A 60,948-nucleotide genomic window follows, 5' to 3' on the forward strand; every position below is an offset into this window, starting at 1 on the left:
CCAGCACGGGAGGCAGAGGTTAGCCTGGTCTACACAGAGTTCCAGGGCAGCCAGACCTATAGAAAGAGACCCTGTCTCAAAACAGCAAATGAAAATAGTTGGGGCAGTGGTAACACACATCTTTAATCCCAGCACTTGGGAGGCAGATCTCTTGAGTTCGAGCCAGCCTAGCCTACAGAATGAGTTCCAAGGCAGTCAGAGCTACACAGAGAAACTCTGTCTCAGGGAGGAAAACAAAGATTTTAAATGCGACAACTATCACAACTCAGATGTGTACTTTTCCAAGTGGGACTGATGCTGACTAATGACACTCTGGCCTGGGGCCTTGAGACAGAGCATTCATGGATCATCTGCTGTGGGCTGGGCAGGTTCACCCTAGGTTTATAACTAGAGTCCTTGGCTGATAAGGGCCTTGCCAGTAAGAGGACATGATCTATGTGAGAGAAATGGTCCTGGCAAGTGTCCCTCAGTTTCTTCCAAGACAACATGGACAAGGTGGCTGGAGCTGACCACACCTGAGGCCCTGACAAATTCAGGTGTTTTCTACTCAGAGCAGGAGCTTCATGGTCCCTGTGTCCCAGGGAGATAAGAAGAATCCGGTGTCGGTCAGAGTATCCTCTGGATACTTGGCTGGAAGCCCAGTAGCCAGATGCCAGGCCCCGGAAGCCCTTCCTAGCTCTATGGGGCCAGTGCAGGGGGCAGGAAGGAAACTGTGCAAGATAGGATTTCCCCATCCCAAGGCCCTCAGCCCTCCTGACTCCAATAACCTGATAAGCAGGCTGGCTTGTGAACGTGGCGTTCTCTATAGGTGACAAAAGTCATTGTGTGGTTGCAAAATCTCTTGCACAAGCAAGGCTTCAAGCAGCCATGTCTTGCAATAGGAATACAGAGTTGGAAGAGCTGGGCTTTCTGCAGGAGCTGGTTAATGCCACCAGCTACCAAGAGCAGTGCCATACAATGAAATTGTTTCCTAGTCTCGTCTCCTCTGCCCTCCAAGGCCTCCATATCAGACCTTCCTTCCTTCCTCAGCTGGCCTTGACTCCCGAATCCATCTTCTCCTCCCCCAGGCCCAAGCAGCTGGGGTGAGGAACCCTTGGGAAGGCAGGCTGTGGGTGCAGTTCAGGAGGTCCAGCTGACCCAGGATCACTCGGGCCTTGAGGACACCAAAGACCCCAGAACAGAAAGTAAGTTAGAGACGATCCTGAGTCCAAGGCCCCTCTCAGACCACAGATCTATTTTGTCCATGGGAGCGTGGGAAGCAGCTTGTTCCCTGATGCCACCTCATGTCCCCTTTCAGGAAGAAATGGTTCTTGTCAGAGGAGGGCCTTCCCTAGGGGCTGGAGACCCTGCAGAGAAGGGCCCCAGAACAGCATCGTTCTGTTTTGTTTGTTTGTGTCGAGACAGGGTTTCTCTGTGTCACCCTGGCTGTCCTGGAACTCACTCTGTAGACCAGGATGGCCTTGAACTCAGAGATCTGCCTGCCTCTGCCTCCAGAGTCATGGGAGAACATCTTCATTTGGAAAAAGGTGGGAAGTTCACTCCGTGGTTGAACAAGGCTTGGGTAGGTTACACAGGGCCACGTCTGCTCTGCCAGGTAGGTAGCCAGTGAGAGAGGGGAGCTGGATAGGAGACTTAACTCCAGGTTGGCTTCTGCCTAGCTGATCTTGTCTATGTGAAAATTTTCACATCAAATAAGTTAGGATGCTGTGGAAACTTGAAAGCAGTTCTGACAGGGCCTCATCATACCCTGCTACTAGTTATTAGTCGGTGTTTTGTTCTGTTTGGAGTAGCCCAGGCTAGCCTCCAGATACGATGAGGGTGACCTTGAACTTCTGCTTGTCTCGTCTCCACCTTCCAGGTGTGGAGTTTATAAGTATGCACTAGCATGCCTGGTTTGTGTGGTTCTGGAGCTCAAACTAAGGACTTCATGCAATGCCAGGTAAGTACTCTAGCACCCACGTGCCCGACCCAAGCCAGTGTTCTTTGTAGCACTTTACATGCTCTGTCTCAGGACGGGTGTGGTGGCACATGATTTTAATCCAGCACCCCGGAAGCAAAGGCAGGTGGCTCTCTGTGAGTTTGAGGCTGGTCTGGACTACATAGTAAGTTTCAGGCCATCCATGGCTACATAGGAAGACTGTCTAAAAAATAAAACAGGAACAACAACGACAAAGCTCTGCTGTGTCGTAATCATTTGCATGTTTTACGGAAGCTAAAACTGAGCCAGTAAATTCCTCAGCTGTGGAGTGAGATTCCACCTGGAATGTTACCTGTGGCTCTCAGTACCAGCAGCTGGAAGAGTGAGGATGCAGGTGCCGGGTCCTTACCCAACCAGTCAGGGCTTCTGCCACCTGGGTCTATCTGAGGCCAGCTCTCAAATGGAGCAGTACATGACTATGGCTTTCATGCCAAGTATGCAGTCCTGGGGAACTGCTGGCTCCACCTTGTGAACAGGAATGTCACTGTTCCCAGTCTCAATGGAAAGGGGGGGCAGGTGTCTCAACTGGGGTTCATGTGACTGTCTTTATAATGTCTCAGTATGTAGCCCAGGCTGACCTCAAACTCAAGGTGGTCCCAACTTCTAGGATTATAGGTTTGGGCCACCACACCAGCTTCATGGGGCTATTATTCCCCATGCTCTGGGGCTACCACTCCCCAATTTTGTGCAGGGAAGCCTGGAACTGAGGGTTGTCACGAATGAAAAGTTAGCTGAGCACCTGCAGTTCTGTCTAGACCTGAAGAAACTGCAAAATCCCCACTTCACAGTGACTATGAAATATACTGCACAGAAAAAGAAAAAGGAGGAGGAGGAGGAAGAGGAGGAGGAGGAGGAGGAGGAGGAGGAGGAAGAAGAAGAAGAAGAAGAAGAAGAAGAAGAAGAAGAAGAAGAAGAAGAAGAAGAAGAAGAAGAAGAAGAAAGGGGCTAGAGGAGATCATCACACAGTGTGTGGAAGGAAAGGTCTTTGAATGACAGTTGTTAAGGATGGGCTCTCACGGACCATGGGCTATGGGTCCCTGGGGCTGTCCCTAACAGAGCCTCTCTGGAAGCCGGCCAGGCGGCTGGTTTGGCACATGTATCATGTCTAATTTGCATCTGCAAAGATCCAGACTTCCACCCTGCTGGAAACAGACAGGATGCAAAACTGCCACAAATGTCTCAGTGATGGTTTGACACGTAGGGGCTTAGTTCTTGGTCCCCAAGGGACTCAGCCAGTCTTGCCTTGATCATTACTAGAGTTTTATTTGTGGGTAAATCAGCATGAAATTGTTTCTTTCTTTTTTCTTTAATTATTTTTGTTTTAGATTATTTTATTTTGTTTTCTGTGTATGAGTGTTTTGTCTAGATGGATGGATGTGTACCACATGTGTACATGGTACCCTTGTAGGTCAGAAGAGGGTATCAGGTCTCCTGGAACTGGACTTTCAGATGGTTGTGAGCCTCCATGTGCTATGAAACAAAAGTGTTTCCTCTTCCTTCCTTCCTTCCTTCCTTCCTTCCTTCCTTCCTTCCTTCCTTCCTTTCTTTTTAATTTTTGAGACAAGGCTTCTCTGTGTAACCCTGGCTGTCCTGGAACTTGCTCTGTAGACCAGGCTGGCCTCAAACTCACAGACATCTGCCTGCCTCTGCCTCCCGAGTGCTGGGAGTAAAGGTGTAAGCCACCACTGCTGACCAAAATTGTTTCCTTTTTTGTTTGTTTGTTTGTTTTTCAAGACAGGGTTTCTCTGTGGCTTTGGAGGCTGTCCTGGAACTAGCTCTTGTAGACCAGGCTAGTCTCGAATTCACAGACATTTGCCTGCCTCTGCCTCCCAAGTGCTGCGATTAAAGGTGTGCGCCACCACTGCCTGGCCAAAAATGTTTCTTAAACTGAGGAGAGGTGGACCATGGCCTTTGTCTAGCCTTCTTCCCTGGCTCCCTCTAGTTTTATTTTGTTTTTAAGATAGCCTCATGTAGCCCAGGCTGCCCTCAGACTTCTTACGTAGCTGAAGATGGCCTCAAACTCCTGATCCTGTTTCTACCACTCAGGTAGGTATGTGCTAACATGCCCAGCTCCTGGCCACCTCCTACAGTACATTTCTAGGGTTGTTCCTGAACAGAGAGAGGTAGAAGGAAGCAAGTAACCTCTCCAGGTCACCGCACAATGGAGGGACACTACAACCACTCTCCTTGGACAAACGGACTACTTTTTAGAGGGGGAAAAATTGCCTCATTCTGTTTTGTTCACATCTTAGCTCTTGCCACTTAGGAAACACCAGCACAGGCTGGGGTGGTGCCCATATACACATACAGGCAACAGGCTCATACATATAAAATAATCTTTTTTTTTTTTTTTTTTTTTTTTTTTGGTTTTTCAAGACAGGGTTTCTCTGTGTAGCTTTGGAGCCTATCCTGGCACTCGCTCTGGAGACCAGGCTGGCCTCGAACTCACAGAGATCCGCCTGCCTCTACCTCTGCTGGGATTAGAGGCATGCGCCACCAACGCCTTTTAAAAAAAATTAATGCCAGTATTAAAAGAGAAACTCACCTCCTTTCCCTCTTGCTGAAGAGTCACTAAGCTCCCAGAAACAAGTGCCACCAGGCTCTGTGGCTGCCTAGTTGGTGTGACCCGGCTGTACCGTGGTGGTAGACTGAATAGTAATTCTAGTCAGTGACCTCCACTCTGTCCCTAGAAAACCCCATCGAGGTTGAGCCCTCTGAGGCTGTCAGCTGGGCCTCCCCGAAGCACACCCCTTCTCTGCCCAGATAAACCAGGTCTTTCCTGTTCCTCTGCTGTTTCTTTTCATCCCCATTCCAGTCCCAACAAGGCCGAAGTCACGGCAGCATGGTCTGTGTAGGAGCTGCATAACCCGGCTAACTAGGCTTTACAGGTCACCTCATGCAATAATGTCCGATGATGGTGTCTGGAATAGAGGGTGCTCCTAATCCACACAGTTTTCTTATGGCAGCTACTCAAAAGGAATATCAGTAGCTTCACCAAACCCAAGCAGCATCACTCCCCACCTGAGACAGCCATCCATTACCTTCCTCTAAACCAGATTTCTCTGTGCTCCCCTCTGCAACCCTTTGGGCCTGGGAAAGGTCTCTCGTGGAGAGGGAACTACAGATAGACAAGTTGGACGTGTCTAAAACCCTTGAATGGGGAGCCCCAAGATGAGGTTACTGCGCTTTAAGCTAGGTTCATTATTGGCAGACATTTGCATGTTTTATTGGAGTCAAGGATGTGGTTAGCAGAGACACAGTCAACACGAACCACTTTCCAGAAACCTGACCTCAGTACCCTGCAGGCTGCACACTGGCCGAAGGGGAGTGAAGTGGGGTGCGTCCCCAGGATACTTGATCACACGTGACCATGTCTCCTGCAGATGCTGCTTCCTAATCATCGAACAGACTCAACTGGGGAGTGCTCTCGAAAGGCACAAACCCAGAGCAGCAGTGTCCAGGGAGCCATTGGTCTGAGGGGCTAGTTGTGGGGACCTGGCTTATACGCTTTGAAAACTATCCCCCAGGGGACAGGAGAGATGGCTCAGCTTGCAGAAAACCCACGTTTGGTTCCAGCACCCACATGGTGGCTCACAACCATCTGTAACTCCATTTCCAAAAGATCTGATGACCTCTTCTGGCTCCTTGGCTACTGCACACATGTAGTGCACAGACAAAACACTCAGTCTCATAAAATAAAAATAAAGAAATATCTAAAAAGATAAATAAAAAGATCCCCTAGACTTCTTGTGTGAAACTCATGGAGCCCCTGAGTTTAAACTGAGCACGCCAGTTGAAAGTCTTCACCGATTAGCCTAAAGTGGTATCACAGCACATTCAAAACCAGCCTAGTGAGCTTTTTCTTCTTGTCTTCCTTGTGTAAAGGAGCCAGTGGGAAGATGGTTTCTGTCACCCAGGCACTGTTTCTGAGACAGAACCAAACACTGTCACGTGGTGGTGATGTCACCTTGACCTACAGATAGGACGACAAGGTACTAGTGGAGCGTTCAGCAGAGGAAACCGAGGCACCAGGACACATAGGTTCTGTACTTCCTGGCGGCATTCGTGTATGGATGCCCCTGGAACTGTGAAAACATCTCATGAATGCGCACAGGATGGGGCTACCTGGCTCAGGACAGTGACCCAAAAGCAGAGTCACACAGGATCGGAGGAATTATCAACAGCATGGTAAACATGTTCTCTAGGCTGTGCTATTTGTAGGATGTGGGGACACTGAAAAAATGGTTAAGAGTAACCCACACCCTCACTTTCAGTATTTTCTTGGGTAATTTTTGGCTTATTTGCTCAGGACAAGGAAAAGTTCATGCTTTCTTTTTGTTTGGTGCTAGACAGCAAGCGCCTTTATCCACTGAGCTATCCTGCGAGTCTCTTAGTTTAGTTATTCCTTTTTAAGGTTTATCTGTTTATGTGTATTATGTGCTGTTTCCCTAGTTGCTTCCCAGAATCTGAAGGTAAGGCCCCACTGCCTAAAACACTGTACACAGCTGGGCGGTGGTGGTGCACACCTTTAATGCCAGCACTGGGGAGGCAGAGGCCAGCCTGGTCTACAGAGTGAGTTCCAGGGCAACCAGGGCTGTTACAGAGAGAAACCCTGTCTCGAAAAACCAAGAAAGAAAGACAAAAAAGAATGAAAGGAAGGAAGGAAGGAAGGAAGGAAGGAAGGAAGGAAGGAAGGAAGGAAGAAAGAAAGAAAGCCAAAAAAAAAAAAAACCCAAACAAACAAAACAAAAACCACTGTACACCTTAGATACAGGAGGAGGAGGATATTCAGTCTGGACCTGACCTGGAAGCCTCCTCCTCAAAGACTGGCTTTCATAGGTTGGAAAGTGCTATGCAAACTGCTAGGAAAAAGAGCAACCAGTAGTCTACCCAACCGTAAAGCCTGTGGACTACAATGAGTGGACAGGAAAGCTATCCACAGTGGTGCACTCTGGCATTTAAAAATAAAAAAGACTGATTTATTTTTATTTATTTTTATTATTATTATTATTATTATTATTATTATTATTATTATTATTGTGTGTGTGTGTGTGTGTGTGTGTGTGTGTGTGTTTTGCCTGCATTTTTGTCTGTGCACCACGTGTGTGTGCAGAGGCTGGAAGAAGGCATCAGATCCCCTGGAACTGGAGTTATAAATGGTTGTGAGTGGCCACGTAGGTGCTGGGAACCAAACCTAGGTCCTCTGGAAGATTAGCTATTGTTCTTAATCACTGAGTCATCTCTCCAAGCCCAGCAGTGACACTCTTATCTTGCAGATAACCAACTTGGACTTAAGGCCCACTTAACAGGAGGGGACTCATACCTCTCACTATAAACCTAGATAACTACCCATGGCTGGCGAGGCCATAGACCCTAGAGGAGATCCTACTACTCTCACTTTCTTATACCAGTATAATTCCTAAGTATATTCTAAATAGCTATCCTTGTCCCCAGAGGTACATGTAACTCCCCGCATTGAAGGTTCTTTTACAACAGATGTAAACTATTGGAGACCCACAACTGGTCAAAATGCAGAAAACAATGACTTGTGTGCCAGACCCCAACTGATACAACTGCAATACAACTCCACACACACATAAGACTCAGAGAAAAATTACAGAAGAGGGGCACAACTATTGAGGAGCCCAGTTCTGCCAATCCCAGCTTTTCTGTGTGTGTCTGTTCATATCTGTATATGTGCGTATGTCAGTGTCCATGTGTGTCCGTGTCTGTGTCCGTGTCCGTGTGTGTCCGTGTCCGTGTGTGTGTGTGTGTGTGTGTGTGTGTGTGTGTGTGTGTGTTTGTCTTTCTTCATTTTCTCACTGTCCCAGTTGGGTCCATACCTGGAGCCCTGTACAGACTCAGCACCATTTGATTCCCAACATTATATAAACTGGGATTGATACTACCAGCTTCTAGTTCTAGCATTTGGGAGCATAAGACCTTATCTCAATATATATGCGATATATCATCATCACCCCACAGACCATTTTTTGCTCTCATCAGTATCTGATGATATATGGTATATGGTACATTGTACAGTTGGGACATTTATAATGTCAGTCTTCTCCTTGACCCCCATGTTAGGGATGAACCCAAGGCCTGTGGATATTGGGTGAGCAAGCTCTATCCTTTCATTACTTGATCATGTAGAACCCATGTTTTTCATTTCGGTTCTCTCTTTATGTTCTACCTTCCATGTCCTTTGTCTTTTTGTCATTCTGGAGATTGGACCCAGAGCCTCATACATGCAAGGGGAGAGGGGGAGGGACTATAGGCCTGTACCACTGGCACCCACTTTTCTTTTTAAAAATTTTGTGTTTGGGCAGCTCTAAATAGGATGTCTTCATCATCTCTGCCCTCAGAGCTCAGGGAACCCCATGAAAGAGGAGGCAGAAAGAGTGTAAGAGCCAGAGGGGATGGAAGACACCAAGAGAACAAGGCCCTCTAAATCAACTCAGCAAGGCACACTTGAACTCACAGAGACTTAAGCAGTAAGCGTGGGGCCTATACTGGTCTGCACCTGGTCCTCTGCGTATATATTATAGCTTTCAGCTTAGTGTTTTCATGGAACTCTTGCCTACGAGAATGGTGAGTCTCTGATTCTTGTGCCTCCACTTAGGGCTCCTTTCCTTCTGTTGGCTTGCTTTGCTCAACTTTGATGTGATGGGTTTTGTTTTATCTTACTATATTCTATTTTGTCATGTTTGGTTCTCTCTTAGAATCCTGTTCTTTTCCAATGAGAGACAGAAAGGGAGTGGATCTAGACAGGAGGAAAGGTGGGGAGGCACTGGGGGGAGGAAAGGGGGAACTATAATCAGGATATATTGTATGAGAAAAAGAATCTTTTTTTTTTGGTTTTTTTTTTTTTTTTTTTTTTTTTTTTTTTTGGTTTTTTGAGACAGGGTTTCTCTGTGTAGCTTTGGAGCCTATCCAGGCTGGCCTTGAACTCAGAGATCCACCTGCCACTGCCTCCCAAGTGCTGGGATTAAAGGCGTGCGCCACCAACACCCGGCTGAGAAAAGAATATTTTGTTTGTTTATTGTTTTGTTTTTTCAAAACAGGGTTTCTCTGTGTAGCTCTGGCTGTTCCGGAACTTGATCTGGATACCAGGCTGTCCTTGAACTCAGTGATCCACCTGCCTCTGCCTCCTGAGTGCTGGGATTAAAGACATGGGCCACCACTGCCCAGCAAAAGAATCTATTTTCAAGGGGAGAATTTTTGTGTGTGGGGTTAGTGTATGTCGAGGTGTGCGGGAGTCAGAGGACAACTACCTTGTGGGAGTTGGCTCTCTCCTTTTACCATGTGGGCTGTCAGGACTATAGATAAGCATCCTTACCTGCTTAGCCATATTGTTGGCTATTATGGTTTGTTGTTGTTATTATATAAGGTCACTATAATAATAATAATAATACCTATTATTATTATTATTATTATTATTATTATTATTATTATTATACAGGGTCTAGCTACACAGCCTATGATGACCTGGCTGTGTAGACCAGGCTGGTCTCAAACTCAGGATTGAGATTACAGGCATGAGCCATCATACCCAGCTTCTGTGAGGCTTCACAAATGCATAATGACATTCTTTCACCATTATGATATCAAACAACAGTTTTACCCTCATAAATTATGCTTAGCCTATTTAATGCTGGCAACCTGCAACCACCTATTACAAACTCCTGAATGCCATTGATTCCCACTTTCTCCATAGCTTTCCTTTTCCCAGAATGCCATACCATGGATGCACACAGTTGGTGACCTTTTCAGACTGATTTTTCATGTGTATTTAAGGTGGCCCTATCTTTCTGTGGCCTGGCAGCTCACTTCATTTTAGTGTTCAGTGATATATTCCATTGTATGGGAGTGCCAGCTTGTTTTTACCCATTTACTGGAGAATATCTTTATTTTTTTCCTGGTTAAATAGGGCTCGGTGGATGTTAATGTACAGATGTTTATGTGGGCATAAGCTGGCTGGTACAGCCTGGTTGTGTTGTACTTTGTAAAGCACTGCCAAATCATCCTTCCAAGTGACTGTATCATGTCACATTCCCACTAGTTTCTGGAGTTCTATAGCCCTGACAGAGTTTAGTGTAAGTCAAAAGTTTTAGTCATTTTAATAGGTTAGAGTAATTTCATTGTTGTTTTGGAAGACATAATACTAATTTCTCTTTTCCTTTTATTCATTTCTTTATTTTTGGTTTTTAGAGACAGTGTTTCTTTTCTTTTCTTTTTTTTTTTTGATGCAAATTGCCCGAGGCTTTATTATAGTTGTTTAATGAGCTAACCCCATGTTAGCTCTGGCCTGCCATCCATCCATCATGGCGGATGGGTAGAAAAGACAGCTCGAAGTGTCTGCATAGAGACCTTGTAGGGCAGCGTTAGGGGAGTGTCTAGGGGTACACACAGGCTCAGGATTGGTGTGCTTCCAGGCTTGGAGGGTTTGCCCTGTGTTGATTGGTCAACTGGTTGTTATGGCCCATAGGCCATATGCTCTGCGAGTCATTGCTGTGCACTTGTCCGTAAAGCACAACCAGATATGTAAAGCATAGCACCACCAGCTAACTTCTGATTGGTTCCTGCCATGAGACAGGCATCTGACCTCCTAGTGACTACTAAGGCAAGGTCAGACAAGCGCGTGTTCGGCTGTTATGGCTGCCGAAATGGGGAGCTGGTCCCTTTATTTCCCCATTTTTTTTTGAAATTTTAATCATGGAATTGTTGTCTCTTCAGCGTCCTCATCAGGGAGTGAAAGATATTGGCATCCCCATGCAAGGGAGTTCCTTCTGACTTAGCATTTTAACCAGGGAAAATGGGCGACATATTCTTTCCCATGCTACTTCCTGCTGACTTTGGGACGAAGTTAGGGACCCAAGAAGGCTGAAATACTAGTCAAAAGCAAAAAATGGAATTTAGGCAATGGGGAATCCATCAGGAGCTTCTGGTTAGCAGACTCTGTTGCAGAGACAGGGGGTGTCCACATCAGCTGAACTGGTTCACATCCACAGCAAGTCCAGGGCTCACAGTCTACTTAGGAACAGCCTGTAGTCAGCAACTGATATACTCAGATGTCTGCTAGATGCAGAAACCTGCTTAAGACATGTTTAAACTGGGAACAGAAGTTAAAACTTATTTACTGAAGCCCACAGTGCAGAAAAAGCAGATATCTGGATATCTGTTCAAACAGCAGGAACATATTTATAACTTTGAGTCCTAGCAATAACTACATATTTGGGCTAGAAGCATGTACATTTTTCTTCTGTCCAGAGAGCCAGGTATGGAGTGGACAGAGATGCCTTTGGCCTGATGAAAAGCCCTTTAAGTTTATACTTAGATGACAACCAAAATAAACCTAAAACCTTGAACTTGTGACTGATCAGTAGATAGTCACTACTTTATCAGCTAACATGCTGACCATAGTCTTGTGGATCTGACTGACTGATGCTGTCAAGCTGACAACCATTAATATTTCAGAGATCTGAGAAGGGTATATTTTATCCGAGTCTACTAAAAAGTGACAGAAGCCAGTCCATATACAGTTAACCATGCCCACGTCTCTCCATTATCGTTGGAGGCAGAAGTATCAAAGAACAGCAATCTTCCCCAGGCCTATAAGGTGAGTTTTTTTTCTCTCTCTCTCTGTGGAAGAGGGACATGGAAAAGACTGACCTTGTTTTGTCTAGGAAAAGGGGTACAATCAATTTTCCAGTGTCCAGCAGCTTTGTCCACAGTCTTGGCCAGGTCCTGGCAGGCAGCAGGTATCACATCTGAGCATCTCGCTCACTGGTCAGCATCATCATTATCCAGGTGTAGGAACTGGGGTGCCTCATAGTCTTCTTTGGAGACTTTGGGTCACTGTCAGGATCTGGCAGTCTGTCTGATATTATAAATTTTTAAAACAATGTTTTAAATGCCTTATTCTGCAGGTCTCTGAAGTTTTAGAGGTCTGTTTGTCTGTTTTAGTTACTTGCCTTAAGCACGCATTAAGCACACAGTTGGCTAGGTAAGGTCTTATTTCTGTAATTAATTTTCAGTCTGACTGTAACTGGTTTTTAACTTAGTAAAATATTTGAAACTTAGTACAGCTGAATTTAAAACTGCATATAGTTACCTTATATTCCTTAAACAGTAGCTACATGTACATATTTTAGCTGCTTGCTTAAACTTAACTTGCTGAGACAGGGTTTCTCTGTGACTTTGGAGCCTGTCCTGGAACTCAAGACAGGGTTTCTCTGTATTACTTTGGAGCTCTTTAGACTAGGCTGGCTCAAATTCACAGAGATCCATCTGTCTCTGCCTCCTGAGTGCTGGGACTAAAGGCGTATGCCACCAACGGCTGGCTATATTAGTTTTTCATATGTGTTTGCCAACTGTTTATCTTTTGTATTAGATTTATTCATTCTATATTTTGTGTGAGTGTTTTACCTGCATATATGTGGTTGGTGTCTGAGGAGGTCAGAAGAGGATGGGTGCTGGGACTCAAACCCAGGTCTCAGCCATCTCTCTAGTCCCTCACCTGACAACTGGTTTACTTTGGTGAGATGTCTGCTCAGATCCTTGGGTAATTTTAATATTGGGTTTTTTGGAATTCTTTCTTTTTAGGGGTGTGTAGGGGTCTTATATATCCCAGGGTGGCCACTAACTTGCTATATGACAGGGATGCCCTTGAACTTCTGATCTTCCAGTTTCCATGTCCAGAGAGCTGGGGTTGTCACATGTGTTCAGGCGTATATGAAGGTGCCATATCCCCTGGAGCTGGATTTTTTGTTTGTTTTTGTTTTGTTTTTGACTTTTTAAATTTGAATTACAAACAAGATTGAATTACATGACAATCCCAGTTCCCTTCTCCCTCCCTTCCTCCCCTACCACCCCCCCAACTAGAACTCTACCTATCACATATCCTTTCTTCTACACCTGACTCAAACTTTCTGCTCCCCCAAGACCTCTGCATCCCTCCTTTTCTTCCCTTTTCATTCTTGTAGCTCCCTCCCCCACTCTTCCCATGTTCTCAATTTGAGATTGAATTTACAGTTATGAGCTGCCATATGATTGCTGGGATTTGAACCTGGGACCTCTGGATGAGCAGCCAGTGCTCTTAACCACTGAGCCATCTCTCCAGCCCGATTTCAGGTATTCTTTATGTTATATAAGAATAGTATATATTCTTTATGATCTATATACTAGTCCATTAATGTATTTTTTACAAGTATTTTCCCCTGCTCTAGAGTTGATTTTTTTTTTCATTTTCTTGTCTTCCACAGAGAAGCTTTTAATTTGAATTCTGTAGATATCCTTTTTCTTTCTTTTTTTAAAAAGATATTCTTTTTCTTTTCATGAATTGTGCTTTTGGTGTTGGGTAGAAAAATGAATAAACAAACACGTGGCCAGCTGAATGTGGTGGCATATACCAGTAATGACAGCACACAGGACTCAGAAGCCGGAGGATCGTAAGTTCAAGGCCAGCCTGGTCTAGATGGTGAGACTGTCTCAAAAAACCCAACAAGTAAAAATGTGTGTGTTGAATATGATCAAAGTACATTATACACATATGTAAAAATATCATAATGAAAACTCTGATTTCATACAATGTGTATCTGCTAACAACAACAACAAACAAAAACAAGGAAGGGATAGAGAGGTGGCTTGATGACCTGGGTTCAATCCCTTGGACCCAGACAGGGAAAGAACTAACTCTTGCAAGTTGTCCTCTGACCTTGACATTTGTGCCCACACAATGTAATTAATTAATTAAACTGTAACATTTTTAATTAAAAAAATTAAGTAAACACAGGAGATGAGCCTGACATGGTGGCATGGTGTAATTTCAGCACTCAGGAGGCAGAGAGGGAAGGTGCAAATTTGAGGCCAGCCTGGTCGAAGTGGGGTGTCCTAGGCCAGCTGTGGATGCATAGTGAGACCCTGTCTCAAAAAAAGGGGGGGGTAGTGTGGTTGGATAGATGGCTTCATGATAAGAGTGTTTGCTGTTCTTCCAGAGGCCACAGATTCGGTTCTCAGCACCCACACTAGGCCTGATCAGAGGCTGCCGCTCCAGCTCCAGCTCCAGAGCACCTGGTGCCCTCTGCTGGCCTCTGCAGATGCTGCACTTATGTACGTTTCCCACACAAACACAGGCAGATAAATAAAAAATTAGATAAATTGGAGATGGCTTAACATTTAAGAGCACTTGCTGTTCTTGCAGGGGACCATTTCAGTTTCCAGCACCCATGTGGTCTAAAATTCCGTTTCCACAGGATCGTATGTCTTCCTGCCCCCAGGTCATCAGGCTACGTACACATTTTTTAAAGTCAATTTTGTGAAAAGTATAAGGTTTGTGTCTAGATTCATATTTTTGCATGTGGACCTTGCCAAGTTTTGCAACATTATTTGTCAAAAGCCACTACAGTTCTTTCTCCATTGAATTATTGCTGCTCTTTTCCCAAAGCTAAGTTGAGTCTTTGCACGAGTGTCACTTTTTCTGGATAAGTGTAGCAACCACACTCCGAATCAAAGAAACCTCTCATTGCAACAAATGGAGACCACCACAGACAACCCCAACTGGACACAATGCAGAGATCGGCAGCTTGTGAGGACCCCAGCCCCAGTGGACACACCTACATCCTGCCTCCATCACCCAGGAAACATTTCTGAAGCCTGCCATAAAACAGTCTATCCTAGAAATGCCTGGATAAACACGATGGGAACAGTGGTAGTATCAACGGAGCTGTTAATGTGGAACCCTGTTCTCCACCCTAGCAAAGAACTACAGCCAACTAACAACAGCTGACACGGACAAAGAAGCTGGTATTTAGGTACATTTGTGCATACACACACACTTATATACATAGTATTTAACAATAGTAAGATAAGAAAAAGAGGCTATCAACTTGACAGTGGGGAGATGTGGCAGGGATTTCGTGGAGGGGAGCTGGGAGCTGGAAGGAGAAAAGAGAAAAGTGTTTGTTTATTTGTTTGTTTGTTTTGAGACAGGGTTTCTCTGTGGCTTTGGAGGTTGTCCTGGAACTAGGTCCTGTAGACCAGGCTGGTCTCGAACTCACATTTGCCTGCCTCTGCCTCCCAAGTGCTGGGATTAAAGGTGTGCGATACCACCACCCGGCCAATGTATTTATTTATTTATTTATTGGTTTTTCAAGACAGGGTTTCTCTATGTAGCTTTGGAGCCTATCCTGGCACTCGCTCTGGAGACCAGGCTGGCCTCGAACTCACAGAGATCCGCCTGCCTCTGCCTCCCAAGTGCTGGGATTAAAGGCGTGCGCCACCAATGCCCGGCTATTTATTTATTTTTTAAAAAGGTTTATTTTGCTTCTATTTTATAAGTGTTTTGCTTGACAAACATATGTGCATCATGAGCATGCCATGGTCATGGAGGCCAGAAAACAGGGTTGGGTTCCCTGGGTTACAGATGGCTGAGAGCTGCCATGTGGGTGCTGGGAACCAAACGTGGAGCCTCTGAAACAGTCAGTGCTCTTAACTGCTCGTGGAGCCTCTGAAACAGTCAGTGCTCTTAACTGCTGAGCCATCTCTCCAGCCCCTGAAAGTAACATAATTTCAGTTAAAAACATGTTTTAAGGGTGGGGGAAGTGTTCTGGTTTGTTGTGGGTCTATTGCTGGCTGTCTCTGGTGGATTTTCTCTTTCTCATGTCAACACCACGTTGTATCAATTAGCTCTAACGAAGTCGTGACATGCTGGAGATGTAGCCAGTGGCACAGTTTGCAACTCTGGGTTCTCTCCCAGCACTGACCCCACCCAGTCTTGAAGTCAGAGGGTGTGGTGAGTCTTCCACTTTTCTGTTCTTTAGTACTGTATTGGCTGTTAGGGCTCCTTTGTTTTCCATAAAAACTTTAGAATCAGCTTGTTGCTATCCCCTAATGATGTATTGAGTTTTATTAGGATTCCATTGAATCTATAAATGAAGTTGGGACGAATTGACATACTGACAGCAATGAGTCTTCGAATCTGAGAACATGGGGTAGCAATTTGTTTAGGTCTTGGGTTAATTTCATTGGTTGTGATGTTTTCTCCATGAAGATCTAAGTCTTCCTTTCTTTCTCTCTTTTTCTTTCTTCCTTCTTTTTTTCTTCCTTTCTCTTTTTTCTCTTTTTTTTTTAGTGTTATGGTATTTATTTTAAATTTCAAATAAATTTTCTTATTGCTGAAATACCAGAAAGCAATTTACCTTTTGTACATTAATCTTTATCCTAAAGCTTTCCTGTAAACTTGGACTGGATCCAGCAGTTCTCTTCCCTGTGTGCTGTTTACATTATAGATTAGGTAACAAAACACTGTGTTTCTCCCATTATGTCAAAATCATCTTTCCAATGTCATCTAAAATTCCTTTCTAAAGTTTGTTCGTTTTCTTCTGTATGAGTTATTTGGCTGCATGTGTGTACGTGTACCATATGTGTGTCTGGTGCCTGAGAAACTCCTGACCCCCTGGAACTGGAGTTGCACGTCCATGTGAGCTGCGGCACAGGTGCAGGGAATCAAACCTGAGTCCTCGGCAAGAGTAGCAAGTGCTCTTAACCACGGAGCCATCTCTGCAGCCCCTCATTTAGAGAGATGCTGAGGGAACCTGGAGGCAATAGAGTATCTCATTGTATCACAATTTCTTTCTCTTTTTTACACGGGGTATTACCATGTGACTCTGGCTGGCCAGGAACTTACAATGCAGATCAGGCTTGTCTCAAACTCACAGAGGTCTGATTGCCTGTGCCTTTGAGTACAAGGATTAAAGGCATGTGCCTTCATGCCCCGTATGGCTCGTGATTTTATTTTACCTTGCTGCATAGCTAAGGCATCCTCAGTCTCTTTGAACATGTTCCTTAATTAAAATATGAGGTGGGGACTGCAAAGATGGCTTAGTGGGGAAAGGGGCTTGTTGCCAGGCCTGATAACCTGAGTCCATCCCCTGAGTCCCACGTGGTAGACAGAGAGAACTACTGATCCCTGTAAGTTGTCCTTCAATTACGACATGCACAATGTGGCAATCGCATGCTTCCCCACCCCCCACAAAATAAGCAGATGTAATTTAAAATATAAAAATGCAGTTGTTGGTGCATGCCTGTAATTCCATGACTCGGGAGGCATCTCCCCAGTTTAAGACTAGCCTGATCTCAATCAAACAATACAAAGTATAATAAAATAAAACAGGAAATGTTGCAGAAAAGTATTTTAAATGACATGCAGTTTCAACTTCCCCAGAAATAACCAGTGAGCAACCTGTTTCTTGGGAAGGAGATTTCTTTGAAGATCTTATGAAAGCCATGGGTCTCTCCCAGGAACTCAATACATGCAATGTATTTTGCACAGTTTCGGAATTCTACAGATGTCTCTAGTCCATCCCAGAAATGCCCACAGGAGGCTGGGAATTTACACATCAACTCCAATCGGCATATTTCCCTGCACTTCCAGGTTGTGTTGAGTTTGCAGACTGAGCAGGCTCTTCTGACATCAGACAAGGCCCTAAGGCAGGGAAGCAGAGAATTGCGTAGAACACTGTCAGTGGGACCTACTGGTGGGACTCAGAGGTTTCCATTGCCATACAGAGGAAATTAGACAAAGGGATTAAAAAGGAAGAATTTGTTCCATGAATTCTGATGCTGGGGATTGAACACAATGCCTTGTATATGTATATGCAAATACTTCACTGCTGAACTATAGCCATTGGCACCCACTGATATCATATATTTTTATCTTATTCCTTGTATATTACATTATGTAAAGCTGGTGCATGTTTGTAATCTCAACACTTAGGAGGCTGGGTGGGGCAGGAGGACTACAAGTTGAAGGCATTTTCTATATCACCAGTTTTCAAAAACAGGGGTTTTAATGACTGTTTAATATTTTACAGCATTAAATGCTACCTAATTTATTGTTTATAAAAGCTGATGTGACATGTAAAAATTATGTGTAATTCTGCATCTCTAGTTATTTCATGAATTTTTGCAAATGAATGACCTTTCTTTTGTTCTCTCTCTGTTCTTTCTGGTACACATCTACAAGTTCATGGGCCAGTGAGCCCAGCCGATAAAGGCACTGGTTACACAAGACCGGAAACCTCAGAGCCCAGGTGAGGTTGGAAGGGAGAGCCAACTCTACAAAGCTGACCGCTGACCTCTGACCTCCAGGAGTGTGGTGCTGCTTGTGTCCCCTCAGTCATGCACATAATAATAGCAATGACAAAACAATAACAATAAGGGTGTTTATACCTTTGTCAGTAGTAGTAGCTAGCTTTCTTGTTTTGCTGGGTGGTGGTGGCACGTGTCTTTCATTCCAGCACTTGGGAGGCAGACACAGGCTGATCTCTGTCAGTTCTAGGCCACCCTGGTCTCCAGGGCGAGTGCCAGGATGGGCTCCAAAGCTACACAGAGAAACCCTGTCTTGAAAAGCCAAACAAAAATTTTTGTTTTGCTTGTTACTTTTCTATTACTGTGAAGAGACACTACAACCAAGGCAAGTTACAAAATGAAAGATGTAATTAGGAGCACACTTTCAGTTTCAGAGCATCAGTCCATGGTCATTATGGCGGGGAACACAGCAGCAAGCAGGCAGACAGGCATGGCACCCGAGCAGTAGCTGAGAGCTCACATCCTAATCTAAAGGTAGAGAGAGAGAGAGAGAGAGAGAGAGAGAGAGAGAGAGAGAGAGAGAGAGAGAGAGAGAGATTTTAGCATCTCCACTTACCAAGAAAAATCACTCGCTCAGCCACACTTTCTAATCCTTCCCAAAACAGTTCCACCAACTAGAGACCTGGCCTCTTTCAAATCTTTGCTCCTGTGTGGGCCATCCTCATTTAGACTACCACACTCAGCACCTAGAATAATGGTTTCTATTGGAGCACGTTCATATATCATACTTTGCTCATACCCCTATATTCTCCCCTTTTGCTTCCCTTCACCTTTCACTATATTTTTCCTTCTTTCAAATAACCCCTCTTGCAGGGCAGTGGTGGTGCACGTCTTTAGTCCCAGCACTCGGGAGGCGGAGGCAGGCGGATCTCTGTGAGTTCAAGACCAGCCTGGTCTACAAGAGCTAGTTCCAGGACAGCCTCCAGAGCCACAGAGAAACCCATTCTTGAAAAACCAAAACCAACAACAACAACGACAAAAACCAAAAAACCAAAAAACCAAAAACCAAAACCAAACCAAACAAAAAACCCGTTTCATATTGCATATGTTTGAATGATATAACAATATGTATAAAACAATAATTATACTGTTAAATCTAGATTCCATGAAACAAAACATGGAGTATTTGGCTTCTCCCCTCATTACTGTCTTGTTCCCCTCTCCTTCTATTTATTTAATTGCTGAAGCAGGGCCTTGTTTGTGTCACCACACCTGGCTTTCCACTTCCCTTTAGCTTGCTCCTCCCAACATAGTCTACCTTCTCCTAACATGCCTCTATATGCTCACACTGTCAGGTCTAAAATGGCTGACTGTGGTGCCCATTAGTGTACAACGCCCATGCTGGCCTCCAGGCCCCCTCAGCCTCTCAAATACCTGTCACAGGGTCCATGCTGGTATTCTCGTTCTTCTCACCGGCCCCCTACCCCAAACTTCTCCAGCTCATGGGTTTCCCTTCTCCCAGCTTCTCACTCCTGGGGAACAGTGCTTTTCTCCACTACGAATACGTATTACTCTCATTGGTTAACAAAAAGCTGACAGGATGGTAGCTGAGCAGGAAGTTAGGTGGCAAAGTCAAACTGAGAATGATAGGAAGAAGGAGGGTTCAGTCAGGAGACTGATGGGGAGTGTACTTCTGTGTATGTTTATCTTATTGATTGTTTAATAAAGCTCTGTTTGGCCAATGAAACAGCAACTTAGACAGGACTAGGAGTCAAAGAGGATTCTGGAAAATGTAGAAGAGAAGTGGTGATCCAGGCAGGAAGTGACATAGCAAGGAGATTCATATTTAAGCAAAGGAAACAGGAAGTGTCCCCTTTTCCCCTCTGCTCTTCCTCCAGCGGAGCAATGTGATCCACCGGCAAGGAAGGACACCAATAAAGCATCTGATAAGTCTTATAAAATATATAGATTTATGATAATTGAGACTGAGCTAACAGATGAGAATCCTAGTCATTGGCCAAGCAGCATTTGTACCTAATACAAGTCTCTCTGTGCATTAATTGGGGCCCTAAATCGGGCGGGCGGCTGGCGTAAAGCACACATGTGGCCGTGGGGCTCAGGCGGCTTTTGGCAGAAAGATTTATCGTAACAGGAGACACCAGCCAGCCACCCAGGAAGCAAGACACACATACTAAAGGATAGGTAAAGCCATGAGCCATGTGGCAATACATAAATTAATAGAAATGGGTTAATTTTCCAAAGCAATACAGAGAAATCCTGTCCTGACCCCCCCAAAAAATAAAGAAAGGAAGGAAGGAAGGAAGGAAGGAAGGAAGGATGGAAGGAAGGAAGGAATTGGTTAATTTAATTTGTAAGAGCTAGTTACTAATAAGCCTGAGCTATCAGCCAAGCTTAATTCATATGCGGCCTCTAAGTTAGTTATTTGGGACTGGGCAGTGGGGACAGGACACGTCCATGCACACACTCCTATATAACCCCACCATTTCAGCCATGTGCTTTCTCGTCTTTCTTGGTCCTCTGGGCCCCCTCTCTCTTGACCCTCTCTTCTCTTCCTCTCTCACCCCCCACCCCATGGCAAGGTTCAGTCCACTGGCCATGTTTAGTCTACTTTCTCTCCTTGCTTTGGACTCTTCCAGATGCCTCTGGCTGTACGCTCCATCATATCTATAACAAAACCTTCCCCTGTTTATTTGTTGGTTGATATTTACTCTTAGCTCTTTTTGTTTTGGGCAGGGGCTGCCACTCAGCTCTCAAATCACACACAGGGGCTTGATTCTTTTTGTTTGTTTGTTTGTTTTCAAGACAGGGTTTCTCTGTATAGCTTTGGAGCCTATCCTGTGACTCACTCTGTAGACCAGGCTGGCCTCGAGCTCACAGAGATCTGCCTGAGGCTTAATTCTTAATTACAAATGCCTAGCCTTAGCTTGGCTTGTTTTTTGCCAGCTTTTATTAAATTATCCCAACTACCTTTTGCCTCTGGGCTTTTTTCTTTTCTTATTTTTGTATATTTTACTTGCACTCTTACTCTGTGGCTGGCCCCTGACATCCTCCTTTCCTTATTCTCTTACTCTTTCTTCCAGATTTCTCTTATTTATCCTCTCTGCCTGCCAGCCCAACCTATCCCCTCTCCTGCCTTTCTAGTGGCCATTTAGCGCTTTAGTAGACCATCAGGTGTTTCAGACAGGCAAAGAATCACAGCTTCACCGAGTGAAACTAATGCAGCACACGCAAAAGCAAAACATCTTTACATCGTTAAACAGATGTTCTACAGCATAAACAAAAGTATTGGTGATGGGGGAAGTGCTTCTGTGTATGTGTTTGTCTTATTAGATGATAAATAAAGTACTGTTTGGCCAATGAGACAGCAAGTTAGGCAGGACTAGGAGTCAAGGAGGATTCTGGGAAATGTAGTAAAAGATCCAGGCAGGAAGTGACATAGCAGGCAGACTCATATATAAGCAAGGGCGAGAAGGAAGTTGTTCCCCTCTCTCTTCCTCCTGGTCTCTGCTCTGGAGTTGCCATGTGATCCACTGGCAAGAGAGGGCGCCAGCAGAAGGCATCCTCGATAAGATAAGTCTTATAAAATATATAGATTTATGATAATTAAGACTGAGCTAGCAGATGAGAAATCCTAGTCATTGGCCAAGCAGCATTTGTATCTACTATAAGTCTCTGTATGTTACTTGGGACCTTCCATGGCAGTGGGTGCAACTTGGACAGCCTGGCAGAAAGCGCCCACGTGATGGCAGGGCTCGGGTGGTTTTTGGAGCAAAGATTTATTGTTACCTATCGCACTTTAAAATGATATTCTGCAACATTCCCCTCAACTATGTCTTGGAGCAATCAGGTCCTCACTTTATACATCTGGTGCCGAAAACCCTACTTTATACAGTTATATCTGCGATAACATAGGTTTGAAAATCTGAATTTCTTAGATGAGAGGACACATGTCATGTTCATCTTTCTGAATCTGGCATATTAAAATAACATTTTGATCTCCAGTTGCATCTCCTTGCAGATGACATTTCATTCTCTGCTGAATAAAACTGTAGGGCATGGAGACCGCATTTCCCTTTAATGGGTATCTAGGATGATTCCATTTCTTGGCCCTTGTGACTAGTGCTGCAACAGACACAAATGAATAAGTGTCCTTGTGGTATGTTGTTGTTTTTCTGTCAGCACAAAGGCCGACCTTTAATCTGCTCCTGTTTTAGCCAGCAAATTTGGCTCCAAAATTACTGGCCTGCTTCTCTGGCAGCAGCCACCCGCCAGCTCAGACCATAACCTGGTGGGAATTCTGTTCCTGCAGGTACTGGCTATGCCACTGCTTCCAATTATAGCTTTTAAAAAATAATTTATTTAATAATTTATTTAATAATTTATTTAATGTTATTTTATGTGCATTGGTGTGAAGGTATCAAAACCCCTTGACTGGAGTTAGACAGTTGTGAGCTGTCATGTAAGAGCTGGGAATTGAACTGGGGTCCTCTGGCAGAGCAGCCAGTGCTCTTGACTGCTGAGCTGTCAATTATAGCTTTTAATTAAATCTCTATCATTTTATTTATTAATAAGACTGGGAAGTCAAAGGCCTAGGTGAAAAACGTGCCAGTACAGAGAAGCTGAGTAGCAACTAGCTGACCTTCTCTGTTGGGGTCTCCAAAAGAGCATGACCTTCTGCTCTGACAAAAGAACCCACACTACACTAAGTCCTTCCCTACTACTTCCCATGCATCTCTCTATTGTCTTACAGATACCCTATGACTCTCTGTCAACTAGTTGCTAACACTACCTCCTAGCCCATGGTTGATTTTATTTAATTAATACAAACAAAAACTCAGGTTCACAGTGTGATCGAATATCCATTAACAGTATGCTGCTTAGATTCCTTTTGGGTACACAGCCAGGAGTGGTAAAGCAGATTATACAATAATAGTTCTAGTTTTTAGCTTTTTGAGGACCTCTATTCTGATTTCCATAGTTTACATTCCCCCCAACAGTTTTCTGGAATGGAAGCCATTCTGAAGAGAGTGGATGGAATATTAATGTAGATTTTTGTAGTTGTTTTGCAATACTGGGGTCAAACCCTGAGCCTTACACATGTCTTTACTACTAAGCTATGTGTGTAGCCTGAATGAGAAAAAGACATAAAAAAGGACATGACTGCTCCTAGGTGTGGTGGAGGAAAGTTTACTGTAGACTTGCGGGAGAGCATAGCCAGAGGCAGCGACATCTGCGGAGTTCAGAGTGAATATGGCCAGTGTGAGCTGGGCCATGTGAGGAGAGAGGGAGGAGGAGAAAGGGGAGAGCAGATGCTGATCAAGAGGGGCCAAGAGACTGGCCAAGAGGGAAAAGGGGTAAACCAAAAGGGAAAAAGGATCAGATGAGCAAAATGACTGCATTATATAGGGAAGGAAGCAGGAGAAAGGGCAGTCCCTGGGCTGGAGACTTTAACATAGGGGGCAGAGAACACCAGCCATACATACCCTGTAACTGAGGGATGCTGGGAGAACCCGGTCCACTTTGATATGTTAAATACCTCAGCCATCCCAGGTTTGAGACCTAACACAGCCTTTGTGTAGTTGATTTCCATTTTCCTCAGGGCTAAGGATGTTGAACTTTTGGGGGCTTTTTTGAGACACAGTTTTTCTGTGTAGTCCTGGCTGTCCTGAAACTCATGCTGTAGACCAGGCTGGCCTTGAACTCAGAAATCCACCTGCCTCTGCCTCCCGAGTGCTGGAATTAAAGGCATGCACCACCACCACCCAGCTGTAGCCTCAAGTTTTAACACTTCTCAGAACCCTAAAGCCACTCATGCCTATCTAGGTCCAGGATGACAGGTGACCTTGAATTTTAACAACCTCCTCATAATCTAGTAACCTTTTATAGAGTGCAGTCTTTAAACAAGGAAAGAAAATGACTATGTGGATTCTTGATCACCTTTATGCATGTGACTTGAGAGTCACTCAAATCCTTGGTATGACTTTAGGAAAATCACTTCAAAGCAACTCTCCTTTGAGAGGCCCCACCCATGCTGGGAGCGTGCATTGTTCTCTGGGTTTTAGTAACTCCCTACTCTCTTTACGTGTGTGTCTCTGAAGGCAAGTCCTGAGGCTGCTCTGGGTGACAGGGTCAAAGTGTAGAGCTGCCCTGCTACTGACACTTTCATTTTCCTACCTGTGGCATCCAGCTTTCTCAGCATGTCAGTTTGTTGACATGGCTCTTTTCTAGAAATGGGTTTTTGGTACATTTGCCAAAACTTAGATGGCAATGGCTGTCTGGTTATTTTTGGGTCCCCCAGCCCATTGGTCTACATGTCTGATTTTGTGTCAGTACGATGCTGTTCTTATTACTGTGGGTCTGTAGTGTAATTTGAAGTCAGGCATTTTGAGAACTCGAGTCATTATCCAGCTTTTAATGTACCCTGTCGGTCCCTTTGAAAAGCCTTTACTAAGCATTGCAATGTATCAAGTACATTATATACTTGCTTCTATACTTGGGCAAATAGTATCTTGTAATTTGCAGCTAAAAGTTGATATAAACATTTCTTTAAACACCCACTCCCCAGGAACCCACTTCCTGCAGCTACACTCCACCCCTTCAGAGGCCCCACAACCTTACCAAACAGCACCATCACCTGGGGACCACAGGTTCAGATGCATCAGTTTGGATGTGAGGATGGTCTGGCTGGCCAGAAAGACCCTCCTAAGTCTATATGCCCATAGAAGGGGACGACCGCAGTCTTCTGTCAAAGGCGAACAGCCCCCCTACTGGAACCTTCACCACGCACACTCTGGCATGCATGAGTTGGTGGGGGGACACGGTGTCAGTACATTTCTTTAGAATTTTCTTACTATTTAAGTTTTAGGGTGGGTGTTTTTTGACTAGGCCAGCAAAATTTCCTGTGGAAAAAGGTCTTAAGTGTCCCAGGCTGGCCTTAAGCACTTGTTCCTACTGATTTCCTCTTCCAAATGCTGGGATTGCTCATGAATTCTACCAGACCTTTAAAAATTTAAAAGAAAAAAATTAAGTTAGCATATAAAGTAACGGGTTTCATTATATCATTTTCATATATACAGTAAATTTAAGAGTTTAAAGAATATTGTAAGGGCAATACTTAACTGGGCTATTTTTAAGTTTTATCTTTATTTATTTTGTGTGTATGTACATGTGGCCAGAGGACTACCTCTGGAAGTCAGTTTTCTATTCTTACTATGTGCAACCTAGGGATTGGATAGGTTGTCAAGAGACAGGTTGGTGACAAGTGTCCTTGTCCTCACAGTTGTCTTTCCAGTGCTAGGTTTGTTTTTTTTTTTAAATAAACAATCTAAATAGCAAATTATAGTTCTATGTTCTTCCTGGTATCATTTAACTTCATTTCTTAGTATAGTAGCTGAATTTTCCAGAATGCAAAAGAAAACAGAAGTTATAGATTTGTTCTGTGGGACTGGGCTAACTTATGTTAGCTGATGGGGAACTTCCTTCTGTATGCTGTGATTATGTTTCTCTTATTGGTTGATGAATAAAGCTGTTTCAGCCAATGGATAGATAAGATGTAGTCAGGCTGGAAGTACAGGTGGGACTACCAGACTAGGAGAATTCTGGGAAAAGGAACACAGAGTGTCTCCAGAGAGACACCATGTAACTACCGGGAAGGTAGGATGCTGGGCATTCTCCAGTAAGCCAAGACTACATGGATATTACACAGATTAATAGAAATGGGTTAATAATTAAGAGAGAGACAGACAATAAGAAGCCCGAGCCATCAGTCAAGCAGTTTATAATTAATATTGGCCTCTGTGTGTTTATTTGGGACTAAAAGGCTGTGGGAGCGGGCAGAACATAAACTTCTGCCCACAGTTAGCTGTCAGTTTGAGACTTTTTCTTCTATTTTGGAACTGCACAGAACCATTAGAACATATTTAGCTTAGCATTTCTGATCCTTAAGAATCACTTCAGTAGTAATTTCATTATGGCACAAATTTGAATCTTAGATTTGGGGAGCCAGTGAGGAAAATAAGTACCTGATTTATGGCTCACTGGTAACCTAAGGGGTATGAGGTTGTAAAAAATGGTGTCAGGGCAAGCCAGATAGCTACCCAAATTATTGCATTCATGAATGTCTGGGCATATTCTTGTCAATAATATTATACTCTTCATACTGAACACATACACACAGGTGCATTCAGCAGCTGCAGAGACAGTTCTGATTTTATATATTGTATGTGTGTGCAAATATTTTATAAGATGGTCTCACTATAGCTCACGCTGCCATGTAACTTGCTAAGGTAGCCCAGACTGATCTTAAATTCACCATCTTTCTATTTTAGCCATCCACCATCTGAGTTTACAGGCACAAACAGCACCCACACTTGACTTTGTATTTATCAACAAAATGCCGTGAGAGCTGGTTAGTGGCTCACCAAGCATGACAACTGGAGTTCAATCCCCAGGGCCCAAAGGCGAAAGAACTGACTCCTGAAAGTTGTCCTATGACCTCCACACTCAGTCTCTCTCTCACACACACCATCAATACGACTAATGCAGTACAAAGTTTAAAATGGCTTTCAAGGGCTGGAGAGATGGCTCAGTGGTTAAGAGTAGTGGCTGCTCTTCAAGAGGACCCGGGTTCTATTCTCAGCACCCACGTGGCAGCTCACACCTGTCTGAAACTCCAGTTCCAGGGTTTTCTGGTATCCTTACACCAATGCACATAAAATAAAGTTAAATAAAGTAGTAAAAAAAAAAAAAAAAAAACAGGCAACGAGTGCTATTAACCCATGAGCACTCTAGCCTAAGGCACTGTTTAAAAAAAATTGGCTTTCAAGAGTTAATTCATTTTTATCATTTTAGTAAAATTTTGCTTTAAATATTCTGTCCTCTCACAATTTGTATACTTCCATTGGTATTTTGTTTCTTTTTAAACTACTCAATAGATAATCCTCATTCATCTAGATTTCAGTTCTCTATGTCCAGTCTTCACCCAGGGTAATCCCAGAGCAGTAGCCACTGAACTGAAAGATCTCTGCTTCCCTGCAGGAGAGTTTGCTACTCCTGACTCAGCCTTGAAGAGGATGTGGTTGGTGAAGTTTCCTGCTTCCAGTGTCAACATGCTCACATGGCCTTCCTATATGGGCCTATTGGCTATGGATGGGCAGCTGTGACTTCAGGAAATGGTATTTTATTCATCCAGTAGACACTATGATCACTCAACAGTGAGTCTTGCTCAGTGCACAGGAGGACAAAATGTACTGAATACTTTCCAAACAATCAATGATTTAGGCCACTAGGAAACTACTTTAAGAATTTAAAATTTTTATCCCACACATTAAAAAAATATACTTAGCTGGGTGCAATGGTGCAAGCCTGAGTTTGAGGCCAGCCTGGTCTACAGAGTGAGTTCCAGGATAACCAGGGCTACAGAGAAACCCTGTCTCAAAACAAAACAAACATAAACCAAAAAGGGGCTGGCTGGAATGATGGCTCAGAAGTTAAAAATACCTTAAGAGGACTGCTCTTGCAAAGGACCAGGTTAGGTTCCCAGAACCCATATCAAATGGCTTACTTACAACTACCTGAAATTCCAGTTCCAGGAGCTCTGACAGCTCCAAGAGCACATGCACACATGATATGTATAAATTCACAAAGGTACACACACACATACAAGTAAAAATCAAGAAATCTTAAAAAAAATAATAGTTTCCCCTTAACATTTGTTAATAATGCTATCTCTAAACTGTAAAACCAGTCCTGTATTTCCTGCTCTCATTTTTTTTTTTTTTTTTTTTTTGTTTTTTTGTTTTTTGAGACAGGGTTTCTCTGTGTAGCTTTGGAGCCTATCCTGGCTCTCGCTCTGGAGACCAGGTTGGCCTCGAACTCACAGATATTGGCCTGCCTCTCCCTCCCGAGTGCTGGGATTAAAGGGGTGGGCCACCAACGCCCGGCCTTCATTATTTAATCTTAAGGAAACAGAAAACAGATCCTCCTTTTCTTGCCCTGTTTCCCAAAGGCAGCTAGGTAAAAACACATACAGCAAGGCATGATGGCACACACTTTTAGATCCAGCACTTGGGAGGCAGAGGCCCTGGGCCACAGTGAATTTCGGGCCAGTTGACCTAAACAGTAAGACCCTGTCTCAAAAATCAAAAGCTGAATCCCGACACAAAACAAAGACATACTTACTGAACACAGACTGAAGTACTAAAAAGACAGCTAGAGGTGCTGGGTTTAATCCCCAACAAGGACGAAAACTAACACAACACTACAGCTCAGCCAGGGCATCTTTTTAGTATACAGTCTTCCAGGGACCTCGAGCTCAGGGATGTCCCACTGGAACAGGGGTATAAATAAAGCCTATCTCACGTGCCAACCCAGTTAGACAGTTTCAAAGTCAGCTCCCAAGTCTGCTGTTTGTTCATTATGCCAAGTTAGTGGTTTGAATTGGGGCAACAAAAGGTGCATTTTTTGTAAACAAAATGATTAAAACTATGACACGAAGATGTTGGATGTCGAACACTTACTAGTCTGTACATACTAAGGCTTAATACTTAAGATTACAGGTTGAGAAAAGACAGGACACAATTATTTCCAAAAGCACTGTTTTATTTATACAGAGTCCTAACCAATTCAGAGGCAGGAGGAGTGGGAGAGGTTCCATCTTCAACCCAGAGGCCTCTATGATGTTGGTTTGCTGTTACCAAACACCCAGGCAAGTGGCATCATGGATTTGGTAGACTAATGGCAACGTTCAGTCTCTCTCTGCTAGAGCAACAAGGTGGGCATCGATCTCTGCTTCTGAGAGAATTCTGGAAGGCAAAGGGTAAAAATCACAACTGCTTACTTCAAAAAGGTTTTTATTATGGAAAACTTCGAACATACAAATGACAGTACAACAAACTCCCATGTACGGATTTACTAACTTCAGCAACTAACAATTTATAACCAATCTTTTAGAAGTCTATATGCCAATGACTCTTCCCTCAGATTCACTGCAGGAACTCCCCAGATCACTCAACAGATCAATTGCATTTAGATATTAAAGTGTTCTTTGATACCAGATCCAGAATTTAGTCACAGCTAAGATTAAAAATATTTCAAATGAATTAATATGAAGCTAAATTACATAAACTACTTTTAATTTACTTTGGGTATCAATGCCTTAAAAACAATATAACTCAAGTGTGCATTAACTGAGAGATGAGAAACTTAATTTTTAAAACTGTTGGGGAAGGGGAGCTGAGGAGACGGCACACACGGTGGATAAAGAGTGCTCTACACAAGCACAAGTTTGGTCCCAGTATGGGCAAGGTGGAGGCCGACCTGGAACCCTGGAGCTGAGAAGGAAGCTGGCTAGCTAGACCAGCTGAATCAGCAAGCATGTGAGAGACACTCCTTCAGTATTTAAGGTGGAGGAGGAGACATTCAAACCTTTGGCCTCTGCATATACATGGGAATACACGAACGTGCACGCACACACAATATACATATATACATACACACACACACACACACACACATAATATATATCTATATATATACATATATAGATATATGCCCCCCCAAAAGCTGGACTCAGTAACTATCCATGAAATAAAGTGTGGTAACTTGAATGTAATTGGCCCCCATAATCTCATAGGTAATGACACTATTAAAATTAAAAGGAGTAGCTTTGTTGGAGTGGGTATGGCCTTGCTGGAAGAAGTGTGTCACCGTGGGGTGGGTTTTGAGGTTTTCCATGCTCAGGATACTAACCAGTGTTTCAGCTAACTTTCTGTGCCTGCAAGATGTAGGAATCTCAGCTATCTCTCCAGTACCACTTTTGCCTGCACACCACAATGTTAGAATCCAGGCCCCATGAGGTCTCTAAGAGTTGTTTTCCAGAATAACCACAAGTACCGCCTGTTTTCCTGACCTCACCCCACTGGGATCAATATCCTGTTGTGAACCCTTTGACCTGGGGTTTTTATAAGTTTGTATATAAGGCTGCTCCACAATAGAGGTGAGAGACATTCTCTCAGAAAAGGACCAGGAGTCTTGTGGTTCATCCAAATCTCCAGGCTTTCGCCCAATACTTGGACTTAGTGGCCAAGAGCAGCCACACCACCATGCCCCCCCCCATCATGATAATGGACTGAACCTCTGAACTATAAGCCAGCTCCAATTAAATGTTTTCCTTATAAAAGTTGTTGTGGTTATGGTGTCTCTTCACAATAATAAAAACCCTAAGACACAAAGTTATAATAGTATTTAAAGTCTATTCACCAAGCCAGGTAGTGGTGGCACACACCTTTAATCCTAACACTTGGGAGGTAGAGACAGGCAGATCTCTTGAGTTCGAGGTCAGCCTGGTCTCCAGAGTAAGTTCCAGGACAGCGAGGACTGTTTCACAGAGAAAACTTGTCTGGAAAAAAAAAAATCCTAAAAACCTAGTCACCAGAAGGTACTTCATGTGGAATATGTATTTTCTAAATGTTTGTCTTAAAGGAATCAGCTGCTTGGCAATACTGTTGGCATGACCTGTCACTGCTGGGATTGTGCTTGCTGCTTTGTGTTGGGATGAAGTCCCCCTGGACCTTACTATGTAGCCCAGGATGACCTTAGACTTGTGGTGCTCCCGTCCCTGCCTCCCAATACCCGGAGTTATAAGTTGTAAGACCATGCTCCACTTCACTACTAAACTGAAGTTAAATTTGTCACGGTGACCACTCTTTTACAACTCAGTCACTTACAAAGGTGTAGAAATTACGTTATTTCTGCTGTATGTCTTCTTTGTTATTACTCAAGTACACTTACTACCACAGAAATTAGAAATTATACATGGGTTTTTTCCTCTCCGAGTACTGGCAATGAATCTAGGTTTTCTGCTGCTGGCAAACACTCTCACACTAGCTATATACTTGGCTTGTATATTTTTAAATACACTTTTATTTTGAGGTAGGTTTCACTATGTTCTCAGGGCTGACCTTGAACCAATAATCCTGCTCAGCTGCTCAACATTTAGGGTTGCAGGTGTATGTATAACACCCAGTTACACTGGTTTGCTTACACAGGTATTTGGTTTCTTGCTCAACTTTTATATTAACAGATGCAAGTAACATTCAGATGTAGTAAAAAAGGTCTTGTAATGGATAAGAAAGCAAAGTGCTTATCGGAATTTCAGTGCTTAGAAAAAGGAAGCCAGATGGGTGTGGTGGTCTATAGTCCCAGTTCTGGGGACTGAGGTCAGCTGGACTCAAAAAGAAGCAAAACAACAACAAAAAGGGGAACATTTTCCTATAGAAAAAATTATTAGGCTAGATGCAACTATTGTTTTCTTAGTTTTACATAGGTTTTTCATTTTTATATCATTTACTTGCAGGCAACCAAGAAAGCAAATCAGATCAGAAGGAGAGGGGGGTGTACATACTACAAATCATATGGAATAGCAACCTGCAGTCCAGAAACACGAGAGGCTGAGGGAGGATGATCCAAAGTTCAAGTCCAGTCTGGCCTACATCCCAAGACAAATGTCACAAAACAAAACAAAACAAAACAAAACACCACTGAAAAAACTCTTCAAGGCCTGAAACAGTTTACTAATCCCCCAACAACAATGACCACAGACACTGTCTAAAAGGAGACACACTACAGGTTAAATGCTCTCAGCAGCTCTTCACATCTGGATTTAATTTTTTTTTTCCCCACTAACCACAAAGGCATCCTAGTCCATGGTGTACCAATCCTGACAGAGTGCTGGGAGAATGAGCTGAATGCCACAAGCCACTAGGACACACTAGGATCACTCAAGCTAAGTTACTTGGTGAGTAAGGACACACAAGGCACCAGCACCAGTAACTCAACTGTGGATTTGCATTTCATATCACTCTTCGAAGCTCCCTTACCCAGAACACAACCAAAGTTCCACCTGAAAATTACTGCTGTGGAATTACTGTTGGTTTTAAACCAAAGAAACAGAAGACTCAAGTCCATCTCACCTGTTTGTCTACTTATGTGTTGTAGTATCAGGGATCAAACCCAGGGCACCATGCCTGCCAGGCCAGCCCGACTACCATGCAGCATTTGCTCATTATACTTAGTGTAGAGGTAGGTGTGTGTGTGTGAGTGTGAGTGTGAGTGTGTGTGACCTGGGTTAGATATACAATTACAAGAGGGAGACAAGTGGCTTCTGTTTTAAGATACTCCAAAAAAGGGTTGTTTTGTTTTTACAGCTAGGGATCGAATTCATGACTTTTGAGCAAGCCAGATAAGCACTTTTCTACAATCATTTGTTTGAGATAAGTTTGTTTTTTTTTTTTTTTTTTTTTTTTTTTAATATGAGCCAGGCTGGCCCTTCAATTCATAATTCCTCCTGTCTCAGCTAGTGCCAAGATCACAAGTATGCACCACCATTTCTAAGAAATTTTGAAACACATCCCTCAGATACTGGGGGAGGGGGAGAGACACATGACGACACAGACATGACCACATTTCATCACAGCACCATATACAAATATATTGCAGCACAAAGGAACTTGAATGTCTCTAGCTTTTTAGTCTAGAGAATTTAACACATGGCTGAAAATGTAACTCACCTGAATTTAGGATTTTCAACTGTAACTACGCCAACTTCGATTTCTGAGGGTTTGAAATCAATCGACAGAACAGTAGACAGGCATGTAATTGCAGTCTGAAAAGAATGCTAACATTAAAACACAATACTTTCCAGCTATCAAGGTCCCCCACCCCAAGCTGAATAGTAACACCACAAGACACTCGCTTCTGTGTTTCAGTGACAGTCCTACAGGCTTACTAATAAATTGCTGACACAAGCCTGTTTCTGTTAAATAGCCCCAAATTAAAGGAGCTTATAAAACAAAATAGATGGAATATATACAAATGTATTTGCAGTCCAGTGTGGTGTTGCATGCCTTGAATCTCAGCACTCGGGAGGTAGAGGAGGTGGATCTCTGAGTTTGAGGTCAGCCTGATCTACAGAGAGAGTTCAGGACAGCCAGAGCTACACAGAGAAACCCTGTTTCAAAAAACAAATAAATAAAAATCTGTTTGCTTGATGACCACTATAAGCAAGACTTTGTTTAGCCCCTGGTATGAAAGAGACTAAAGAATGATTCAGTCATTCAGACTGATTACTGAACCTTTAAAATGTTTATGGTTTGGTTATGGTAATTTAAGAATATTTTAAGCAGTTTTATATCTGATGTGATTAATTCAACTATAAATTATACTTTAAGAAACTTTTAAAGAAGGTATACCATTCTATTTTCTAGATTAGAACTAATTTAGTTCATTTTCCTTCAGTATATGCTAAACTATTAATTAAACTATTAAACTATTAACTATTAATTAAAATTTGTCTATGTTTTAAGAAAGGGTATTGCTTTGAGGCCCCAACTAGCCTGGAACTCACTATGTAGACCAGGATGGCTTCAAACTTACCATGATCCTCTTGCCTCTGCCTCCCCCAAGGTAGGACTACCAGTGTACATTGCCACATCCAGCTTTTCAAAGTTTTGTTTTGTTAAAAGGTGTATGTGGGTGTAGAGGTCAGAGAGTAACCTTGAGAGACAGGGTTTCTCACTGGCCTGAACTAACCACGTAGGCTGAGCTGACTGGTAACTTGTCTCTACCTCAACAGTCTATGGTCACAAGCAAAAGCGGGTTTTATTTGTTTGCACTGTAGGTTCCGGGCACTGAACTGAGAAGAGATGAGACCCTTGAGTTTACAAGTCAAGCACTTTACTGGCTGAGCTATTTCCCAGCCCTCTGTGCACATTTTCTTTTACTAGGAAACAATTGGCTCTCCAAGAACTTGGTTTGTAGCTGCCTTTGTTTAGGACCATAAAAATTACTGGAACAGCAGATAGTTCAGTGAGCAAAGGTGCCTGCTGCTAAGTACAACAACTTGAGTTCAGTCTCTGGAACCCTATGGTAGAAAGGAACTGACCCCTGAAAATTGGTCTTGGCTTCCATGCGTGTCATGGCACATGCAGACCCACATGCATGCATGCACACACAAAAAAATAAATGTTAGCAAAAACAAAATATTACCAAATCTTAATCGTTTTAGTTTTGTTATCCGGAAAATTTAAGCCTAATATGAGTCTATTATCACAATAACCATGCCAGTCTTCATTCTTATTTTCCCATCTTACTATGTATTTGTTGGATATTGTTTCAAAGCCATTATGAACTAAGAAACAAATAAAAGCAGCCCTCTTCCCCCCTGTCAGCTGAATGAAATGAATTATACCATTAAATTAACAAATCTGGATCTTGTGACATCACTAAGAAATAGTACCCCCTCCCCCCTTTATTTCTTGGTTTTTGAAGACAGGGATTCTCTATAACTCTCTTTGTAGATCAGGCTAGCCTTGAACTCACAGAGATCCTCCTGCCTCTGCCTTCAAAGTGATGGGATTAAAGCATGCACCACCACCACCCAACTAAGGAAATAACATTTATAGACTATCAATAATGTAACAATGCTACCTCTTCCAGAGCAGGAAACAAACAAACAAACAAAAACAACTCTTTTTGGCTAACTTACTTCCACTGTTTGTTCAAATGTCCAATCAAATTTCTTCTTCACTTTTTTTTCAAGGAAGCTGGTTGATTCTGTCTGTTTAACTCCTGCTGCGGTGGCTTTAAAGCCACAGTAGTAGCCTGCAGGATCACACTTGTACACTTGAGGGCCTTGTTCTTCGTCTATACCAATTAAAATCATACCTAAAAAGAAAGGCTCTAATTAGATATGTTATATCGTCCTACAAAAACATTTTCTTTCTTGGTGTTGTAGATAGTTACTGCTAATCACTATTTGGTCATGAATTTTAGGCTATGTGTTTCCTCAAACTGTTAAAATGTAGCTTTATAACCACTGATAGATTAGGTAACAGGTAAGTTGCTTTTTGAAAAAGGATGTATCAGTTTGTTGCTGTTTTAAACAGGCTCAGCATCTTATTGAACATGTTAAGAAGTTTAGTCCAAATGACTCAAGCCCATGCCATCACTAGTCTCCTCAGATCCCTCTTTCTTTGCTATAACAACCAAAATTCGTTTCTTAGAATAAATCAAGAATACAGAGGGAAGATTACAACAATGAGAAAATGACAGGAGAGAAGAGAACAGATACTCGGAGGCAAAACTCAATGGTTTACTCCGCTGACCAGGGAGAGTGGAATATGATTATAAAGAGAAGCTGAGGATGCACGTAAACAGTAGTGACTCACAGTGTCAAAAGTATCTGACGATAGGAGGGGGTTGGGTTAAGAAACCAGGAGAGTAACTGGCATGGAGGTGAAGTAGCAAGTGAAGTCACTCAAGGGTGACATTAACCAGACAGCAAAGGAGAAAGAGAAGGCCCAAGAATATAGCCTGAGATGTAACAACATTAAAGGGACCAACAGAGGAGCATGAACAAAAGACACTGAGCAGAAAAGAGCACTGGGTGCTACCATACCTGTATGCTAACACTTGGGAGGCTGAGGCAGGGGAATCACAAATTTGAGATAAACTTAAGCTACTCAGACTCCAAGAGTAAGTGAGGGGCCGAATGAAATCAGGAACTGGGGAGACAGCTCAGCAGTTAAAGGAACACTGGCTGCTCTTGCAGAGGATCAGGGTTCGATTTCCAGCAACCTACAGCCTACAACCATCTCAACTCCAGTTCCAAGGAGACACCCTTTTCTAGCCTCCACAGGTCGTCACACGGTGCACAGAAATACATGCTGGCAAAACACCATACATTAAGAAATAAGAAATTAAAGGAGAAATAATGTTTAAGAGGTCAAAAGAATCATTTGCTAAAAAGAAACATCACATTTAATTCTCAGAGCTAGGTCTATAGCTCTGTATTAGAGCAATTATCTAGCAAACATAGTCCTGGTTTTGAGTTCCAGAACCACAGACACATAAAAAGGAAGGCTGGGACTGGAACATTGCATTTTCATTAATAATTGATGTCAGAAACAAATATGATGCCAGGTGGTAGTGGTTCACACCTTTAATCCCAGCAGAGGCAAGTGGATTTGAATTTGAGGCCAACCTGGGCCACACAAAGAAACCTGCCTTGGAAAACCAAAACAAGAAAAGAAAAAAAAAAAGAAATAAACAAATATGGATTGAGATTGAGATTGTCAGGTGAGTTTACAAGACATAAAATCTAAAGATCAATAAATCTTACTCTTCCTTAATGAAATTTCATTTTAAAAAACAGAAATACTAGCTGGGCATTGGTGGCTCATGCCTTTAATCCCAGCACTCGGGAGGCAGAGGCAGGCGGATCTCTGTGATTCCAGGCCAGCCTGGTCTCCAGAGCGAGTGCCAGGATAGGCTCCAAAGCTACACAGAGAAACCCTGTCTCGGGAAAAAAAAAAATTTAATTTAGAAAATGAAACATAAGCTATAAGCCTACATGTTATCCAAATTCTTTATCCCATGACCAAAAGTGGCACCGACACTGTTAAAATCCCTACTAAAATTTCACAGAATTTATACTTCTTTTATGTGCATTGGTATTTTGCCTGCATGTATGTCTGTGTGAGGGTGTCAGATCCTGGACTTACAGTTGTGAGCTGCCATGTGGGTGCTGAGAATTGAACTCTGGAAGAAAAGCCAGTGCTCTTAACCACTCTCCAGCTTTCACAGAATTAATAATCTGGAATTACAGTGGAACCCCATTACAACAGCCTAATAAAATGGATATTCCACATCACATATCCTAAACAGAAATATTTGATTAAAACAAAACAAAACAGAATCAAAGCTTTAATTTCAAACTACATGTTTAGAACCCAAGTGTTGTCTCAGTTTCTTTCTACAGGTTTTAAAGACAATTATAACTCAATTCTTTAGAAGAGTTCTTTCTGAGCATACTTACAACAACCAAGCGGCCTCATTTCAGCATTCTGCGTGTAGACTTGAGAAATATCAGCAATTCTTTTACACAGCATGTCCACAGGAATCTCATAGCCGTATTTGTATTTCCAATTAGCTGCCTCATAGCGTGCCCTCTGTACCTGGGATCTGCTGTCAGCTTAAAAGGTAAACGAAACCCCAAAGATTTACCACTTTAGAAGCACAGAATGAATGTGAAAGCCCATTTTTCATATATATATATGAATATATATATATTTCAAACACAAGTTATAGAAGGACAAAGAGTCCACTGTGGCTTTTTCTTGTGATAATGAACACTGAGTGACTTGGCATGGAGTACATGTAAGAAAAGAAAGAGATTAAAACATGGAGCTAAATTTATAAAACATACTGCTAAGCACTAAGTCTTTCACCATCAGTCAAAACAGTTTCTACAAGAATCTAATAAACTGAGCTGGCAAAATGGCTCAGCAGATAAAGGGACTTGCCACCAAGCCTGATGATTTTGAGTTTGATCCCTAGGAGCCAGTGTGGAAGGAGAGAAAGAACTCCTACAAGCTGTCCTCTATACATGCTCCATGGCATATATGTAATAAGAAGTCTAATAACTCCCAAAGAATATGTTTTTTAAAAGTTTCATGAGGCCGGGAGTTGGTAGTGCACACCTTTAATCTCAGCACTCGGGAGGCAGAGGCAGGCGGATCTTTGTGAGTTCGAGGCCAGCCAGAGTGAGTGCCAGGATAGGCTCCAAAGCTACACAGAGAAACCCTGTCTTGAAAAACAAAACAAAACAAAACAAAAAAAAGTTTCATGAGAAATACTATTTTTAAAAGATTTATTTTGATTTTATGTGTATAAGTGTTTGCCTATATGTAGGAGTACCATGTATGCCTAGTGCCCTCAGAGGCCAAAAGAGATCATGGATGGAGGTTATGAGCTGCTACGTGGGTGCTGGGAATCGAAACTGAGTCCTCTGCAGCAGCAAGGGCTATTAATCCTTGCGCCATCTCTCCAGCCTCCTAAAATACATAGTTAAGGGAAAAGAATAGTATCGCTTCATCTTTGTTTTGGATTTGAATTTAGAAAATTGAAAGCCAAAGTAGACTTTATAGAAATGCTCAGTCACTTCTAACTAGTGCCATGACAAGCTTTGAGAAAGATTAATTATTTAGGTATTTAAATTACTAACCACACCTAAAGTACAGTACCTAGTTCCCTACCAGCAGCCTAAAGACCTAACTCCATTATACTTATTATTTCAAATAGCTCATAAGCCACTCCTGCAATCCCAGCATTCAGTAGGCCGAGAGAGGATAATTACTGAATGTGAAGCTAGCCTGGGCTATACTGCAAGACGCTGTCTCAAAAACCCAACCACAGTCAAGCATGGTGGCAAAGGATTTTCTTTTCTTTTCTTTTTTTTTTTTGGTTTTTCAAGACAGGGTTTCTCTTTGGAGCCTATCCTGGAAAACAGGCTGGAGACTCTCTCTCTGGAGACCAGGCTGGCCTCGAACTCACAGAGATCGGCCTGCCTCTGCCTCCAGAGTGCTGGGATTAAAGGCGTGCTCGACTAACGCCTGGCTGGTGGCACAGGATTTTAAACTCAGCATTCAGAAGGCAGGAGCAGCTTGAACCACACAAGTGGTTCTCAACCTGTGTATTGACCCTTCTGGAAGGACTGTTGAACTACTCTTTCACAGGGTAGATACTCCTAAGACGATCAGAAAAGATATTTACATTACAATTCATAACAGTATCAAAATTACAGGTATGAAATAGCAATGAAAATAATTGTATAGTTGGGGGGTCACTACAACATGAGGAACTGTATTAAAGGGTCACAGCATTCAGAAGATTGAGAACCACACGTGAGTTCCAGACCCTATCTCAAACAAACACCCTCCTCCCTGGATCAAAAAGCCAATCAGTCAACTCAGTAACTATAATCAGTTAACTCAACTAACTGAAAAACCAACCAATAAATTCATGATAGTCTTAAAATACTTATGTGTTTGCGTGCAAACATGAGAATCCAAGTTTGGATCCCTAGTCCATGTAAAAGATAGGCCTGCACCTGCAACCGTGGGCGAGGAGGCAAGTCATGGAAAGAGGAAGATAATCAATCATGGGGGCTTGTGAGTCATACAATCTAGTTGAAACAGAGATCCAGATTTGGGGAGAGACCTTATTTCCAAAATAAGGTGGGAAGTGGCAGGGGAAGACACCTCTGGCCTCCACATGCACAAGTGAGCACACTTGTATAAACACATATTAATACTAACCTTGGAAGACAGTGAATCTACTGATAACACCCCCAAATCAGATACTAAGGGGTCTTTAAAACTCAAAAGACAGGGCTGGCAAGATGGCTCAGAAGGTAGGGGTGTTTGCTACTAAGTCAGATAACCTGAATTCCATCCTTAGAACCCACGTGGTAGAGAAAGAAGGCCAACTTTCACAGGTTGCCCTCTGACCTCTGACCACACATGGCACAACACAGTGTACCCCCCACACACATATTCAATAAACAAATGCAGAAACAAACACAAAAGTAATTATGATGAAATAACATAAGAAGGCAATTAGTTGCCAGTTACCTGTCATCCCAGTCATCACACAGCCAATGTTTTCAGTTATTTTGAACAAGTGAGTCACGGTGCTAGAATCCAATAATTTGTCCTAATGAAAAAAAATAAATAAATCACAACCATTTCATTTTAAGGCCACAGGCCTCTGTGCAGTTATAAAAAACCAACAGTATGGAATTTAACAATAAACTGTAAAGTAGAAGTTATGAGACATATATATTGTTCATTTTACAGTTAAAGCCAATCTTTATAAAGGGGGTAGATAGAGGAAGATGTTTCTGCTAGATGTTTCCTGTGGGTTAAAGGTCCCAGAAAACAAAGGACTTATAGAACTCATTGTATTTAGCTGGGCGGTACTGGCGCATGCCTTTAGTCGCAGCACTCGGGAGGCAGAGGCAGGCGGACCTCTGTGAGCTCGAGGCCAGCCTGGTCTCCAGAGCGAGTGCTAGGATAGGCTCTAAAGCTACACGAGAAACCCTGTCTCAAAAAACAAAAACAAAACAAACAAACAAACAAAAAACAAAACAAAACAAAAAAGGAGCTAGTTCCAGGACAGCCTCCAAGGCCACTGAGAAACCCTATCTCGAAAAACCAAAAAAACTAAAAAAAGACAAAGAAATCTCATTGTATTTATTATAATTACACCAAAGTTTAAATGTGTTACTTCTATTTACTCAGCCAAACCATCTTTCACTGCTCACCGTTCCTCGAATGATTAGTGAGTCAAACCAGGAACAGTGCTAGTGTGAATAGGTAGAAATTCTGTTCAAAATGACAAAAAATTCTGACTGCCTGGGCTAATTACTTACAGGTACTTTCTTCTGTGTGACAATTACTGCACAATCTTTTCCTCTGACGGCCACAGATGTGAGTCCTCCTTGGTTAATAGCCTTAAAAGCATATTCTGGAAAACAAAACAGGTTTGGTATTCATTCATTCATTCATTCATTCATTCATTCATTCATTCATTCATGTTTTTTGAAACAGGGTTTCTCTGTGCAACAACAGCTCTGGCTGTCCTGAAACTAGCTCTGTAGAGCAGGCTGGCTGGAACTCACCTGCCTCTGACTCCCTAGTGCTGGGATTAATGGCATGCACGACCACTTCGCAGCAATTTTTTTTTAAGGTGGGGATGTAGCTTGGTTGTAGAATGGAGGCTTACTATGCACAAAGCACTGGGTCAATCTAAGTGTGAGGACTAAAACGTTAGCATTTGGATCAGAAATTCAAGGCCAGCCTGACATACTAGAGCAGAGTTGGGCATGGTGGTGTATGCCTTAGAGGCAAGCAGAGCTCTGTGAGTTTGAGGCCAGCCTGTTCTACAGAGCAAGTTCTGTTCCAGAACTGCCAGGACTACAAAAAGAACCCTGTCTTGAAAAAAAGGTAGAATAATTTTCTTTCCATCTTTGAGACAGGATCTTATTATGTACCTCTGGCTGGCCTGGACATCCTGAGTGTCACCATGTCTGACTAAGGAGGGATAAAATTTATTGCAGACTCTTAATTAACAAATTATCATTAAAAGAAAGAGGTTAAGCTATATGAACAAGGACTGCCAGCCATGGAAAGTAAAGTCAAAATAATAAAAATGCCAATAAATTAGTCAAACCAGCTCCATTTCTTCTAATTTTATTTTACTAAATTTTCATTAGGTTCAAGCACCAAATTTTGACACAATCTTACTCTAATTTTATCACAGCAGATCTTAATACATATCATCACTTTAAAAGTTATTTTATGGGCATTATTCAACCATGCCTGGTTGTCTTAGGTCAAAGTTAGCTGCTCTAAAGATTTAATACTTCTCTTGACTTTGGGTCAATAACTAACCACATGCAGTTTTAACTGCTATTACATTTCACATTGGTATTTTGTCTACCAGTTGAAGTTTGATCCCAGCATGGTCCATGCCAGCCAGGGCTACATAATGAGATCCTGCCTCAAAAATGGAAAGAAAATGTCATTTTTAACAGTCAACATGGGGTTCTTTGGATTATTACAAACTTCAAATTGTGTACTTCTAGCCACTGTCAATGCATTCTCTGTTTTTAAAACAGGCATCAAGATGGGAACCAAATACAAACTATGTTGGTACCACAAAGTTTACTTGATAATGATGGTCTTTGAGGAGATAAGATCAGAAATAAGACTATCATTTTTGATGGTTGGTGGTGGCGCATGCCTTTAATCAGGTGGATCTATGTGACTTTGAGGACAGTGAGTGCCAGGAAAGGTTCCAAAGCTACACAGAGAAACCCTGTCTCGAAAAACCAAAAAAGGCCATTATTTTCTGTGTTAGTACAGAAGATAAATTTTATTTTTTTCTTTTTTGAGACAGGGTTTCTCTGTGTTGCCCTGGCTGTCCTGAACTTGCTCTGTAGGTCAGGCTGTTCTTGAACTCACAGAGATCTACCTGCTTCTGCCTCGCAAGTGCTAGAATGAAAGGTATGTGCCACTCACCAGGCTCAGAAGATAATTAAAAAAAAAAATTGTTCTTAATCTTAATTATGACTTAAATTTTGCTACCTAGTCAACAATATCAAAATCCTGTCTTTAAGTGTTACTTTGGACACTGGCTCTGAGGCCAGAGCTTCCATAAGTGACCAGGGTAAGAAACACAAGACATTCAGTGTTCCTTCATGGTTTCTGCTTCAGTTGCTGCTCCAGGTTCCATGCATGAGATCCTGTCCTGACTTTCCTCAGTAATGGACTGTGTGAAGTGTAAGCTACAGACGTGTTCCTCTCCAAGCTGATTTTGGTCACAGTGCTTTGTCACAGCAACAGAAACCTAACCAGAGTACCTACTGACTTTAGTTTAATACCCACAACTGACTTAATAATGCAGAAGGAAAGGACCAACTCCACAAAGTTGCCCTTGAACAACACTTAGTGCACTGTGGCACATGCACACACACACACACACACACACACACACACACACACACACACACACACACACACACACACACAAAGGAATGCAACATTTTCAAAAGTGAAAAGCACAATATCTGAAATACAAAAATTTGCCAGAAGAAGCAGGCTGTGGTAACCTTGGCCTATAATTCGGGTACTGAGGTTGAAGAAGAAGGCCCATGAGTCCAAGGACACCTTAGTCAATAAATAAGAAGACTATGTTTCAAACAATGAAATAATCACCCAGAAATATCTATCAAGTAGGCTTTAGTGTAGACTGGAGGTGCTAGAGAGATGGCTCTGCAGTTAAGAATGCTTACTGCTCTTCCAGAGGACCCAAGTTCAGTCCCCAGCACCCTATCAGGTTGCTCATAGCTTCCTTTAACTCCAGCCCCAGAAGATATGATGCCCTCTTCTGTACTCCATGGGTATCTACCCACACATACACATAATTTCAAAAAATAATAAAACTTTTTTTAAAAAAAAGAACAGTAAGATCCAAGTGAATCAAATTATTCAATTACATGTGTGATGGCCAGAAGACACTGTTTTTTAAAACAGTGATTCTCAATAGTGGGGTCACTAACAATCTTGGTACTGGCACAGCAGGAAAATATGAGATTTTTGAAAATATAACAGTATTGAGAATATAACTGTGTTGATCCTTTAACTTTTTATTGTTGTTGTTTTTTCAGTTAGGGTTTCTCTGTGTAACTTTCAAGCCTGTCTTGGAACTCACTCTGTAGACCAGGCTGGCCTGGAACTCACAGAGATCCACCTGCCTCTGCTTCCCGAGTGCTGGGACTAAAGGTGTGAGCTACCACTGCCCAGCCCAAGCCTCTAACTTTTTGGTGGAAACGTGTGTACGCACACACACACACTTAACACTCTCTCTTCCTCTTACCTCCTCTCAGGTACAATAACCACTGAGTTACATCCCAAACTTTAAGATTAAATATTTTAAAGCAAGATGCTTTGCAATTCTTTTTTTTTTTTTTTCCTTTCTTTCTTTCTTTTCCCAGACTGAGTTTCTCTGTGGCTTTGGTGGCTGTCCTGGAACTAGTTCCTGTAGACCAGGCTGATCTCGAACTCACAGAGATCCGCCTCCTCTGCCTCCCAAGTGCTAGGACTAAAGGTGTGTGCCACTACAGCCCAGCTGCTTTGCAATTCTTATCACATGCCTGTACAAATGCAATTTGTATACATACATTAAGAGAAAACATTTCAGGGCCAAAGAGATGGCTCAGTGAGAAAAGGCACCCACAACCACAAAAGACAACTTGAGTCACATTTCACATTCCTGAGACCCATATGGTGGAAAACCAACCCCCACAAGTCGTCCTTTGATCCTCATACACATTATGTACACATGATCACACATACACATACATACAATGTAACTTTTAAAAACTGAATATTAAACCTACATGCTTTTACAATTCCTAACATAGGCTTACACACAAGCACAATTTGCACACTTGTTAAGAAGAAATTTTTATCCGCTAGAGAGATGGCTTGAGAGATATTAAAAGTGTATTGCTGTTGCACAGGATGTTCCGTTCCTAGTACCCATGTTGGACAGACAGAGACAGACAGACAGACAGACAGACAGACAGACACACACACACACACACACACACACACACACACACACACACACACACACACACACAGTATTTGAAAACTAAAATAAATATTTAGGGGAAAAATATTCCAGGGCCAGGCAGCTTGTTCAGTGGGTAGAAAGAGGAACCTGCTAGTAAGCAGGCCACTCTGACTCAATTCCCAGGACCTACACGGTAGCAGAGAACTGACTCCTTGGTTGTCCTCTGACTTATGCACACACAAAATACATAAAATGTATTTTTAAAAATTGTTTTAAGGGCCGGGCGTTGGTGGCACATGCCTTTAATCCCAGCACTCGGGAGGCAGAGGCAGGCAGATCTCTATGAGTTTGAGGCCAGGATAGGCTCCAAAGCTACACAGAGAAACCCTGTCTCAAAAATAAATAAATAAATAAATAAATAAAAATAAAAAATGTTTTAAGGTCTAAAGAAAAAAAAATTCAATAGTTATCTTTACTTCCCTAATCATCACTCCATTTTGCTATATTATTCTTCAGCTGTCTAGGTTAACAATTTGCATTTTTATAGTGCTTAGATGTTATGTCTTTGATGGAGTCTAAGGTTTAAGCTGATACACAGCATTTACAATATTGAGAATAGACACACATTTCACCAGCAAACTAAGCAAAATTGGACCCAAAGAAAAGGATTCCTTATCCATAGAGGTCCTAATTTAACAGATTTTTTTTAAAGCCAAAGAATCAAATAGGCATCCTGTTATACCAAATGCTAAATATTTAACAGGCAACATTTAACTAAGCAAGCTACATGTGTTGCCTAATTTCATCCTCACAGCAACTGTTATAAGAAGTAGCTGATAGCGAGTTCAGGTTTCTGTGCACTAAAGTTGTTCCTTTAATAGAGACTAACACATTGAGCCTCAACTAGATTGAGAATTAGCTTTTAAACTACTGGAGCATTCATAGAGACGGGGTCTAAAATCTGGGTGCTAGCTTCAGGACAGGTTTATTATCATTCCCAGATCTCGAAGTTTTGAACTTTGCAAATACTTTGCACTCTTCTCTTTTTACTCGCTTGGTTCCATGTCTGTCATTTCCTTTAAGTTGCTTCCTTCCAGAGGAAGAATTAGCCCAATTTTGCAAACAGAAATTGAGCAAAGATTATATACTTGCCCGGGCCAGCTAGTGTGGAGCACAGCCAGTGCCTTATAACCCAGGTGTGGTTCCAAGGCCTAAACTCTGCACCACTCTATTGCTTGCTCATGCTCTTCTTTCACTTTCCTTTTCCACATCAGTGCCTAACTGATGTCCTGAATGACAAAGGGATGCTATCCAAGGAGACACTGGTTAAAATCACTGTCTACTCATTAAATTCGCTTCCAACCACATCTTCTCTCCCAAACCTACCCAAATGACACTATATTCGGCCTTTCCTTTTTTTAAATTTGGCCTCTCTATCCACCATGGCTAGTTTCTACAATGCAGTTTAGAGAAATAAGATACAAGTCTAGGTGTGGCCTTTTCTGTTTACAAACTTAAAAACTCAAAATCAACACCTCAAACCATAACCTAATACAGAAAAAACTCTTTCAAACTCAGCACACACACACACCCTTGACCAGGACCATTACCTCTTTTATCACAGCTTTCAAATGAGGTGAATTAAATGGGTTACCAAATTATTTAAATGATAGTGGTCCTTGTCACATCCTATACAATAAGTATATCAGCAGGCCAACTTCTTTAACCTCACTTCTGAAATTTATAGGTGAGTAGAACTCCATTTACAGGCTAATTCTAGGATTTTCAACCAAGATAGTATACTTTCCTTGCCAGGACAATGAGATAAAAGACTTACTCCAAAATAAAATTACCACGAACCAGATGTGCATCAGCCTTAGTGACACTAAATTTTCTATGACAAGAGTTTAAAAGTCTGTCCTATAATCCTAACCTAAACCCTGCCACGATTTCAATGTACCAACATTTACTGTTATAAGAAGTAGCTGATAGCGAGTTCAGGTTTCTGTGCACTAAAGTTGTTCCTTTAATAGAGACTAACACATTGAGCCTCAACTAGATTGAGAATTAGCTTTTAAACTACTGGAGCATTCATAGAGACGGGGTCTAAAATCTGGGTGCTAGCTTCAGGACAGGTTTATTATCATTCCTAGATCTCGAAGTTTTGAACTTTGCAAATACTTTGCACTCTTCTCTTTTTACTCGCTTGGTTCCATGTCTGTCATTTCCTTTAAGTTTGTGGGCTTCCATTAGGGGCGAGTGGCATTTATCTCTTTTCTAGAACCAGTAGTGTATGTCTGGTAGAGCTCTGCATGCTTGCATACAATTGACCACAAAGCAAGGTATCTATATAGCGATGGGTCGGGGGTGGGAGTGTGTACATTTAGTTGGCTGGTTAAGGAACGATCACTGTCAGTGAAGACTCTGGCTCCAGGTAGAATGGAACTACGGCAGCGGTTCTCAACATAGGAGTCTCGATTCCTTTGGGGGGGGGGCGAAGGACCCTTTCACTGGGGTCGTCTGAGACCATCGAAAACACAGATATTTACATTACATTTCATAACAATAGCAAAGTTACAGTGTTAAAGCAGCAGCGAAAATAATTTTATGCTCGGGGGTCACCACCACACGAGGAACTGTACTGAGGGTCGCAGCATTAGGGAGGCTGAGAGCCCCTGGGCTACGGGGACTCCGGAAGCAGGAGGCAGGCATTACGGTGCAACCTTAACTCTTTGTGTCTGGACGCTGAGGCGCTGCTCAAGAGAGCCAGGCTTTGGTTCCCGCTGAAAAGTCCGCTTGCAGGCGGGGACGGGGACACGAGATTGAACCCGACCTTCTCCTTTCCTGGCCCCAGCCCTGCTTCAAGCCCCAGACTATTCGTGGGCCTCGTCTGCTCGCTCCAGGCCGAAGCATGACAGAGCAATTCGGGTGTCCCACGGGCGGCCCCGGCTCACTCACCTACTTGGTAGAGTCGGCCCTCTGGAGAGAAAATAGTAATGTGGCGGTCAAAACCGGCGCTGGAACCACGGGACATGGCGTTCCCACTATTTCAAGCACACACTGCACCCCGTAGCACACACACCAGGCACACAGGACCCCCCCGGAAGTTATTGCCACTGCTTCCGGAGCACCGGTCGAGCTGCTTCCGCTCTGGTTTGCCTCTCGGAGCCGCCTCTAAGTGGGCGGGGCCTCGAGCGCCGAGGCTGCGCTCGCCGGAGCCTGCGGGCGAGCGTCTCGTGGTCGCGGCCGTTAGGGCTTTCTAGAGAGTGAATTGGCCAAAAGAGGAAGTTTTCAAGGGGTCCGCAGAAGTGATTTGCCTGTCCGTGACCTCTGGAGACCGTGTGATCGTTAGTATGGGCGCCTGTGCCTGCTATCCTGTCTTACTGGCTTTGTTTTTCCTAACCTTCGTTTTACTCGCCAGTTTCTCTTGCTGCGATTTGAGGAGAAGGGATGCAGCTGCAGTAGCAGCAGCCCGTAAATGTAGGATCTGAAAGAGGGCTGGTTGAAGAAGGCGCTGGTAAAAAAAAACAAGTTTTTTTCTAGTCTGGCAAGACCTTCCTTCGGACGGCGGCACAGTTTTGTTTTGTTTTTGTCTTAAAAGTGGAATTGGGGTTGAAATACAAGTAAAGGGAACCTGAGGTTAAGCAGTCTTTATTGACAATGAGCAAGATCCAGAGGGCAGGAGCTTCATAGAAGGCTGATGTTGGATGGACACAGGAAATAATTCCAAGTAGGTGAAGTAGCTCCTGGAAAACTGGTGGCTTTCAAACTGTAAAATTCTGCACATTGTGAACCTCAAGACACACCTCCTACTTAGTGAATATAAAATTTAGAGCACAACCAATATTAAGCTATTTTCTCCCTAGATAAAAAAAAAGGTTTGTTCACACCGATATTTATGACAATTTATTGCTGTAATACTGAAATATTCAGATCTCTGGTATACTCTCTAAAACCCCTTATTTTAAAGTGAAACATTTAAAGATTCTTCATAAGGAAGTTTAATTTCTCAAGTTAATTTTTTTCTACTTTTAGAAAGTATTTAAAAAAGTGTAAAGTGGGGCACGTTTTTAATCTCATCAGTTGGAAATGGGGCAGGTGGATCTCTGGATTCAAAGGCCAGCCTGGTCTACAGAGGGAGTTCCAGGACAGCCAGGGCTACACAGAAAGAGAGAGAGAGAAAAGACTATCCAAAACTGAAACGTGGTTAAGAAAGTAGTCCATGTAAACAGCTCTCTGGAACACTCGGTACTTTCCAGCCCCAATTCCCAAGTGTCCTGATAAGAGCTGTTGTCCCTTGTTTCCAGGTCAGGTTCCTGGAATTAACTCCTGGCCTTTTGAGTGCTTTTCTCAGGCTCTCAGCCAGGTGTATTATATATACCTTGTACAGTTTGCCTTAACAGTCATGGATAAGCAGTTCTTTGTAAGACTGCCAGGGGGGCCGGGCGGTGGTGGCGCATGCCTTTAATCCCAGCACTTGGGAGGCAGAGGCAGGTGGATCTCTGTGAGTTTGAGACCAGCCTGGTCTACAAGAGCTAGTTCCAGGACAGCTTCCAAAGCCACAGGGAAACCCTGTCTCGAAAAGACAAAAACAACAAAACAAAACAAAAAAAGAGTGCCAGGGGGATGATGCACTCCTTTAGTACCTTGGTATCCAGATGCCTCTCAAATAGAGATCTCACACTGGATTCTTTTTTGGAGCTGAATTTTCCCTAGTTGACTCTGTCATAGTAAACAGACAACATTTCAAAACCCCAAACAGGTAAAGACAGATTCTTCATCTCTTTCCTCTCAAGCCAACACCTGCCTTGAGTCCATACCTTGCAGCCCCCAATTTCTCAGCATTTCCTCCTTCTGTTCCCAAGGTTAGCTGGCTCCTTGTAATTCATAGTTTTATTCACTTTATGGTGGCACTGGGATTTTTTAGGATGTGTTCAAATGTCCTCACAGAGTTCGTGATATATAAAACCCAAAAGTTTTACCAGATCTTGAGCAACGGCACCAAGACACGGACAGCTGGGCGGATGTTGCAGGTCACTCATTACCTCTCATCTTCACATGGCCAACAGCCACAACTGGACACAGCGCCTTCTTCATCTTGCTGTGGGTTTCATTGACATGGCCCCATTTTTTCATTGTGTGCTAGCCAGGAAGGGGACTTGCCAGCCTTAGTTAGGCCTGGACCCAGAATTTTGGGATCTGCTTGATCAGAGACTTGGAGGGCAAAAAGCCATCACACTTTTTGGGCAACTTCTTATCCTATTTCTTACTCTTGCTAAGCTTCCTTAGTGCCTCACTGTCCATGTGGGAGATAGCCACAGCCTTGGACTTATCACCATTGCTGCCAGTTCCCCAGGGTGCTCGCAGATAAGTTGGGGCAGGGAGTGAGTGGACTTAGGCTGATGGTACCTGAGAAGCATTTGCCCTCCTGACATTCTTTAAGCTCATCTGCTTACTCCATTGTTTGCAGAAACTCATGGCATTTGTGCTGGTTCCTGTGCAGGACTTCCCACACTGCTTGGTTCAGGCTGTCTCCAGAGTCTCTGTTGTTCATGGTTGCTCACATTGGGAAAGCCAGAAAAACAGAACAAACAGAAACTTATATTCACTTATTTTTTTTTGTTTTGCTTTGTTTGTTTTTCAAGACAGGGTTTCTCTGTGACTTTTTTTTTTTTAAGATTTTACTTATTATGTATACAACATTCTGCTTCCATGTATCTATCTGCACACAAGAAGAGGGCACCAGATCTCATTATAGATGGTTGTGAGCCACCATGTGGTTGCTGGGAATTGAACTCAGGACCTCTGGAAGAGCAGTCAGTGCTGTTAACCTCTGAGCCATCTCGCTGGCCCTTCTCTGTGGCTTTGGAGGCTGTCCTGGAACTAGCTATTGTAGACCAGGTTGTTCTCGAACTCACAGATCCACCTGCCTCTGCCTCCCAAGTGCTGGGATTAAAGGTGTTTGCCACCACCGCCAGGCTCTTGATTCACTTTTTTTGTTTTGTTTTTTTGTTTTTGTTTTTCGAGACAGGGTTTCTCTGTGTAGCTTTGGAGCCTATCCTGGCACTTGCTCCGGAGATCAGGCTGGCCTCGAACTCATAGAGATCCACCTGCCTCTGCCACCAACGCCCAGCTCTTTATTCACTTCTTATTGACCTTTCATCCTTACTCTACTCAACAAGACAAAAATCCATTGTGTTGTTACTGATACAGATTTACTTGGACAATGCCTAGCATATATAAAGTGCTCAGTAAATACTTGCTGAATGGATTAATTATTATATTTTTGGTTGTGAGCCCAGCCTTTAATGGCTGAGTGATCTCTCCAGCCCAAACGGATTAATCCTTTAGAGCACATAAATTAGGAATGTACTCCTTGGGGAGGAAGAGGTAGCTCAGTGGTTAAGAGCACTTGCTCTTCTAGAGAACCTGGTGGTTCAATACTCAGCACACATAGGGTGACTTACAACTACCTATAACTTCAGCTAATGGTATTGGGCCTCCAAGGCTACATACACATGACATTTTCATTTAGGCATATTCATGTAAATGCACACTTTTTGTTTTTCAAGACAGGATTTCTCTTGTCTAGTCCTGGCTGTTCTGGAACTACTCTGAGAGCAGGCTGGTCTTGAACTCAGAGATCTGCCTGCTTCTGCCTCACAAGTGTTGGGATTAAAGGGGTGAACCACCACTACCCAACTCACTTTTTTTAAAAAAACAAAAGTAGATTCTTTTCTTTTTAAACAAATTTAAGTTCCATTTGCAACAGTTCTCAGATATGTGATTTTCTTGCCAACTTACATAAGATGCACTTTATGGAGGTAAAGATTAAATGAGAAGTATTAAGCTAAGTCCCTAGCATATAATAACTATTTAGTAGATGAGGACTGTTAGCAATATTGCTTCCCATTTAACTTATTGAATTGCTGATTATGACCTTCTCTAGCTTTTCTTTCTCCCACGGTTCAGATCTAGAGCCCTTTTGGGTTACAATAGTTTCTTGTTGATCCATCAATTCTCAGTGTCTTTTTTCTTTTTCTTTCTTTTTTTTTTTAAAGAGCAATCTCAAGTTGCTTCTCTGCCTAGATCCCTTTGGGTTCTTACTATCTGCTGAATGAGACTAACATGTAGGTTGGGGGTCAGGGCTGTTAATAAATTGACCTTCTCTCCTGCTTCGTCGTCCACTGCCTGGTTACTTCTTGAAGACCATCCCCTCTTGTTGAAGCCCAACTCTGCCAGTTTGTCTCTTTCAACCTTTCATGCTCAATGTATAGAATTCGTATCTTTTATTGGCTTGAACCCTTTATTTCAAAAAGCACAAAAGAGAGTGTGTTTAACCATATTCAGCTCATAATAAAGACAATGAATGGGTAACTAGAATAATTCATGCGTTGGATGTTTAATGGACTGCAAATAACATTGGTCAAAGGAAAGCAGAAGAACTTTGTCTTGTAAGAATTAGAACCAAAAACAAACAAAAAACCCAAACAGCTCCAAAATCATCTGGCATCTGCTTGGTGATGTATGTGTGGTTAGAAATGTATAAGATAGGAACTCCAGGAATTCTTCGTTTAGGATCACAATTGTGCCACTTATGCTAAGTGAACTCTCTGTACTAAGCAGTCATCTGCACAGGTTTTGTGTGCATGGCAATTGTTGAAGTCTCTCAGCTCTTTGATCATCCTCAGAACCACTTGATACTGCTGCCCTAACTTCTCAATGTCAGCCACTGCCTAGTTAAACAACACAAGAGATCTAGTTGGCATAATCTACTCACTGCCTCCGAAGCCTGTCTGTTTAGTTTTGGCGGTGCTGAAGGTTGAACCTAGGGTCTCATATATGCTGGGTAAACACTCCACCACTGAACTACACCTCCAGTCCAATCTGTGAGTGAAATATTGCCAGCTAGATGGTTTAACTCAAAGAACTGTATGTCTAGGCTTCACCAGTTTGGCCGAGCAAAGCCTGGGTATCTCTGGACCCTCTACTACTCCTGGAACAGGTCTTGGCTCACAATAGTTCAAGAAATGACTGTTACTCTAAATTGAAAACCATAGAGAGTAAGGTAACAACAAAAATGTTTCCATATCCCTGAGACTTTGGTTCCCATGTAGACATGACTAGATTTTCATCACCTTGTAATGATGGGATGTTTCAAATAACATACCCTACCAGCAATGAGATTTCAGATTCAAATAAATCTCGACCTCCTGTGGTGTGGCTGCATTTAACTAGGCCAAGAAAGAGGCACACATGATTTGGGATGGTATATTTTAACATCTTCAGTGTACTTTGTTAAAGGAATCAGCTTAATTTTCAGTACAGACACTGACAGCTAGAATTAGAATCTAGTTTAGATGAGGCAGGGGCTACGGCTGTTTTACTCAGCAATTTAGTTGTAAAGCAAAGTTGTAAAGAGGGCCTAGCATGAAGTAAGCATTCATAGAGTATACATTCTTACTTAGATAATTGTGTTTATTTTTTCTTTATTTGGAGACTTGTGACTAACTGAGAAATCCACAGTTGAGATTTTTCCACATAGTCAAATGTATTCCTCTGGGAAACCTTTCAGAACGTCGAAACTTTGCTGGTTCCATTGCAAAGGGAAATCCCCTGGAAGCAGGCTTCATGTTATGTGCCTTGGGCAGCAGCTAACCCGCTCAGCCAAGTGGACTTCCCCTGGCTCAGGGAGCTGGGCAACAACACTCCTGCTGCTTTCGCACAAGCCTACGGGGCAGGCCTGCTGTCTGGATGGAAAGTTTGTTCTTCCTCTCCACGAGGCCACCAAGTCAGACTTTTTGAAATGACTTTCTGGGTTTTTGAAAAATTTTAGAGATGACTTGACATCTCGTGAGTCTTGGAAAAATTTTGGGGGGCCTCCATTTGGCCAGGCCTCCACTGTCCCTGGGGATAGAAGAAAGTGGATGGTAGGGTTACCCACAAGGCAAAGATACAAAGTGGTGGTGTAGCTTTCCCAGTGACATGCTGAATTGCATGGTATTCAAAGGCAAGATAAGAATTCTGCCCTTAGTGGGGTTTACAGCTCAGGGAAGACTGATTTGTCTATTATGCCCAAGACCCTGAGCTCTGTAGCTGCCATTCCCCCACACACCCTCACTCCTGCCTACCCCCCATACACAAAAAGTCCATTACTTAAAATACTCTCCCAGTTAGTTTCAATGAGGCAGGGAATGGAGAAGAATGAGGTCTGTGGTTCCCTGTAATATTGCCAGGTGTTAAAACACAAAGCCTTGTGAATTCATATATATATAAGAGTTAAGTAGCTTAGGAGAGTTGGGGTTCCCCTTAGAGGCAGCTGCGGTCAGGACAGAGCTCCTGAGCAGGGAGAGGGAGGTGGGACTCTGGCCAGCTCCCTAACCAGACTTTCTCCCCGTAAGTCTCCCCAGAAGATTCCCTGAAGACAAATCTGTCTGAATCCTCCTATTTAAAGTCTTTCCCTGGCTCATCTCTGTCAGCTGTTCTTCCTGCATATCAATAGCTATGTTTGGATAAGTAACAGTCCAGTAATCCCGAGTAAGAATGGTAAAGGAGAAAAGGCAATTTATCTGTATTCTAGTTCTATCATCTATGAACAAAGGAGAGTGACAAATGAGATACCAAATGTGGGCTGGGATGTGATTTCTGAAACCTAAGTTAATGTCATACTTGCAGTTTTTTTTTTTTTAAATCATGTGTATCATTGTTTTGCCTGCATGCATGTCTGTGTACTAGGTGTACACAGTAGCCATGGAGGCCAGAAGTTGTTAGATTTATGGGGACTAGAGTCACAAGAGGGTATGAACTGCCATATGGGTACTGGGAATCGAACCCAGGATCTCTGGAAGAGCAGCTAGGGTTCTTAATAGCTGAGCTATCTCTCCAGCTCCAACTTCATTATGTTTTTATTCACAAAGCCTTCAAACTCCTACCTGACAGGATTCTAATAAAGCAGTGTTCCTCAGTTCCCTTTGTCCATGATACTTCATGCTTCTCTCACTCTCTCGACTAACGGAGGTACAACACTGCGCCTACCGGCCCAGCAGACACACAAGTACTGTTATTTCCCTTCTGTGCCACCCCCTTCCTTACCACTCAATACAATTTGGTGCCTGGATTCTCTCAGCATTTACCAAAAATGATAAATGCTGTCCTTTGATTTAAAAGGCTCAATCCTAAAGGCATTTAACTGTAACCATTTACTGTCCCCTCTACACAGCCAAGACCTTCAGCGCTGCTACTCACCCTTGGCTTTTACTATAACAACTTCATTACAATCGTCTTAGACTTCTGATGTTTTCCTTGTTTTTCCAAACTGCCTCAAATGAAGACCCAGTGCTCAGCTGAAGTTTCTGGAAGCCAAGGAAATTGTGAATTCCTTGAGAAGTCTCAAAAGTCTGCCCAGATACTGGAAGACCCCAGCTGGCTTAGTCTGAACCGTTGGTGGTTTGTGACACACAGCTTCCCCTTAGGCATAACACCGGAAGCCTTTCAGAGCTAGAGAACAGCCAATGGTTCTGTGAAAAGCAAGCCAGGGAAGGCAGAAACAGAGTCCCGGGCTTTGAGCACACTCAGGCTCTGCCGGGAGAGTCAGAAACACAGGGTTTGAATCTGAGTCTTGCTTGCCACAGACTACCTAGTGGTTACAACTGTGGTTTCTTGTCTCAAACGGGAGCATCTGCCTCTAAAAGCAAAGTAAAAATAAAATTAACAACTACAATGAAGACAAAACCAATTACTACTAGATTTGAACTCAGTTTCTCTTTGTGGAAGGGGCACTGGTGAACAAGGCTCAACTTGCTCTCTTCCAAGTAAAGAACCAAGCTAAGAACTGCAATGACCTGAGCACACTCAGTATTCAGAGTGAGCCTTTCTTATTTAGAAAGTGGCCAGTTCGTACCCACCCTGCTCCACTCCAACTGGCTGTGCCTGTGAGTGTAAGACTGCAAATAGCTGTGGTGGGCCCTTGCGTCTCTGGGTCTTTTTGATTTTTCCATTGGTCTTCCTGGACCTTGCTTCCTGACTGAGGGTGGGTGAGGACCACCAGGAGAGTAAAGATGGAAGAGGAAATAAAACTCAGCAGCCTTCCCTTCAGCCTAGACACTTCCTCTTCTTTGAGGTTTCCGAATTGGCTTCCTCTAATTCCTATTTTCTTACCACAAAAGTGGGGTCGATGTTGCTCAAAAGACCATATCCTCTCAGGGTAATTGGAGAGAGGGAAAGGGAGAGAGAATGCAAATGAGCAAGGTTTCTGGTCATTAAGCAAGTATTTCATTCATTGACTTAGAAATGAGCCTTTGCTTTTTTCTTCTTCCCCCCTTTTGTTTATTTGTTTGTTTTGAGGCAGGTTCTCTAGTCCAGGCTGGCCTAGAACTTGCTATCTACCCAATGCTGGCCTTGAACACCTCATTCTCCTACATCTACCTCCTCAGTGCTGGCTTAGGAATGGCATCTTGAGCATCCAGTTGTTGACAGGAAAGACAGAGAGCACTCCAGTTTTTTGTTTTTTTTCCTCTAGCTACTCTGTCAGGATTTGAGAGACCTCAGCCAAGATTCCCCAAACTTCACACAAAGTGCATTTTGTTCACAGTGGTGAAACAAGTTTCAAAAAGCAACCAGAGACAGCACAGAAGATCTAGACTTTAAAACATTGGAATGTGAAAGACTCTGGAATGCTGTCTTCTGAGGACATACACACACAGCACTATGTCCCTGGATAGATGCCTGCTGAAGAAATCCAATTTGTTTCAGCTTTGGGTGGGTGAAGGGTTGTTAAATGGTATGATTATGGAAGAGAGTATTAACAAGTTATTTTTTGTTTGTGAAGACAGGGTGTCATGTAGCCAAGGCTGACCTCAGATTTGCTATGTAGCTGAGGCTGGCCATGAAGTTGTGATTCTCCTGCCTCTAATTACAGTGCTGTGATTAACAGGTAGGTGTCAACATGCCAGGCTCTAAGAAGTTATGTCTTGGTCAGTGAGACATCAGAAACCACAGACTTAGTTTCTGGCCAGTCAGCTCACATACAAAACACCAAGGAGCAAAGGGGGAATTTGCTCAAAGGAGAAGTGGGCGTCAGAGGTAAAAATCAGGAAGACATTTTCAAACAACTTCTCCAAAGTAGTTCAACAATATGACTGAAGCACTCCTATGGGCAAGAAACAGCCTAACTGCTCTGGGAGACACACAGATGAACCAAGTAGGTCAGAAGCAGTGAGTGTGTGAATGGGTGTTCAAGATCAGAGGAAGAAAACAGCTTGAAAAGAACATGTTCACATACACACACACACTACACACGCACACTCTCATGCATGTGCACGCAGGATGCTTAAGGGGTTTATGCTCTAGCTGGAAGGCAACAGGGAGACCTTGAAACTTCATTGTTTTGTTTTTTTCTTGTTTTTGAGACAGCATCACAGCATAACCTAAGCGGCCCCCAAACTTGCTATGCAGACAAGGATATCCTTAAACTCTTGAATCTCCTGTCACCACCTCCCTAGTGCTGAGATTACAGGCATGCATCACCATGCTTGGCTTTTTGTTTGCTTGCTTGAGGCAAAGTCTCACATAGTCCATGATGAGGATGATCTTGAACTTCCTGTTCCTCCTACTCCTGAGTGCTAGGATCACAGGTGCATGCTGGGATCACAGGTGTGTGCTATAACACCTGGCTCATGAGGTAATGGGTGTTGCACCCAGGACTCCATGCTTGCTAGGCTGAGCTACAATCACAGCCCAGCTTGTCACTGTTTTTGAGCAAGCAGAGAATTATGACTGGAATTATGTTTTGAAAAGATAAACCAAGTAAGCAAAAGCTTATGAGGGACTAAAGTAAACAGAAAAAAACCAACATTTCCAGGCGTTAGTGTCCTGCCCCATTATTAGACACAAGCAGGGTTATTTGTAATAGGCCCAAACTGGAGGCTATCCAGCTGCTCATCAGTATGGAGCAGGAAGTCAGGGAAAGGGTGTTTCTGGAGCAAGTGTGAGGCAGACTGTAACAGGGCAGATGGATGTTATTCTTCCACTCTTCCTGACAGTTTTTCTCTTTCTAGTTGGTATGTCTAGAAGGTCCCATTAGATCTTCGCTCCCCTTGGATAAGGCACAATCCTATGGTCACTTTAACACAAGCAATCATAATTCAGAAGTTAAGAGAATGCAGTTCTGTAACAAATTCTGAACAGGGGCTGGACAGATAGTACAACCAGTGGTAAGTCCTACTGTATATATGTTTCTCTTATTGGTTGATGAATAAAACCCTATGTGGCTAGTGGTCAGGCAGGAAGGATAGGCGGGGCTACCCGAGGAGAATTCTGGGAAGTATAGGCAGAGAGAAGTCGTCATAATAGAACCTGGGAAGAGAGGATGCGCAGGGCATCCTCTGGTAAAATAAAACCACGTGGAAAAACTTAGATTAATAGTAATGGGTTAATAATTAAGACAGAGATAGCCAATAAAAAGCCCTAGAGAGTGGCCAATATTTTAATAACTAATATAGCATCTGTGTGTTTATTTGGGGCTGAGAAGGGCAGCAGGACCTGCCGGGCCAGAAAACTCACGTTACAAGTGATGCTTGCCTCAGTACATAAGGACCAGAATATTATCTCCAGAGCCAACATAAACATGCCTGACGAGCACTTGTAACCCCAGCACTGGGGAAGCAGACATCTAGCTGGGCTCCAGGCCAATGAAAGACTGTGTAATGAAGGAAATTTACATTGTTCCTGAGGATGACAACTGAGGTTTTCTCACACTACACAAATGTAATTTTAAAATATAATTAATAAAACCTTGGAGCCCAGTGAGATGCTTTCTATTTTTCTTAAAGATTTTATTATTAAGCATATAATGTTCTGTCTGCATATATGCCTGCATGCCAGAAGAGGGCACCAGATCTCATTACAGATGGTTGTGAGCTACCATGATGCTGAGAATTTAACTCAGGACCTCTGGAAGAGCAGCCAGTGCTTTTAACCTCTGAGCCATCTCTCCAGCCCCCGTGAGGTGCTTTCTACTCAAATCACCAGGGATGCTCTTCTTGAATTAGAGCTCATTTTCCCTTAATGCCAGGGTCTGAACCCAGGGCTATGCACATGCTCCAGTGTATTTCCAGCTAGAACCAGCATTTGAAGTCAGATCCCTAGATCATTCTCAGCTCATTACAGTTTGAGAAGTACTGCTACAGCCAGCCCACTTTCTTCACTAGCAGACAATGGAAGCTCAACCAAGACTGATGATTGGCATTCAATCCCTAAGACCAACTATTCCCAAAAGTTAGACTGTCTTCTATATGTGCTGTGGCATGTGTAGGGTAAAGGGGACAAGGACTTGACCCCAAGCCCAGAGTATCACACCAATCCCAGAGCTTGCCCCAAGATTAGGCCACAAAAACTCACCAATCCCAGGTCACCCCAGAAAACTCTACCCACCAAGAAGTACTATATAAACCTTGTATTCTGCTCAGTTCCCTGCCACTTCTTGCCTGAGCAGAGGCAGCCACCCTCTTGGAGTTTTCCCTCCCAATGAATCTCTTGTGTGAGGTTTGTGGTGCAGTGTGACTTTCGATTGCTAGGATATCTTTCCTTTCAGAGCTATAACGCTTGAGGTGGGGGAACCATCCCCTGCCGGAGCAGAGCTGTTACACTTCTGTTGGGGAAGCCTTTCCCTTAGAACTGCAATACTTATAGCATGCACTTGTGCAAGAATAAGCAGAACAAGCAAGCAAATATATGAAAAGTTTGAGATCCTGAAACTAGGGCTGTTTTAAGTAGACAAAAAAAGATGTGAGAGGTGGCTCAGCAGTTAAAAGCCCCAGTTACTCTTCCAGAGGATCCAAGTTGCAAGTTCCCAGCACCCATGCTGGGCTGTTTACAACTGTCTGTAACCCCAGCTCCAAAGGATCCAATGCTCTCCTCTGGCCTCTGTGGGCCCCTGCATACATGTAACATGTCTTCTCACACACATGCACACATGCACGTATGTATGTATTTTTAAGTCCGGAGCCAGGCATAGTGGTGCATGCCTAGTGTCCCACCATCTGGGAGGTAAAGACAGATCACAAGTTCAAGGTCAGCCTTGAACAAAGTGGTCTGAGGCAAGCCTGGGCTATGAGTGTAAGCTCCTCAAGAAGGCACAAGGGTCGCCAGGCCCCTCCCCTGAGTACCTCCAACCACCAGGTTCCACCCACAGGACACTCTAACTGCCCCAACAGCTGGACCCAGCCCCTGATCTACAGAGTAATAAGCCCAAGCTCTGGATTTGAAATCCCACCAGTTCTCACACTGGAAATCCTTCCACCCCCACCCTGGAATCTTATATAAACCCTGTCTTCTGCTCAGTTCTCTGCTGCTTCTTTACTGAGCAGAGGCAGCCACCCTCTGGATTCTTCCTCCCAATCAATCTCTTGTGTGAGGTTTGCTGTACAGTGTGACTTTGTGGTATTCCTTGGCTCCTGACTGCCAGGATACCTTGCCCCTCAGAGCTGTAACACAATGGGACCCTGCTCAAAAAAAAAAAAAAAAAAAAAAAAGCCAAAGATAGAAGAGAGAACAAGAGGGGTCATTACAAAGAGGGCCAAAAATCACTAGTGTAAGAAGCTGAGACTCTGGTGATTCTGGAAATGAAAGAAAAATATTCTATTGACATTTGCGAAGCACAAAATGTTCAATAATGATTTTCTCACATAAACTTCCCTTTGTCCCTGGATTAATAGCAACAAAAGCCACATGATTTGCTCTGAAAAACAAAAGGCTCTTTATGTTCTTTAGAAGTTCTCTTCACAAACATGGCCTGGCCAGAGTTTTCTCTATGAGCTGGAGATCAGAGGGCCTGACTTGGAAAGGACTGTCTCCTCAGGGGTGTGACCACTCCTCCTGGAATAGACCAAGTGCCAAAGGACGTGGCCTTTTACTTGAGACAGCTTCTGGGAACAGTTTCTTCTGAACACGAGCAAGCCCTGAGGAGGAGTTTGACAATGTAGCTATAAAAGAAGCACATTGTACTATACAGAATGCCCTAGTTTAAGTCAATTAAAGTCTTGTTTGTTTGTTTTTAGACAGGGTCTCATGTAGCTCATGCTGGCTTCAAAAAAACTAAGTGGCTAAAGATCACCCTGAATTCCCAAGTCTCCTTCCTCCAGCTCCAAGGGCAAGGGTTATAGGCATTTACCACACCTGACTCCCAGGTGACGCTATTTATGAATTTATATTGCTATGAGTATAAAAAGAAAACATTTCAGAATACTGTTAGAGCAAGGAAATGGCATATATGTACATAAAACCAGGTAAACATTTATGCTAGCTTGCTCTACATATGAGTCCTGGGCTATAGAATAGAGACCCTGTTTCAAAAAGAAAAGGAACCTTGAATTCTAGGGCAATCCAAGAATGACTTATTTCTTTCCAAAGGTCCACTTATGCAGACTTTAAGCTAAGTGTAACAAGGAACTCACTTTTTCGGCGACTGGCCATATCCACCACCAGAAGAAGCTGTTTCATGGGGCAGGTGGGGAGGTAAGTGCTCTACCCCATTCCCCCAGGCCAAGACTCCACTATGCCCCAGAAAAGGCAAATGGACAGAACTGTCAGGGATTCCACTGGCACCTAGGGGACACAGACATTCTATTCTTATGTAGTCATAGACAGTCCAAGAGACCTTCTTTAGAAATGGACTCTGAATATTTAGATGGGAGCTGAACTTCATCACTAATAATGTTCTGCTCAGTTGGGATGATGATGTTGTCCGACCTGACCTTGAATTTATTTCTCTAACATATTTGAGATTAAAGTTGCTATCAGTGACTTCTCAGGCATTTGCTGCTTGGATTAGATTTTAAATAATGCCAAAGAGATGACTGGAATACTCATTTCAGTTTGGTCAA

General features: G+C 43.0%; 1 protein-coding gene across 1 annotated transcript; it reads right to left on the reverse strand.

Annotated features, from left to right (window-relative positions):
• Positions 1 to 28,666: 28,666 nt before the first annotated feature.
• Psma6 (proteasome 20S subunit alpha 6) lies at positions 28,667 to 47,186 on the reverse strand. Its single transcript, XM_027419691.1, has 7 exons — positions 47,027 to 47,186; positions 40,359 to 40,453; positions 39,559 to 39,640; positions 36,963 to 37,118; positions 34,632 to 34,810; positions 32,656 to 32,750; positions 28,667 to 28,890 (listed from the first exon to the last, which is right to left on the reverse strand). The coding sequence occupies exons 1-7, from the start codon at positions 47,100 to 47,102 to the stop codon at positions 28,833 to 28,835; spliced, it is 741 nt and encodes a 246-aa protein (XP_027275492.1). The 5' UTR covers positions 47,103 to 47,186; the 3' UTR covers positions 28,667 to 28,832.
• Positions 47,187 to 60,948: the final 13,762 nt, after the last annotated feature.

Source organism: Cricetulus griseus, chromosome 5, assembly GCF_003668045.3.
Source record: "Cricetulus griseus strain 17A/GY chromosome 5, alternate assembly CriGri-PICRH-1.0, whole genome shotgun sequence".
In the NCBI taxonomy this organism is placed as follows: domain Eukaryota; kingdom Metazoa; phylum Chordata; class Mammalia; order Rodentia; family Cricetidae; genus Cricetulus; species Cricetulus griseus.

Coding starts and splice junctions, on each gene's coding strand:
- Psma6 (XM_027419691.1), bottom strand. CDS start 47,102: ATGTCCCGTGGTTCCAGCGCCGGTTTTGACCGCCACATTACTATTTTC. Junction 40,454..47,026: donor GGGCCGACTCTACCAAGTAG/GTGAGTGAGCCG, acceptor TTTGTTTTCCAG/AATATGCTTTTAAGGCTATT. Junction 34,811..36,962: donor AATGAGGCCGCTTGGTTGTT/GTAAGTATGCTC, acceptor CTTTCTTTTTAG/GTATGATTTTAATTGGTATA.